Here is a 61,522-nt window from a genome sequence, read left to right as displayed (position 1 = left end):
ACGTCTTTTATCGATTATGTAGGTGTTTTCGCATCGGAATAATATTCTCTCCCATAAATAGGGTTCCTGGTTCCTTTGGGTTTCCTCTCCTCACCGGGGGAGGACCCATATTGCATAGGTTGGAGTTCCCGGACACCAATGTTTTTTTAAAAATTTAATAAAAATGGCATATCAAAATTTTTGAAAGTCCTCGTAAAAATTAGAACTTGAAACCCATACTATTAATGTTGAATTGGAAGTCCCCCAACTTTTCCTTTGACAAGGCACCGGTTTTTTTTGTTTTTTTTTTGGCCTTTTCTTTTTAACTCGTCATATTCAATATTAGTTTAGTTATTAGGGTTTTAAGCTCAAATGCAGCCATTATAACTCTCAACATCGCAACACACACACACTATGCTTTAGCCAACAACCCTCACGCCTCCTCTCTCTGAATCTCCGGCCAGCCACTCAACCATCCTTTGTTCCTCTCAGCCCACCTCCACAGCTTCACTCATTTGAATTTGTCTCAAAACAAAAGGTAATTTTAGGGCTAATACAATATTGATTGATTTTATATTGGTAATTGTATGTTGATTATCAAGCTGTTGTTAGGTTGTTACTTAGTTTTGTTAAAAACTTGAATTTTAGGCTAGTTGTGCAAGAATTATTGAAAAGGAAAAGAAGTCATACTCTCAAGATAATTGATTTGGAAGACCTTCCATGGGATCCCTCTTAACGAAAACCAATTTCAATTTATCCTGTTAACCTAAGAGATGAAATTATATGGATGATACTTGCATTCGTTTTCAAAAACTGAAAACTCGTAGGGAACAATTTTAATTGTAATGTACTTTTTTTTCTCATTTCGAATGACATTTTATTTTGTGTGTTTTATTATGATATTGTTTTTTATTATGTTTTATCGCCTCAACCCGTCCCGAACATCGATCGGCCCGAAAATTTAGTAGCCGAAAAACTGAGAACCTATTGTCCAAAAATTATGGGTCCTCCTCACCTTCTTCTAGGCTTATACTAATACTAGCTCGTCTTCTACATGCGAACACGTTATTTATTAAGGGTTAGGTTCCTTAATAAGTCAATATCAATGTGCTATCCTTCACGGGCCCATATCATATCCGTTAACTATCGGTGGGCCTAAGCATGTATTATAATTGTGTATATGTTAGATCAATATGTCCAATTAACAGTGTATGACGTTTGACGTCAATTTTGATCCTAATGCAACGAACAACGATTATCCAATTAGTGTATTTAAAGAGTTTATACTTTATACACATTAACATCAATCGATGATTTTTTGTTTGAATAGCAATATATCATACTCCTACAGTCCTATGCTTAAAAATACATCGTATAAGTATTTGTATTTGTCCAGGATAAAACCTAAGACCTCTAACGACTGGTGCTCACTTGACCACCAATTATAAATTGTACTTATTATATAAATTATTATATTTAACCAATTACCTAACGTGCGTGTAATAATACTTGTTAGCGCTAAGTTGAAGATGGCATTTCACAAAACTTTAAAGTAGCAAATAAGAAGTCAACTTTCAAATTAAAAAGGCATTTCGTACGGTTTTGTAAAATGCGTGGCTATTTCCTATGAATTTTATAATTAATATGATTATTTATTATTTTATTTAGAAATCTACATATAAGCATTTCTTTAAACAATATATCAATATTTTAGTAACAACCCAACTATATTCAATGTATTAATTATTTATAAAATTAGGGAAATGTCAACATCCAACATATTAATATATATGATTTATTAGAAAAAAACAAAGGAATTGTCAACATGTCAACTGGACCCCCTTGATTTAAACCTAGCAATCTATCCAACTACAACAAAATGGATAAACATACGGTCCAATGTACATGTAGACATTTTTTTATAAAGTGATAAACTTGTTATTGAAAAACTTGCAGTTATATGACTTATAAGTAAGAAAGCAACAACTATGAAGTGTTAGGATCAAACTTCATCCGGACCACTTGACTTTGGAGCTATATGATATCGGGACCACATTTGACGTCATTATTCCTCCTACCATGATTGACTAAACAATAAAGAAAAGAAAGCATTGTAGCTAGGACTTGAACTCTTTTACCAACTCTCTCCAATCAACCTTTTTCCACTTGTTATATAAACTATAACTAAGAAGTAAGATCATATAATTTTCTCCATCAAGAACCAAACACAAGCAATGGAGCAATACAAAGGTTCAGATGTGGACAAGTACAGATGCTTCATGAGTGGTGAAGGTGAGAAGAACACCGCATGGAGATGTAGTCAACAAACTCTTTGAAGAAGGCCGGACGAAGGTATTCAATTACTCTTTTACCCTTTTTTATATTACTTTACCGAATAACAAGTATCATTGCCAGTCTTGTATCCAAACCTTGGGCTTCAAAGTCATTTTACCAATTGATTCACATGTAAACTCATCATGACTTACACAAGTAGCAACTTTGCAATAATATGTAAAATAGTAGCTTAGAAATGTTGGTTTAAAAATTAAAATAGTTTATGAGCAACATTTTCCGTTAATAAATAAATAAACTATCAATGGTTACACATATAGTTCTATATATCTGCCTTTTCTTTGGACTAATGCTTTTGTACTTGGGATAAATGGTAAGATATGGCCCTCAGGTTCATTGGAAGAACAAGTTCAAAATATGTTAAAAACATGGGAAATGGAGTTGTTTCACAAAATGAAAGCCGAAGATTTTAAAACAGTTGACGTTACAAAGTTAACATTGTCGGTTAATGGTAAACTCAAAAGAAACTTAAACTTTTGTTCTTTATTTGATCAAATCAACTGTTGATATCCTAATATTCCGTGATTCACTACTACAAAAGTGATCAAAAGGTGCGATGCCAAAAAACCAAAAGGTGCGGTTCTATACATCAACCGCACCTTCTGAGAATAATTAAAGTTTAAATATAAATGGATACATAAGGTGCGGTTGAGAAGCCTGGTATAAATTTTTAATAAAAATGAAAGCAAAAGGTGCGGTTCTTTATTGAAAATAAAAATGAAAAATGAAATTAAACAACACAAAAAGAAATGGCGCGTAATCAGTTTTACATCCCAAAAATTCAAAATATTATACATTCCCTCCTTCTCAATCTAATTCACCGTCAAATTGCAAACCCTAACTCAATAACTCTCTGTACACCGCCTAAATCCATCTCCAGCCGGCAGCCACAATAGACCAGCCCCTAATTGCAAATCCTATCTCAGTAATTCAACACCGCCTAATTCCATCTCCAGCGATATCAATCCACAAAGAACCAGCCCCTAATTGCAAACCCTAACACTGAAATCAGCCCGTAATCGGACCACCCACGACCAACCGTTGACTGAAATCAATACTTTACATCGTGAAATCAACAAACACAGTAAAAGTCACAACTTCAATTCTTTTTGTTAATTGTTAAGGCAGTAGGGAAACGGAACCACAATAATCTTTTGTTTCAATTTCATTGTTTCAAAAGTGTGTTTGTTGGACTAGGTTATGCCAAGGTTTCCATGGATGGTATCGCTGATTCATATAAATATCTTAAAGTCTACAATGTAACAAATTAAACGAGTGAAGTTGAAAAGGTTGAGCATTAGTTCATCAAATAGTTCAATAAAGCAGTAAGGTTATATTTTTGTTTATGTTAAAATATATTCTAGTATATTACTGTAATATCTAGTACCTGCTATGTTGATGTAATATCTATTTCTATATAATGAAAGAAAAGTAAAAGTGAAAAAAAATATCTAGTATAATATTTTTTTTTGTTAATTTGTAGCTTGCGAACCAACGTGCACCGAACAAGTCACATACTTTGAGAGTGGACTTGTGTTGCCCGTTAGAGTTTTACAAGTGCCTTGCCACAAATACATGGCGATGACACCGTGAACACTTCAAATATTCGTACACAAAGCATTGATCCATTTACTCCAATACTTTTTATTATTAACTTAGATTGATTTGTTCATATTATAACAATTTGTTTGTTATTTTAGGCCGATGAAGTGAATCGTGCCTTACCATAGTTTCATGATGAGAACATCGCGAGTAGTTCACTTTATCAATTGGTAGCCGACCCATTGACTCATATACTTTTTGTTAATTTAGTCTGATTTTGTTAATGTTATAACAATTTGTTTGTTAATTTAGGTTGATAGTGCAACCAACAAAAAGATGGATGAAATGCGGTTATATGTTGATTAACCATATGTGGGAGTTTGAAAAAGTAATTGTTTTGCTTATATTTCAAATTCAAATTTCAACTTATTTATTTATTTATTTGTATACAATTAGATAAGATAGTTTGTTTATGTGTTTTTAGTTATGGAATACACCAGAGACTACTTTTTATGAGGAAATTGAGAAGATGATGGTAGACTTAATGCAATGTTGGACAAAGAAGGTGTTTGATGTATGAGGGCTGGACTGAAGAGGCGTCTCAAGGTTAGCCTGGATTCTACCATTTTAAATCTAACGTGCCTTACCTAAACGATAACTTGCAGTTTGAATAAAATTGTCAAAGCTAGTGACCAAAATACCCTTTGAAGCCAACCTGTTAATTTTCTACTAATGCTGACATGTACCAAATCTGCTTATATTATAACCCATTAACAAAAATTATTTTGAAATGATCTTTTGTGCTGCAACTTGCAGTTTGACTTGTGAGAAGTCAAACCGTCAAAAATATATTTTTTTTGTTCAATTTGCAGTATCATTTGAAGCTTGTGACCAAAAATTGTGTAATACCATAAATACCCTTGATAAGCAAACGACCAACCTGTTTGAAAATAAACTATAATCTGTAGCTAACACGCTTAAGTCATTTATGTTTGTTTGTTTACGGTCGTGAACCGTTTGTTTATTTTGTTAACATATGGAAATAAACGAACACGAACACATTCAATTTCTTATTGAACACACTTGCATATATTTTTTAAGCTTAGTTTATTAATGTAGCATTATGTTTTGTTAGATGATTTTACGATTCGGGTTGTGAGCATGAAGACGTCGGTTCGGGTGGCAAGAATGAAGACGTCGGTTCATGTTGTAAGAATGAAGATGTAGGTTTTAAAATTTTTTGTGTATTACTTTTGTTTTTAAACATATGTATATTTGTGGTACAATGAAACTTTGTATATTATTCTCTTTGGGCTTTATAGAAATTTATGATGGATTTATAGTTTTCTGGAAACTTTTATTAGGTTATATATAATATTATTTGTTTTCTGAAAATAAAAAAAATAAAATCAAAAGAAGCTAAAGATGCGGTCAACAAAACAGCATCTTTTGAATACAGGTTCAAATACAAAAGGTTCATATTAGCAGGTTCATATTTAATTGATTTGGTGCAAGCAGAAGATGCGGTTCACATTTAAGTGAGCAGAAGGTGCGGTTCAATTGAAGTAAAAGGTGCGATGGTATTTAGTACTGGCCTTGGCTCCCACCTTCTGGGCAAAAACACTGCATCTTCAGGGCTCTTTTGTACTAGTGATTTTTAGGCCGAAAACCTTTAACACGAGAAGATGTGGTTAAGATAGGTGGAGGATACAATATGTTTCTTCAAACTTCCTTGTCAAAAAATCTAAGAATGTATGATCCTAGTGAGGAAACCGTGGATACGGCTCACAAACTCTTTACTACCACGTTTCCTAGAGGCTTTGCAGTGGAGATTCTTCAGGTTTATTCCGGCCCTCCGGTTATCGCGTACAAGTTTAGACATTGGGGTTATATGGAAGGACCATTCAAAGGCCATCCACCTACTGGTGAATTGGTAGAAATGTTTGGTAATAGAGGTGAAGAATATATATTCCATAGTTTTTGGCTTTGCGACTGATATTCATTTGAAAGATTATTTTCACAATCATTTTTACCTTTTTTATATTTTGAAATAAAAACTTTTTATATTTCTAAATAAAAACTTGCGATTGTTTTTTTACATAAATTTAATTTAAATTATTTTTTTTAATATACATTGTGACCATAATTCAAACAAATTAGGTAGCGACCGTTTTTGTTGGTCGCAAAATTCGGTTGCTATGTTTGCGACTGTTTTTGTTAGTCACAAAATTCGGTCGCTTTTACTTCTTTTCATAGTAGTAAATGTTGTTAAACAATGTTCGATGTCTGATTTTAGAACCTATTGTTAGTTGGATGAAAAAACTTCAAAATCGTGAAGGCGGAATTCTTCTTCGATAGAGGAGAACTGCTTGCCGGTCTCTTGAAGGGTGTCAGTGCCGCCGCTGCTGGAGATTTCATTACAGGGGGAGAGGGAGAGTCTTCAGCATGTCCTTTTTCATTAAGGATGAAAATTGGGATAATTTTACTTCCTCGAATAAAGGCAATGGTGCGTGAGAACCATCAGCTAGTGCGTTAACAGATTTTGTTATTTGCAATTTGTTTCATAGTAATAAAAGATATAAACGTATGATTTGCTTCTACCAATAGTAACTCGATTACCATATAGTATAGTTATCGTTGACTGCACAATTACTGTTGATTGTTGATCACGTAGTTACGGATGATTGGGCAGTAACTAGCGAGTTAGTGATGGATAAGCCTTGAATGAGTGTGCTTTCATCTAAGCTATCAATTTATGACACGGACATGTTAACACGACACGACACGGGTTTTAATAGGTTTGGGTTTGAGCTTAACAGGTTTCATGTCTTAATAGGTTATAGACCTGTTAACATGCTAGTAACTTGTGTAGTTTTTTATTTAAAAAAAACAAATATATATACACTCTTAAAGTCTTAAACCTAAAGTCATACAAACAAACGATGTTTCACTAATGTCCGTCAGAACCAGATATTATATTTTTTATGGATGTTATGATTTGCGTCAATGGTTTTTTGTTTCAAGTATGTTATGTATTTGTCTTCTTTTATTTCTAGTATGTTATGGATTTGTGGATTTTTGTTTAAGTATGTTATGAATTAGCTATTAATTAAGACTTTTATGCTCGTTTTGAAAATTTTGGTTTCGTTATTCATTGTCTTTAAACAGATCCTTAAACAGGTCTTAACAGGTTAACCTGCTACTAAACAGGTTTGTGTTCGTGTTTGGAAAAATTGACATGATTAGTTATTGTGTCGTGTTCGTGTTTTGCACAACAGGCCATCGTGTCTTATCGTGTCGTGTCCGACATGTTATGACAACCCTACATTCATCACCACTTAATAGTTCGTAATGAAACTTATTCGAATTTTTTCTTTTCTCAATTAAATCTCAGTTAAGTTACTTTGATCACACTAAAATCACCAATAATGTTTTTTGACCAATAATGTTTTTTGAGTTAGAGGAAACACTGGGAACACAACTTTTTCATTGGAGGGCTTCATCACGTTGACTCAACCGTGCTAACAATTCAAATGATACTATCTTTGCAAATAATATTTGTATTCTCGTGGGTATCGAAACAAATAGATCCAAACACATATCTTGATCCATCTACTGGAAACTTGACGGGTTTCCCCATTTAATCGTTTGTATTGATTCTTAGAGTTATTACCTGATCGGGGCTGATGTCCTTATGCTAGCTGGTCCCTTAAAGTTTTCTAGCTTTTATAGTTCCTTTCATCTGCTTATACTTTATGTAACACAGATATTACAAGTTAAACTCAATATTTACAACTTAGTTGAGATGTTTAATAAATGTTAAACGGGAGAAGGATCAAGGAAGGATACGTCTCTATTAACTATCATCCATTCATCCCCACTTGCAAGATGGCCTTTAAAATAACACTTTGTTTGAACTTTGAATTCTAATATTATAAACCTTTGAAAGTCATAAGCTACGCTACAATACAAAGACCAGTGGAGTTGTATCGAGCAGCCCTCAGCACATCGCACATGCAACTTAATTTACATTTTAGCTAAGCATTATTATTCTTAAATACGTATTTAATTAAGAATATTCCTGCTACTATCATTTTTTAATTCATTCATCCTAGCTTTTTGGTTGAATTGTACTAAAGTTTTTAGCGGTTAACTAATTAAAAGTTACCTCTTTTTAAACCCTCCCAATAGACAATTGGGTTTATAAATTTAATGTGAGAATGCGATCATCCGTTACCTCTAGCATGGTGTTAACCAATGGGATAAAGTAAACCGCTCATATTAGTAACATGCAATTACATATGAAGGTATAACATCCCATCCAAGCAACATTGCGTCTAGATCACACCCAGAGCCGTCTAATATTGGGACCATATTTGCATTCATTCATTTTTCTTAGGGTTATTAAAAAATCTCGAGCGAGTCTAAAGCCAAATGGGAGTCGTCACAAATTTGGTAACCATAAGGCTATGTGTAGCGGAGGGGTTTCAAAATGGGAAAGATTTTTGACACGTGGCCAGGGGGCGATATGTGCCCGGGGGTGGTGTTGTAGCCCACAAAATCGCCCCACCCTCCAATACTTAATCGTCACGTCACCATGTCCATCACACACCCGGCGACAAATATATGCCCCCCCCCCCCTGATTAGTCGCCAACTTATCAACTGGGGGCAGGGTGTTCTTACCCAAATTCACCCCTTGTCACCCTTATTTGCCGCCCACTACACTTGGCCTAACAAACACATTCTAATATTATTCGACTAGGTGCATGAACACGTACCTACCCCGTACCCCACCACTAGGCCCTAGCTTCCACCAATCACCCTTTACCACTTGTTATATAAACTTAAGATCATATGGTTTATTCCATCAAGAACCAAAGACAAGCAATGGAACAATACAAAGGTTCAGATGTGGACAAATACAGATGCTTCATGAGTGGTGAAGGTGAGAAGAACACCACATGGAAGTTGGGTGTACCCCCTAACTTTGATGTAGTCAACAAACTCTTTGAAGAAGGACGGATCAAGGTATTCAATTACACTTGTACCCTTTCTTAGTTCTTGTCTAACTAGTAATAGGTATCATTGCTGGTATTGTATCCAAAAACATGAGCTAAAAAGTAATTTTACTAGTTGATTTACATGTAACCAACCTATTTTCGATCTCGGTTTCTAGGACACCAATTTCGTTATAAAAGGTATAATTTTGTCATGTGGCAACTGACAAGGCAATTTTGACTTGGTGTTTTATCAATGTAGCTATTGTTTTTTAAAATGTTATAGTTTTACCAAACTTAGTTTATTTCAAAAAATGCGTGGACTTCTTAGTTTTATCATCATAACTTTGACGTTTAGGCATTTTCCATGGTATGAAAAACCAATCAAGCAATCACAACTCGAACATATGATACTTGATGCAAAACTTGCTAAGATTTGTGCCATTGAGGGGAAAAGGTTTTGTGCCAATTATTATTCGCCTAAAAGGATCTTGACACATGTTTCTCTATAGTGTCGGTTGATGCAAAATTTCAAGACTTTTTAGACATGCAAAAATTTTATAATATAGACTATAGAGACATGCTGATTAGTCATTGTAACCATTAAATATTGTTTTTAAAAGATTAAATTTAAAAAAATAATAATAAAATTTGGTGAAATAGTAATTATCATAATTTTCCTTAGACTGATGGTTTGTGATTTGGATATATGCTAAGATATGGCCTTCAGGTTCATTAGAAGAACAAGTTCAAAACATGGTGAAAACATTTGAAATGGAGTTGTTCCACAAACTGAAACCTCAAGATTTCAAAACAGTTGATGTCACAAAGTTGACAGTTTCTGTTAATGGTAAACTTAATAGAATCTTCAACTTTTGTTGTTTATAAAATTAAATCAACTAATAATATCCTAAGTATCCACGATTTCCAGGCTTGAAACCTCTGACACCAGAAGATGTAGCTAAGATAGGTGGTGGGTACAATATGTTTCTTCAAACTTCATTGCCGAAAAATAAGCGACTATATGATCCTAGCGAGGAAACTGTGGATACTGCTCACAAACTCTTCACCACTACGTTTCCTAGAGGCTTTGCGGTGGAGATTCTTCAGGTTTATTCTGGTCCCCCACTGATAGCGTATAAGTTTAGGAACTTGAATTGGTAGAAATGTTTGGTGTATCTACAATGGAGGTGAGCATACAAATTTACTGCTTTTTTTGTTTTTTACCATATTTTATTAATTTTTTTTGTTCTAACCATTTTTACTTATTTTTCTTTTTATTAAAAGTTGCAGCCACTTTCATGGTTTAAATATAGTTTTTAGAAATTTGACATTTATTTTATTTTCTAAACATAGGACCCATTTCATAAATTAGAAGTTTAAATGTTTCGAGTAAAATATATAATTTTGCAAGTTTACGGGATATATATAATTCCCTATTAAATATAATAATATATAGCATGCGACCAGTATTTATATATGACAAAACTCTTTTTTCCTGTTTTTAATATAGTTTGCAATCTTTTCCGACCATTTTTTTTATATTTTTGTAATTAAATGTTGTGAACTGCGACCGAAGTACATTTTCATTGTAGCTATCATTTTGGTCGCTATGTCATTCAACGGCAAATATAGTTAAATAATAGAAGAATGCATATTCGGTATTAGTTTGATTTAAATATATTTTACGTATGTTTTGATGACTAACTTATTTGTTTATTCAACTAAAGTTGCGATCGTTTTAAATATATTTTCGCAGCCATTTCGTTTTGGTTGCTAAGGTCACTATGTTTGTGACTGCTTAGTCATAAATTTTGATAGTTTCACCTCTTTTCATAGTAGTAAATGTTGTTAGACACGATCCATGTTTGATTTTGGAACCTTTTGTTAGTTGGATGAAAACTTCAAAATCGTAAAGGTGGAATTCTTATACGACAGAGGAGAACTGCTCGCTAGGCTTATGAAGGGTGCCAGTGAGACCACTGTCAGAGATTCCATTATTGGTGGGGAGTCTTCAGCATGCCTTTTTTCTTAAGTGATTGAAAAATAAATTAATTTAACTTGTTTTAAAAGATTGGAATAAACAAAGTTGATGTATTTCTTTGTATTAACTTGTAAGCATGTTCGAATTCTTTTTAAGTATTTCATAGTTGTAAGTAGCGATAGACACTACAAAATAAAGAAGTAATATCATCGGTCAAACCCAGCCACTAATCTGTCGGTAATGGCTGATTGGCCTTTACCAACCAAAAATAGTTGTTGGAGTTTTACCAGTGGGTAATCATATTTGCAACACAATATCAAGAACCTTGGCCAAGTCCTTCCGAGTGTTTTTTTAAGGGAATACTGACGTCACAATTCTGACAGGTTATACCCTCGGTAATCCGTTATTCAATTTAATTAGTTTTATAAATGAGGATTAATTTCATATATACCCCTACAAACATATAAATATCATATATACCCAAGCAAAACTTAAAATATCATATATACCCCTACAAAATAATTAAAATATAATATATATACTTACAAAGTAGTTAAAGTATCATATATACCCCATTCGTTAATAACAATTTAACAAATGACATTTTTACCGTTATTTTTCTAAAATTTGAACTTTCATATATGCCTATTTTTAATGAATGGACAATTCTACCCCTTTCCATTGCATAATTTGTTTATATACTCTATGCTATTATTTTAATTTTGATCGATGTTTCTCATCTTTGACGACTTTGACGACAACCAAATCGTCTCTCCTCACTTCTTTAAAATTGCAAACCCCTTCGAAGGTTTATCGCACAGAGTGGTCTATATTGTAAACCTTTTATCATATCTAATCGAACCATCCACTAGGGTAATATGGCCATTTTTTTAAAATTGTTTTTAATAAATTGGGTATATATGACATATAAATAACTTTGTAAGGGCATATGATATTTTTAGTTTTGTGTGGGTATATATGATATTTTCAATATTTTGTAAGGGTATATATGAAACTGTCCCTACAAATAAAGTAGAATTTTTAAAATTTTAGAAAAATAAATTTTAATTATAAGCATGCTAATTAGTTGCAACAAACTCAAATACACCAAATAACCAAATGAAGTTTTCAATACAATAGGAAGTTGAATACATCATATCCAAATTGTAGGCTCTACTCAACTAGAGTCTCGTTAACCTAAAAACAATTTATAAATGAATTGTCTGTTTCCTTGTGTATGGACGGCAACGTTGTAGTGAAATCGATGTTTGGATAGATATCAGTGTGATTGCCACTCACACGTCAATAAGATAGTGGTTATAAACTTATAATTGAAAATGGTGTTACGGTGGCTATGAAGAAGAGAGTGTTATGATTTGTTAAAGGGGTTTGCCTCTTAGACCTAAAAAGAGTGACGAAAGAACATGTATAAAAAATAGTTTTAATATTCTTTCGGTCATATTATATCTATATTTTTTAGTTTTCTTTTTCGTTTGCTATATTGAGATATCAAGTATACTGGAAAAAGAAAAAATTGCGCCTGGCACAAGGTATATGAAAAAGTGGTCCTTAACGTGAACCCACCGCGAAGCACGTCTAATTATAACACATGACCTGGTAGTCTAATAATCTTATTATTATTATTATTATTATTATTATTATTTTACTGTTGCTTGTATATAAATTTTAAAGGAATCCGGTATTTAACGGTTGGAGAAGGAGCGAGCACCCAGCCAGAGGAATGAACAGTTTGTGAGACTGCAATCACAAAATCAAACCGAAACAACAAATCGCACACATTTCCATAAACCCTAACAAACAATCACCATTAGATCTCTCCCACTTAATGGCGATTTGAAATGCAATGCAGCCGAGAAATGACTCAGCACCGTCATTGTTTCCAATCGAACATTTGAGTCCCCAGGGTTTCGTCATTTTAGGTTGTTTTTGTTGCTTCATTTTATTCCACGATCAGGTAATACTATGGATTTGTCCAAGGTCGGTGAGAAGTTTCTCACTTCAGTACGTTCCGCTAGATCCATTGGCTTTCTTCCTTCAACGCCCGATCGCCCCGAGGTCGGTCATTTAAATACTTTTACGGCTTGTTTATGCATATTTTATTACGTCACATGTCCTTCAATAGGAATTGATCTGTTTTCGGTGACAGTAGCTCAATGTAATTGATTTTAATGATGACTTAATTAATGTTGTAACTTTGCATTCATCACGCCACCTCTAGTATAGTGAAATTGTAATGTGTAGTTAGTTGGTTGGTTAGTTAACATATTGAATTTGATTTCCTAGGTCTAATTCTATGTTGTGACCAACAATGGAATTGAAAACCATCAATGGATGTATGTGCCTTAAATAGATAGCGTGTAATTGTACAACTTAGATTGGCAATGCAAGTAACAGATCACTACTGAGTTATTAGATAAGTTTAAAGAGATCATATTGTGTTACACCTTATAATGCTGTAACATACCATGACTTAATAATAAAGAAAATTAAACATGCATTGAGTGTGTAGAGCTATAGAGACTCTTTTTGATGTTAGGTGAGTGTAGAAGGCTAGAAGCTTCGAAATATTAATTGCTGCACCCTTACATAAAGAACTTTGTGTATTCAGTGCTTTTTTTCTTTTTCAGATTCAGTCCAGAAAGAGGACGCGTCTAAATCTTTTGGTCATTAAAGTAGTTACTTGATAAAGGCCAATGCTGATGTTTAATCGGCCTTTAAAATTTGATTATTCTGAAATCATTTTTTACAGATTCCAGCACGGGCTGCAACTGCAGCAACTATAGCTCGTGCACTTGCTTCAATCCCTCCAAATCATAGGCAAAGTCTCTCTTCAAGTTCTGAAGAACTGAGTTCAATATATGGAAACACGTCTCAAGCTCAAATAGTGGATGAGCTTGAAGAAGAATTTTATGAAGAGGTTTAACATCTTTGAGATTGTAAAGTTACATTTCCTGAAATATGATACCTTATCATTAGTCTATACTGAAAAACTAGTTCTGTAGTTTTGCTTATGATGTATATACACAGTTGATCAATCATCCTGTAGTTTTTCAAGTTGCTTCAGCTATGTTTAGTTTTTATTTTACAGTTAGTGTAAAAGTGTCCCTAGCCCACCCAAGCTAGTTTGTATAAATTTTTAAAAGGTTGTTATTGATTGATTATTTCTATTGTGTATATGTGTTTGTTTCCTTACTGATCTGTTTATCTTTAGTTTGGGGGTCAGTAAAGGAGCACCAAGCTATAATTATTCTGAGTTTTGCTTTTTATAAGACCATGTGAATAATATCATAACTAGCAGCTGCTGAATTTATGTGTGTAGATGTTTGATCCTGTTCGGCACACTTTAGAGAATCTTTCATCTGAAGAAAACGAGCTCACATATTTTGAAGGGAAGGTAATATCATTATTCATTTCATCCATGCAAGGAAAGTTGTCAATGTTCTAGTTCCTGTTTAGAAAATTATATATTCTGTTCATTTTAGTCATCCATGAGCCTTATCGCATTCTTTTTAGAGATTTTGGCACCCATTTGCGTCATCGGTTGGTGACACGGTGCATGTGTATGATAAATTTTCATATTGCCAAAATTTGTTGCTTTATCAGTAGAATTAATAATTTTCTCAGTTATATGACACGGGCTTGTTCAACTGTCAATTGTGCAAGCTGATCTTTTTGCTTTTCCATGCATCTAGATTCTGTTAATGTTTATTAGTTGAAATTGGATTTTGTTGTTTACAGGCTGCTCTTAGGTTATTACAGCTGGATAAAATAACAGAAAATTTGTCTCACCAAGTAATGGATCACCATGAAGTAATGGGTAAGATTAAAATTCACCTTCTATTGGTATGCTATTATTTATTATCTGCCTACATGACTCGCATTATATCTAACTTTTAATGTTCTTGCAAGTTGCAACATTCTGGTAACAACATGCTAATAGTTTCTTTCTTATCCAGTGAAAGGAATGCATTTGGTAAAGGAGCTGGATAAAGACATGAAGATTGCAAACATCATTTGCATGGTAAGCAGGTGATGAAGTATTAGATTAAGTTAGGTTTGTTTTTAACTCATAAATCATCATTGATATACACTTGTACTTGCAGAATGGACGACGACACTTAACATCTTCAAGAAATGAGGTATCAAGGGATCTTATTGTAAACACAAATTGTAGAAGGAAACAAGCTCTTCTGGTATTGTACATCCTTTTAAGACCCTTAACATTTTTATTTTTGATTATATGAAACCTGTAGTGTTGATATAAAGATGACAAACTGTATGTTCACTTCTTAAAAAAATTGTAGGACATACTCCCAGTATTAGCAGAGCTTCGGCGTGCACAAGAGATGCAAGTAGCACTAGAAACTCATGTCACTGAAGGGAACTTTTTTAAGGTTTTAAACTTGTTTCTATATATGTCCATTTGTTTAATTTTTTTCCTTTGTGTCAAATATTTTTATATTCATATTTCTATCCAAGACTAGCTTTATGCATGACTGGTTCACTGTACAGGCATTCCAGATCTTACCTGAGTATCTTCAACTCCTGGACGGTTTCTCAGGGCTTTTGGTCATACAAGAGATGAGTCGTGGTGTGGAGGTAAAGGTTTTAAGCAATCGAAAATTAAATAGGATTTATCCTTTTCAGAAAAAAAAAAGGTTTGCTTCTAGAAGGATTGCATAATGAAGAACTGAAGACGGCTGTTTCACACTTCCATTATATAATTGGTTCAAATCGAGAATCATCCCCCGCTTTCCGAGTATAAACGAATCATGCTCAAAATAGCATCGGACGGCTTAGATTAATTGGACATGATCAAAATAGTATATGATGGCCTAGATTAGAACTCTTGGTTTTAAGAGGTCTGAAAGTGAATGCATGAATGCTTTATAATATTGTATTGATATTATAGCAATTGCACTTGTTGAAATTTCAGTATTAGTTTAAACCAAAGAAAATATGAATATAGTATTGTATTGTCTATGCAGATCTGGCTGGGAAAAGCTCTACAGAAATTGGATTCACTTTTACTGGGAGTGTGCAGAGACTTCAAAGAAACAAGCTTCTTAACTGTAAGACAATATACTGATTGGTGTTTCCTTTTACTTATATGGAGTCCGAATTATACAATTTGTATGCTTTGTGGTGCATGTTGTGATACTTACAGGTGGTTGATGCATATGCATTAATTGGTGATGTTCCTGGTCTTGCTGAAAAGATACAAAGCTTCTTTATGCAAGAAGCTATATCTGAAACCCATGCGGTGCTCAAGAATATTGTGCTACAGGTACTTGTATTATTACCACATGTGTACCAAGTATTATTTAAGCTGGTTATCTGATTGTAGTTATTCAATATTGCATTATAAGTTTCAGAGTGTACATCCAAACACCCTTAATAGGTATAGCCAATTAGCCATCTCCTTTTTAATTAGCTAACACTGCAATGGTGACTGTGGCAGGATCTAGAAGTATTTGTAGTACAAAACACCAGGTATCATTTCTATACATTTGTAACCAGTTGTTTGATATACTTAAAGCTTCTTTGTGTTTGATTGTTTGGCTTACATATAGCGATCTATGCGCACGAGTACCTGAATCCAAGTTTAGAGAGTGTTTACTGGCAACACTAGCTGTCCTCTTCAATTTGATGTGCTCATATCATGCAATCATGAATTTCAATTCAGATCATAAGGTATAATATGTAGATTTTATCACTTTCTTGGTCTACTTTTAAGCTGGTTACATGAGATTAGAGGTTGCAATTGAAGGCGTTTATATATGAATGAAAAGATTTGGGTTGCGTTTTATTTAAAATGGGTCAAATCAAACAGGTAAAAAGCCAAAAGTCTATTTAAAATGCATACAACCTTCTAAATTGTTTCATTTAAGATTTAGACTATTGTTGCATAAACATTGTTTTTTAGTCATTAGAAAAAATGGACAAAAGGGTGTTAGCAGATCAACATGACCTGACCAATTTTGACCCTCAAAAAATCTGTTTTGACTAGTTACAGTATCTCTTTAATTTCTGTCACAGGTTTCTTTGGGCCATTTAACAGCTACTATGCAGGAAGAACATAAAGTCGCTGTTTCCTCTAAGAATGCCCAATGCGCTGACTCATCATCACAGAACTCTTCTGATCCAAAGGCTGAAAACGGCTCTCTCTCTGAACCCGTGGACCAAGAGCCCGCTTTAGCTTCAGTAGAAGAACCTACAACATCTGCTACCACATTTCCTGATCCGTCTGGTTCAGAACTGAGAGACGGTGGAAGTGGGGCCTCAAGCAGTGGGTCCTCTTGGTTTCAGCTCAGAAGTGATGCAACAACATTTGTTTCACAAACATTACAAAGTGGTCGTAGGAATCTATGGCAACTTACAACAAGCCGTCTTTCAGTATTGCTTTCGTCTGATGCTGTTGTTTCCACTAGCATTCATCAGTTCTTAAGAATTTATGAAGATCTTAATATTTTCATTTTAGCTGGTGAAGCTTTTTGTGGTGCTGAAGCTGTTGAATTCAGGCTGAGACTGAAAGCTATATGTGAAAATTACTATGCTTCCTTTCACCGCCAGAATATATATGTAAGTTCTCATGATCACATATTCATTTAGATATATTATCTTAGCATGTTGTTTGCTTTTTTTAGTTTTTCAGTTATTTCATTTCAGGCTCTAAAAATAGTTTTGGAAAAAGAAAGCTGGTGCACAATTCCACCAGAAACAATCCAGGTAGTTAGTTTTGCAGGGCTTGTTGGTGATGGGGCTGCATTGGTTATTCAATCCGGTTCAAGAGAGTTCCAGTCTAAGAAATCAGCAGAGTTGATGAAAATTAGCCTCAAACAGACTGGATTTTCCCATTGGATTAATAATGGAAATCCATTTTGTCCAAAAACTGCTTCCAAGGAATTTGATGACCCTTCTACATATGAAGAAACAAATGAAGATTGCAATAGCAAAAACAACTCCTCACTTAATATTGATGAAAATCATCACAGCAATAATGGCCGTGTTGATCCTGAAGATGAAAATGAAGATCTTCTTGCAGATTTTATTGATGAGGATAGCCAATTACCAAGCCGGATTCCTAAGCCGAATCATTCAAGAAGACACTCTTCAGCATGGAGTATTGAAGAGATGGAAGCACACACAGGATCTTCAATCTGCGCCCTAAGGTTAGTTATACCTCCATACTCTTTGAGGCGTGCATTAAACCAAATTAACCAAACCTAACCCATAACCGATGGGTCAGTTTTGATTTGTTGAAAACCAAAACTAGTGGGTCAGTTTTGGTTATTTGTATCTCCATAACCGATAAAAACCGAACCGGTCCACGATTTATGAAAAGCGGGGTTAACCAACCCAACCCGCTACCTTTATATAATATTTTGTGAATGCTATGTAATATACACAAATGCCAAATAGTAAAACTTCAATTATTCAAGTCCAGTCAGTTTTGGTTATTTGTATCTCCATAACCGATGAAAACCCAACCGGTCCACGATTTATGAAAAACGGGGTTAACCAACCCAACCTCATAGTTATCAAAATCGACCGCCTAAGGCGCTTAAGCGCATTTATTGGCGAGGCGCATTAAAAGCGATTTTAATGCATCGATATTAAAAGCACCCACCTGTTCCTGTTCTCAAATGGCATGCTTATTATTTATTTAATGGCATTTAACCCACCTCTTCCTATTCTCAAGTAAAAACTAAAACTCCCAGCTCAACTAGATTATTATTTATTATTTATTATTTAATTTACATACGTTTTAATTCTTATTTCCTATATTTATTATTATTTTTTTTGTAAGTAACACAATATATGCTGTTTAGTATTTAATTATCATGTTTATCATAATTTGATATATAAAATAATAATAGTTATATAAGTATATATATATATACTTATATAACTATTATTATTTTATATATCAAATTATGATAAACATGACTAAATACTATGAACTGTTTCAAGAATGAATCTTTGTTTTCTTATTAAGATGCTCTACTTTAGTTAAAATTGTGTTTTTTTAATGTGCGCTTTTTTTTTAATTGGGCACTTTTTTTGCGCTTTTATTCTGGGCGCTAGGCAAAGCCTCAACGCTTTCGAGCGCTTATCGCATTTGATAACTATGCCCAACCCGCTACCTTTATATAATATTTTTTGAATGCTATGTAATATACACAAATGCCAAATAGTAAAACTTCAAATTATTCAAGTCCAAATGTCTAATAACAATTTATGAAGTGGTTAAACATTTCAAGCCCAAACTTTCAGCCAATTTCATTGCCAATATTGTTCTGAGCTATGTTAGTCAGGCTCAAATGTTTCATTACCAATTTTAGTTCACGCTTAACCGAACTGATGGCAAATTGATTAACCATAACCGATGGGTGATCATTCTTTGGCTATCCAATAGTTACGGTTCTGGGCCAAAACCGACCCATGTACACCACTATATGGGCAGATTTGGTAACGTATCAATGTGAGTTTGGGTTGAACGGGCTACTTTTATATGGGCTGAAGTGGGCTAGGTCGGGCTGGGTTGATTTGCAAACCATTTTTGTCCATTTTTGGAAACTTTTCTATGAATAATTTATGCATTAACCATGATCACTAAAGCATTGTTATTACATTAGTAATGTACCTCTATTTTAAACGATTTAGGAGGTTGTATGCATTGAAAATAGACTTTGGGTGACTCAACCCTTCTGATCCTTTTGCGGTTTAAGATAAACAACACGACCCAGATCAAGTCATCAACCAATTCATAATACCAAGGGTAATAAGTACACTTTACTGAATGTTGCTTTTATGCAATAGGCTGATGGATAAATATGTGAGGCTAATGCAAAGATTAGACATAATTAACATTGAGTTTTTAAAGGTATGTGAATTAATAATAATATGTTTTCTTGTCTGTCTTTCACACAATTTTATCTAAGCCAGTCAATTGTTACAGGGTATATACCAGTTTTTTGGAATATTTTTTCATTTTGTTTTTGAAAGCTTTGGTCAGCAGAACACCAATCCCGGTGGTAAGGGATTGAACGATGCTCTTGGTTGTGAGTATCATTTTTCTCTTTGTTTACTTATTATTTTATCTGTGTATATGAAATTACTTTGTGGTGCTCAGATCAGCTGAAAACAGCCCTATCCAGAATACGGCGGGACTGCGGTCAATGGGCCAAATCTCCATCCCCATTCTCTTCATCTTCATCTGCACCCTTGAATATGCCATTATCTCATACTGACAACAGGCCAAACGGTGTATCATATTCAAATCTTAGTCATGTGCCCAGCACCTCTTTTGGCCTCAAGGTGTATTGTTGTATGCCATTTCATTTGCTGACATCGTATATTTAAAGGTGCGTTAAATTTTATATGGTTATGATGCAGGAAAGATGTACAGGAGCCGACACTATCTCTCTTGTTGCACGATTATTGCAAAATTCTAAGACACATCTTAATTCTATTCTTCTGCAGAATAATGCAGCAATTGTTGATGACTTCTATGTGCATTTGGTACACTTCAGCTTATTAATTCTGATGACTTAAATGTTTTGCTTCTTTGTAAATATTCCAATTTTAGGCCACTTTGATGGAATAAGTATTTTTCAACTTTTATCAGGTTGGTTCAGTCCCAGATCTTGTAGAACAGATCCATAGAACAACCGCAAGATTACTTCTTCACATTAGTGGGTAAGACACAACATGTGAACTAGCAGGATGCTATTTATTGCACTTCTTGCTTTAAGTGTGATAAAGAGAGAGGTTACATAACCGCCTACCCCACTGTTTCATTAAATCAATAATGCATGACGTATAAGTGCTTTATGCGGTTCTCGTAGTTCTCAACATGAGTTGGTTCTGGAAACAATGTGTTCATAAAATATGATTACGAAAGTTATATTTTTCTCAAAAATAATCCAACTTTTTGAGAAAAATGATTTAGAAGGTTTAATGCATGAAAAATACACTTAAGGTGACTTTTTGACCCATTTTAACCGCTTGACCCAGTAGAGATAAAACATAGCCCTATTTGACCCGTTCAAAAAATAAATGGGTCAAAATTGCTACCTTTATATTTTAACCAGGATCCAAATCATTTGGCAGGTATGCTGATCGAATAGCCAATGCTAAATGGGAAGTTAAAGAGCTAGGGATGGAACACAACGGGTAACTAACTCTTTAAGAATATCAAATGCCATTCTCTACTTATACTAATTTGCTAAAGATGTTTGTAATTATTTTCACAACCCTTTTTTTTGTTACTTTTCCATGATTAATAGGTATGTTGATCTATTGTTGGGAGAATTTAAGCACTACAAGGCGAGGCTCACTAATGGAGGCATTCGAACTGAGGTAAAAGTCCATGATCTTAGCCCTGTTAACGAATCGAACATTCAGTGAACCGTCTAGCGGGAAGTTCGATTATGTTCGTTCATTTATTAAATGAACAAACATGAACACAAATTTTGATCATTTAGTTAAATGAACGAACAAAAGCACATGTCCTGTTCGTGATCGCTTGTTCATTTATGTCTGTTCTTTAATTTATTGTTGTTTATAATCATTCTTTATGTTCCTTTGTTTGAGCATCCTTTCAAATTTATCTATTACCAATTACTTCAGATAGTTTTTATACGTTAAAACCCTTGTTTACTTTTAAAATGTTGGATTGTATACTAGCTATTAATTTGGATAGTCACGTTTAGTTTTAATTGGTATTCATTTATTTTCATTCAATTTATGTGCATTTGTGTTCGTATATATTCGTGAACTGTTTGTTTGCATAATGAATGAACATGCACGAACGAGAGCATGTCCATTTTCTTAACGAACAAACATGAACAACACAATTTGTTTGTTTAAGTGTTTGTCTTCATTCTGTTCAGTTAAAGTTAAACTAATGGAAATGAACATCCCCGCTCGTTACAGGCCTACTGATGATCTTGTTTTCTCAATTTTTGTTTTTCATTTCTTATTTTTGCTAATTATGTATTCATTAGATTAACTTTTATTAAAACTATTTCTTTAAACATAGGTGCAAGATACGCTAATTGGGTATGGACTTGAAAATCTTTCTGAAACCATTGTCGAAGGCTTATCACGAGTGAAGCGGTGTACTGATGAGGGTCGGGCTCTAATGTCATTGGATTTTCAGGTTTCCCCTAATATAACTCGTTTGACCCTTTATTCTTGTTAGAGAAAATTGTGTAAACGGTCTCTGTGAGCATATTGCAAGTTTACTCCCCACCGTTAATTCCATTTAGTTTTTAACGGAAAAGTGATGTCATGTTAATTCAAGTGAGAGGGTAATTGTGTCTTTTCAAATTTGGAACCCTAATAAAATACTCAGACTCTAGAACTCCTAGTGTCGGTGTTGTCAACTTCGATTACGCATTGAATCTTTGATTTTAGCACCAATCGAAGGTGATGAAGTCAACGTTAGGAGTTCTGGAATTTGAAAGAGGATTTTACGAGGATTCTGACTTCTGAATTTGAAAAGACACAATTACCCTCACATGAAGGGCACATATGACATCAATTTTCCGTTAAAAACTAAATGGGATTAATGGTGGGGAATAAATGTGCAACGCTCCCACAAATGTTTGGACTAAGTTTGCAATTTCTAAAATCTAAGGAGTGAGGGCCAAACTTGCAAATGCTCAAAGCCTCAAACTACAGGGACCATTTGTGCAATCTTATTATTATTTTTTTTTTTGCAAATTTTTAAGTTAACCCTTTTGACCCATTAGAGATAAAACATTACTGATAGAACTCAGAAAACGAAAGCTTGATTTTATCAGAAACGTAAAGATAGGTGGCCCGATTCGAGATGGGCTAGTCTCCGGTTAGCTGATTCGAGATGGCAATTCTCCAAAGGCAAGGTTAATAAACCCTAATATTTTTAATACATAAATATGGATATCCATAAACTAAAACATGAACACTTATATAGACACAATTTTATTAATAAATGTTGCTATTACGTAGACCGTTCAGTGTCCTCACCCCTTTGTCTCCCGTGGACCCTTTAGCTTAAGACGGGTTTGTATCAATTACCCACATCGACCAATACACAATTAATAATCAAACCTGTGGCGTCTTAACTATACTCGCTGATATTGTTTCAGTGTTTCTGTACTGGTATGTTGAAAATTATTTATTTTTTATTTTTAATTTTGATTCAGGTTTTGATCACTGGACTTCAGCATTTTCTGATTATTAATGTTAAGCCAAAATTACTACGAGTAGAAACTTTCATCAAGGTAAACAACTATAGGCAAATTTAATGAACAGTTTACCGTTCTGTGCATTCGTCTATATAAAATTTTATAAATTACATTTAATAATTTGTCATTCCTTTAACAGGCGTTTTATCTTCCAGAAACTGAATATGTTCATTGGGCTCGTGCTCATCCCGTAAGATATATTTTTCTTGCTTTTACTTTTACTTATAGGTGAAGATGTGGTTGCATAAGTGCTTTATATATCATATTTAAACAATATGTACAATGTTTATGTTTTTCTTACAGTTTTCTACTTAAATTTGGGTATTTATTTCGTGTAGCCATAGTATTCGGATCATGTAACTACTTTTACATCACAGGAGTACACGAAAAGCCAAATTACGGGGCTAATCAACCTTGTGGCCACCATGAAAGGTTGGAAAAGGAAAACCAAACTGGAAGTGCTAGAAAAAATAGACTCGTCAACATCAACTTTATAGTTTTTTTTTTATAAAAAAACTGCAATTTACATGGTCTGCATTCGTCAATACCTTTTCGTCTCTCAAGCCTGTGAAATCATACGTCGCACTAGGCTTTATATCGAGTTTAGCTTCTGAAACGCTTCGTTTATTATTTTTGTTTGCAATATATATTTTTTTTCATTGTAGTTAGTGTGTGTTAATTGAACTCTTAAATCATGGTGTTATATAACAACTATATATAATAAAACTTCAAAGTTCAAACCAATAGAAAAATAAGCAATCTACAATCATAGGATTGCATATGGGATGCGATCTTCATACACCACCTCCATGGTGACTGTACAGGCCTATACGTCTCGTATAGGGCTATAGGTCACACATGATTGACAAGTGTACGGAGGGGACACAAAAAACAGCTTTTTGTGCCCTATACGGCTTGTACAGCCCTATACGAGCCGTATAGGTCTTCAACAGCTCAGGGCCTATGGCCTATATGACTCGTATAGGTGAAAAGTGGTGTGTGAAGATCCAAGGTGGTTTATGAAGATCCCATGCCTTGCATATACTATCATTGTTCATGGCTTGTTTGGATCTTAAATTCTTTAGTGCCACGGCAGAGGTCTTGGACTCTTGGTTTGAATCTGGCTTCCACTCGTTTTTTGCTTTTATCTATTGAAGACCACATGTCAGGGGCTGAGGGGCAAGAGCTATTTATCCTATATTATCAGGATATTGATGGGTCTGCAAGTTTGTCTGTCTGGTAACGAGATCTCACGGTAAACAAAATGATAAGTTATATAATAGGTGTTCGTAGTTTGACACATTTTTTTAGTTACACTTTATGCTCCTTCAAAACACTAATTCTAATATTTACTTAATTTGTAATAAATAGAAACAATTACTAATAGCGTGTTATTAGGAAAAGAATATTATTGCGTTAAAGCAATTAGACATGGTCTTAGTAGGAAAGTAGCTCCTACTAACAAAAGTCGATCATGAGTAGCAACCTAATTTTTACTCACACAAGCTCGATAGTTATCAAAATTTAAAATTTAACATGAATCATTGTGTCGTTCCAATAAAGTTTATGATACAGTAGTTCACTACAAATATAAGGCACTATTTGGTGTATTTAGGATCCATGAAGATACTTCAATCTCAAATTGGTTACACGAGAGACACCAATAAAACCTACATAAGGTTTACGCAATATTTTGAAAGTAAAAATGAAAATGTTGACGATGACAAGACTAGGAGCTTAAACAGTGGGGGGAAATATGTGTGGCATGTGATAACCTGCTGCATAGTGGTTGTATTGGAAGAAAATACGAGTGGCATGTGATAACCCGGAAATAAACTATTGGAGGCCATACCCACCAACCGGTGGGATGGAGTATTGTATTGGTGGGGCAATTCACTTTTTAATTGACTTCTACAGTTCTACACGTATTATAACATTTATTTTTATATATTTTTTAAACCCTAGTTCTATATTTAAAACTTTTGAATTAACAAGTACAACTTAGTTTGAATCGATTTTGTTATTATAAAAGTGGGGGCAAGTTAAAATACAAACTGAATTATTGCACGAAGCATGCAAACCGAAGGAAATATGAAAAGGTGGCAGTGGCAATTTTGTAATTTATATCAAATCTGAAAGAACACAAAAATGACTCTGTGATCATTCATCTGAGTGTTGCAATTAATCAAAGATAGCTTACTAATGAAATCGAAGCTTTGCGGATCATTGATTGCTTAATTGAACGTGCGAATCACACTAATCAATTAATTGAAGCTACTGAAGTAATTACGTAGAATAAGATGGGGATAATTATCCTTAGTAATTATCTAACTACTCTAGAGTAATTATTTAATCATAACTAGAGTAATCATTTATTTAACTAGAGTAATTATGGAATCACATATTTTGAATATGAGAAAATAATGTATTTGTACGTAATTACTCTACTTATAAAAGCAATTAGTCTAGTTATATATTTAGTCACAATATTTAATACATAATTACTTTACTTATAAAAATAATTACTCTAGTCGTATGTTTACACATAACATCCATTTACATAATTACTCTAGTTATATGCTTAGTCATAATAGCCAGTTACATAATTGCTCTAATTATGAATATAATTCCTCTACTTATATTTAATAACTGGTTAAATAATTACTCTACTTATTGTAACTTTTTATCTATTCAGGCAAATTAATGATATTTTACGATAGAATAAATCATGAATATGAATCAAACAAAAACAAATGGGTTATTTCAGTTGAAATCGAGCTTTGTTACCTAAATTGATCAACATACGTTATTTCAATTGATTGATTTAGTTTATTTCACATGAACCCCTTAAAAAATTCATGCTCTGTTTTTTAGCATCAAACTATATTTTAACTGAATCATACAATTTACTAGATTTCATCAAACAACGGGTTTCCAGTGGATGATACGAAAAAGGCATGTGGAAGCAATGGAGCAATTAGAGAAGGAAATGTCAATTAGTACATATTTTGCGGAAAAGACGTGGGAACGATAAGTTGCAGATGAAGGATGAAAGAATCCTATAATTAGAATATTGCCACTGTCAAATCCTTCAATTCGTACGATTAGTATGTTTATTTTATTTGTATTCGATACAAACCTTATAAAACCTTATAAAAGTATATTTCAGTTGTAACTATAGCATATATTTACAAACGCTTTATAAAAATAGGCAAACTATTTCAATTATGTACATTTGTAGTTTTAATGTCCTTTCTCAATATGTATGAGATATTCAAATATTTTGAAAAAGACATAACTATATAAAAAAATATAGATATAAATAAATGAGAAGCTGTGACACAAAATTTGTTAAAAAAAGTAACCTGGCTTTTTTAACTTTATAAAGTTAGAAGGATTGTAAGAGTTTGATATATAATATAGTTAAAAGTTATGATGAGAGCCTTATGTTGGCAAATGCTACAATGAATGAAATTTGATTGGAAGATTACAAAATTAAAATGCCTGTTACATTCTACACATGCCTATTTAGGATATGTTTTGACACATTATGAAAAAATTGGTAATTTGGTTAATTTAAAGACGAAACAAGAAGTAGATACTAAAGGTATCCATGATTAAACACGGAAAAATGCTCTAAAGTGTCTTTCAAATAGACGACTATGAATAGATATATATGGAAATAACACCAATATCGGTGTATTGTTTTGTATACTTTATTGTATTTAAATGTGTAACAATTTTGAAATTTAAATGAACATACAAATTATAATCATATTATTGAGTTAATAGCATCTCTTCATCTCTTAATGTTGTTACTTCTTTGTGACTTGCTAGTTTGTTATTTCCACTTTTGTTTCTTCATATCATCTTTTACTTTGTGGAGAGGGGAACGCGTGATGTGACCTATCATATCCAATGCTAAACACGGGTTATCTACGGGAACCTGCAAATCATATAATTAAATCATATAATTATGAAAAAAAATCACAAAAAAAAAATTATGAGTATTATATATAAGGGTTGTGAGTGAAAAACTTACAAAGTGACCGGCTTCAAGAATCCAATAGAAGTGTAAATTTTTGTAAGCCTTGGTGAACCCTTTTGTAGCTTTACCATCTCCACAATATAATGGTATTCTATCAATGCTCAAGAATGTCTTTAGACCTTCCCACCTTTGTAAGAAAAGAAAGCACAAGGGTAAAACAGTAATTTTACATTGGAATTTGGAAATCTACCATAGAGAGAAATATGAATTTACTTGAGCTTTTCAACCCATGATTGAGTTCCTTTTGTTGAACATATAAGATCAAGCTAAAAAAACAACACCAAGTTCAAAACAAATTTATCATTTTTACAAAGTTTAGTGAAATTTGCATAGCATTCAAAGAGGAAAAGATCATACTTGACCATTATATATAGTCACATTGACTCCCTTGTTCAAGAGTTCATCAACCTATTCAACAAATAGTAAATGAAGAAGCATAAGTAATCATCTTGTTCTTATTCTTTAATTTTATATTTTTAAATTTTTGCAAACGTGAGTTTTCCCGTGGGCCCACCAATACCTTGCTAACCAATGGGATCAAGTAAAACACTGATTGCATGTGGAAGTTGAAAAAAAAATAAATTGATGCATCATTTAATAGTTGGTAAAAACTAATATTTAGAATCTTGCCTCGTTAATTCTTGGTCGCATGAAATCGCCTTCTAAGTATTCAAAAACAAGGCCCGCCTGTCCTCCCCACCTGTCGTAAAAGCAAAACTCAAATCTATAAATTTGGTATGTGCTTTAAATTCAAGAAAAATCAAGAAAATAAATATAAACTCACTCCACATCATTTGGGATAATCCCAAGTTTCTTTCTAATGATGCCATTCATCAAGAGATCAATATCACCATTCTCACCCGGAGACGTCTTCAAAGAATCAAGATATCTTGAGTACCTCTTCCTTGGGGTCACACTCATTAGTTCCGATGCTGTCATTGACACTGGATCCATCCCGGAGTCCAATAAGAAATTGTAGAAATCCTACAGTTAATGCAAAAAATTTGTTTATTGGAAAAATGGTCGATTCAGGTTATGTTTAATCTCATAACAATAAAATCCAAAATTTTGCCCGCTTAAACTTCACCTCAATCATATTACTATTAAAATAATATGATTTTTGTAATCATATTTGGCACACCAATTATAGGTACAAAAAATCAAATTTTTAGACAAAATGAAAGTCACCTCAATCATATTATTATATAAATCATATGATTTTTTTTTTGAATCATATTATTTTAATAGTAATATGATACTTGGCACGCCAATGATGAATAAAAAATCAAATTTTTGGACAAAGTGAAAGTTACCTCAAACATATTATTATTTTTTAAATAACATGATTTTCATATATAATAATATATGGCACGCCAATTATTGTAAAAAAATCAGTTTTTTTGACAAAATGTGTTATGGGTTAACCCGGTCCATCTTTGACAATATGGAAAAGCCCGTTTGACCCGAACTCATTTTGACCTGTTAAATGAACCACACCCATATTTGGCATTTCCACCTCTAGACTTATGGAGTAAAACATACAACAGAGTTGGTATTGGTGTCAATCACTTCTTCAAGATCACTCCATGTTTCGGTAGCAGCTTTCAGTTTCCCATTTGCTATTTGCTGCTTTATTTTCTCAACAAGACTGTTTCCTGACATGTGCTCGTTAGATAAAAGAAAATATAATCCAATTTAAAGCATTTATCAAGCCTCCGTAGGAATAACATGCACGAAAACATCATAATTTACACGGTTGATGACGGAAAACCAACCTGTTTGATTCGATTAAACCATTGTCATCTATCCTTGAAACATCCTTCAAAAGTGGACCCCATGATGCCTAATAATTTTTTAAGGTTTTAGAAAGGAGTATCTTGTTTGATATGTTCTAAAGGTTAATAATTGCTCAGACATGACACCTTTTAAAGGGAGTAATTAACTTTGATCCAATTTCTATTTTGAGTTTTTTTAGGCAAAAGGATATTTGATTTCAATAAGCTTGGATTCAAGGCGACTAAATTTTATAAATTTTGATTAACTTGATCAAAGTTAAAGAAGATATCAAAATTCAAGTAACCTTGATTCAAGGTCACTAGATCCATAAATATTAATTAATTAGACCAAAGTTCAAGACATGTCGACTATATTTCTATACTTAAGTTTTCTTAGCCGAAAAAGCTATCAAAGTTCCAAGAAACTTTGATTCAAGGTGGCTAATTTTATAAATATTGATTAAGTAGAGACCAAGGCTCAGGAAACGTTGACCGAATTTTTATTCTAAGTTTTTTTAGGCAAAAATGATATAAACTTCAAGAAACATTGATTCGTGTTGAGTAAATTTCATATATCTTGCTCAATAAGACCCAAGTTTGTCACTTTTAATCATATTATAGCTAAAAGATCAAGTGAAATTACCACAAAGTCTTCGGGCGAGATCCAGCTATCTCCAAGAGCAATTCCTTAACATAAACCATAAAACTTTTGTGAAAAAATTATACCAAAGTAATTTGTTTTATTATTGGAGGGATTTTCAAATTAAAATGTATACCTCCAAGAATGAGCTTTAACCTTTTATCTTCAATGGCTTTGAGAGCTGAGAGTCCAAGAGTGACTGCATATTTGCCACCATAAGACTCTGCCACTATATAAAGAGGACTCTTTTGAAGTGTTTCATTTCTATTAAAGATTTCAATCAACAATGTGGTTAAATCAGTTGCAGCCTCTTCATCAGTTTTCACCAAAAGCCCTTCTTCCTCTACAAAACTGTATCCAGTCCCAACTGGATTATCCTAATTTCCCACCAAAATTAACAAATCATATATAAACAGAATTTAACAAAAGACTAACATTTTTTTTATAAAAAGCTAAAAGCTTTGACAAGATTTTCATACCACAAACAATAGATCTGCTTTCCTCAACCATGTGGAGTTCCTTGGCTTTAAGAAAGAGTCCAGTGGGCCCACCTCTTCAAAATTTCCAGTCCCAACTCCTGAAGCACCCTGCATTTGTGTGAAGAACACACACATAGTGACCACACACATATTCCAAAAATAAAAATATTTTTTTTTTAAATTCCATTTGCATAAACACCAAAAAAGTACTTACAGGTCCACCTTGCAACCAAAGAATTACAGGCCAAGGATTGTTGGGATCTTCAGTTCTATAAGGGCTTTTGTAATACCACCAAAACATATGAGCTTCTGTGTTCATAAACATTAAACACCATCAAAAACAAATACAAAAATGGCAACAAAAAAAGAATCTTGGAAAAGAAGTAATGAAACATATGGACTTTTGTGCTCATAAACACCATAAAATCCAAACAAGAATGGCAAAAGGATTAAATCTTGAGAAAGAAACAATAAAAGATATGGCCTGCCGTGCTCATAAACAAGAATGATTAATAAAAACTGAATCTTGAAAAAGTAACAAAAATACATACGTGTTTCTTGTGTTCATAAAGACCACTAAAACAAAAACACACACTCAGCAACAATGGTTAAAAGATTGAATCTTGAAAAAAAAAAACATATGGCCTTACTTTTTCATAAGCACCATCAAGAATGGTAAAAAAGATTGAATCTTGAAAAGAAGAAACAAAATGGGTCAAACTGAAAATTGGGATTGTTGAATCTTACTAGGCCTGACTTCAACATAACCCCATTTTTCTGATCCATCTTGGGTTCCAGCAGCAGAGGCTAATTGAGCAAACAAAAGTGGCAGAAGAAAGAAGAGCACGAGTGAAACATTGAATAAAGCAGCAGCAAAATGGGACTTCCACATTTCAAGAAAGGCTGCAAGAATCACAAATGAAAGGAATACAGTTCGATTATATAAAAAATATATACATGTGAGAAAATGACAATTATTTGGGTGAATTAATGAGAAGAGATAAGATTGGTGAATATGTGTGAAGAGGGTCAATTGCTGTCAAGAAAATGACTTTACTCAACTATTCCTCTGATCAAATCCTCCTTGTAAATTTTTAAGAATATACTTTCAACTTTCAATCTTAAATATTAACCAAAAAAAAAAAGAAAAGAAAGAGAAATAAAAATCACATCAGAAATCAAGGTTTAACTTTGTGTTTTAATAATTCTTATTGTATGAAAAAGAAAATTTATAGAGAGAACTATCATTTCAATATTAGGAATTTTAGAGACACCTCATTTTGCTAAAACACTCATCAGTACATTCCGTGTGTCTGGGTGTCCATAACAGGACCCTTCAATATATGTAGTTTGCTATTTTTGTTTAAAAAGTTTTTTTTAATCATTTCCGTCCTCATTGCTTCATTTCTTGTCATTTCAGTCCAAATCAATAACTCGGTTAGTTCTAGTCTATTAAGTTAGTAAGAAATGATAAAAATACCCTTTAACTAAATAGGATTCGTATGCATGTTTTAACAAAATTAATTAATGTAATGGAAATAAATAAGCATACGAGCCAATCCACATCTGCAACTTTGTTGGGATTCATATGCAAGCTTTAACAAAAATCTGTAACTTTGCTCTGACCCGTTATTATGGCAAAACTTAAAACCGATCCATATCTGCAACTTTATTTCGATTACGATAAAATGGGCTTTGGTTATTTAATTAAGAGTTAAGTAAATGGAAATAAATAATTGTTCTTTATAAAGGAATGGGCTTTAGGTTTTGCCATAATAATAAGTCAGAGCAAAAGTTACGAATTTTGTTAAAACTTGCATATGAATCCCAATAAACTTACAGATTTGAATCAGTTCATACATTCATTTATTTATTTTCGTTACATTAATTGATTTGCATTGGAAATAACAGTTGTTTTTATTATTTTAATGTGAATAAAAGGATAATTAAGTATCTCTAGGTGGGCTCCCAGTTAATCTTATTTTCACTTAGACATGGTGATATGGTTAGCTGCCTTTGGTGCCTCCTTCCATGCCACATGTATTATTGTTATTAGAGCATTATCATTCCGTTTTCTGAAAACATGTGAGAGGATTTGTAAATTATATGGTATGATTATGAGTGGTTGTGATTTGTGGGTAGAGAAGAGAGAAAATGTTATAGAGGAAACTTAAATTTGGAGTTTCACTATTCATACTGTATAATTTTTTAATATTTTCTTAAAATAGTTGTGAGTGAAGGAAATATAAATGATAATGATAAATGTATGAAAAGTATTATTTAGTTAAACAGAAGAGAGAGAAAATAGTGATTTTTAGTGTAATTATATGATATATATATATATATATATATAGGGTAGGGAATGGGCTGGGAATGCTCTTAGAGCATTCTCATCCCCTTCCTTATCCCTATATCCATATATATCAGATAATTATATTAAAAAACACTACATTTCTCTCTCCTGTTTAATTAAATAATATTTTTTATATATTTTTTATTACAGTTTTCTCTCTCCACCCTATAATTTACAAAAAAATCACTATCTTTTTCCCAAATTTACAAAAAATCACTACCTTTTCTCTCTCCACCCTATAATTTGCACTCATAAAACCACTCACAACCCCATCATATAATTTACAAACCTTTCTCACATAATTTTAGAGGATGAGCTGGGAATGCTCTTAGTACCCTAATTAATTCATCACAAACCCAAGGCAAATTCGCCATTCTCTCGCTTACAAGTTTGCGCCCAAAGGGGCTTTGCATTTGGTGCCCCCAACCACAACACATAGTCTTGTGTATAGGTGCGTTAAAAAAAATAAGTATCTGTGATGACAAATAATATTGTTTAGGTGTGAGAGGTTGAATGCTATAACTTATACGGTCGTTTTATAAAAAAATTATATTCTCTTATCATAACAAATATCTTCATATAAAACAACTCTACAAGAACATGCTAACATGTGAATGCAAGCAAATGTGCACGAGCACTCGCAATAGATGTGTTGATCTATTTTTAAGAGCGAAATTGGTTGAAAAATGAAAATCTATCTTGCTACACACAGTAAACACAAATATGTTGTGCGTCAACTTACAAGCATTATCGATTTCCAACTCACTGTATAGTCAAACAATGAAGTTATAATAAAATAGTACTTTTTACCTAACTCATTTAATGTTTTATTTTAATTTTATTATTACTAGTAAAAGTTGTTTAACTTTTTACTGGAAAATTCATTACTAGAATATTCACGACATCTCTTTAAATAAGTTTATAAGTTTATTTGATTAGATTGAATATTGTTGTTGTGTTAATTTGGTTATTAAGTTTATAACATTGTCCCTACTAGTCATTCAGTCACATTTATAAATTAGGGGCCTTGGGCTTTTCGAAAAGGACGAGTGTTTGTTTTTTAAATATTCAAACAATAATTTGTTGTCATTTAAATATGAGTACGTTTTTCAATTATTGATCACATATATTATTTTTGGCATGGATTCCAATTTCTGTACATCTGGAAAACAATGTAAATATGTGGAGGTGTTGGATTGGGTTAGTGTTTGGGTAATGGCCAAATGCGGGTAGCGGGCTACATAGAAATTAATATCGCTATTGGTCCGAATATAAAACAAAATAAACAAGCAATATAGTGATTACATTGAAACAAATAGCTTGTTGCCCGCTACCCTTTTTGTATTGCAAAACCCAATATTTTAAAAGTACATTTGCTGATCTTGGAGTCTTAACATTATTACTATGCATGATCCACTGAACTTGGCTAAGTAACTCCGTAGCTTCAGACGCGAGGAAACCAAAAGTGTCAAAAGCAAAAGGAAATATTGATGTGTGTATATATGTGTCTGAATATTAGTATGGGCTAGCTTCCGTTTATTTGTTATAAATCGAAATCCGGTTCGGTTTTTAATTTAATCAGTTTGAATTCGAATACTGAACACCCACGGTTTATAGATTTAATAGATTATGATGATTAGATGTTTAACATAGAGTTGGTAATTTATGATACGATTCGGTAACACTAGATGACTACATAAAGTAAAAAATGATTGGCAGAGATAATCATGTTTGTGTCACAAGCGGTTGACATGTTAGGGGCACGATTAAGATTAAAAATGTTTTTATACAAATACATTCCACTTAATCCATATATGACATGTATAATCCGTTTAAGTAATCATGTTAATTGTGTCATGTTGTGTATTTCATGTTATGGAGTTTATTAAATTCAACATTGTTAACTTGTTGTGTCATATAACCGTTTATCAGAGATGTATATATAAATAACGTCTCGTACAGATGTCTAGGTTTGAACAATGCATATATTCTACAGCTGGATCTTAGCATTCAAAGCAAGAATACTAAATGTAAACAAGTAAAAAATGACGATAATAACAAATTGCAATGACGATAAATATAAACATTTGATTATTTTAAGTAGATATATCACATATACAAATTACAATACTTCAAATTCAACCAAATCCACAAAGAAATTGCAAAACAGACCTTCATGTTCAAGAAAACACAAACAAACCAACACTAAAATAAAAAATCAACATCACACTTGGCCCTTTGAAAGACCTTTGAGGAAGAATAAAAATGAAGTATAATAGGTGCACATGACACTTTCATGTGGTAGTGTCTTGATTTCCACACTCCCACCTTGAACTTTACTCTAGCCTTCAATTTCACACCCAACTCAACCCGACCTAAGGACCTCTCCACTTTCAGATCACGTGCAGTATGATCTGGCAACGCCACGTCATGTGATGCAAGATCCAACTTAAAACTTGACGTGCTTCTTTTGTGCTGGTAAAACGGGTCAATATTCCCTCTGGCAATAGTTTCATCATCGTACAAAACAGCAACTTCAACTTTATCATTGTAAATAGAAACTCTCTTGTTAGGGTTGCGTGCAATGAGGATGAAATTATAGGTTGCATTTAGGTGATTGGCATTTGATAAATTGTAGTTGTGGATAGAGCCATTATCAATGTAGTAGACTAGCTTTTTGGGCTTGATGGTTAGCCAAATTATGAGGATGGTTAGACCGACAAGGACTACGATTGCAAACAAGACTATTAGGATGAGCTTCAAGAGCCTGAAGCGTGTTGGCCCGGGCGGGTTTGTAGCATTAGCCATTTTTACATAGATCTTGACAACTAGCTATGGGCTTTATATAGTATGCAAAAAGGTGGGAATTTTATGTCAAGTGTCTTGCAACCAAGTGTTTACTTTTTCCTTCCAACACACACATGATACTTAACTTGAAAATATGGAGAGAGAAAAAAGGGTATAAATGATGCTTAACTTGAGATGGAGGGAGAATGAATAAGTAGAACTCTCAAGTGATTCTTTTATTCATTTTTGGAACTCACCTTTGTGAATCTTTTCCACTGGTCTCTGGATCCTCATTTTCATGGGCCTGCTTCAAGTATTAAGACCAAACAAGTTTAGAAATGGGCTTCGGTCTTATAAAAGAAAACATAAAGGAGAGTGGCCTAGGGCCTAATTTGCTGACGCTTCAGGTGAGAGATGATTTCTATTTGACAAGCTCTGCGGGTCGAGTCAAGTACGGGTTGGACTCGGCCTGAGCTGGACTTAAATTCATATAACCTACATGAAAATTGAGCTTTAACTTAGCTTAGTTCGAACTCAAGCAAGGTTGGCCAGCGTTTTGTCAAGATTTATCGTTCAACAATGGTGTAAGTGATCAAGAGCTGCATATGTTAGATGGAATCTAACATTTGAGAGGTGAGGACTGGATCTTGATTGACAGGTATCACCAGTTTTTTTTTTGGAGGAGGGGGGGGGGGATATGTTGTTGAGGATATGCTGTCAATGCACAAAGAAGAATAAGAAGATGGCTGGTGGTCGAAGCTGTTGATCGTGAAGTTTGAACTAAGGTGCCAAGTTACCCTCTGGAAACTCAAAATACTTGACGAGGTTTGTTTCACCATCTCAAACAATACAAGTGCGTGTTTGGTATGTGTATGATTTATATTAACAATATATATGGGTATCCCATTTGAGATAAAAATGCTATGTTTTTATAAAAGTTGTGTTGCCCGACCTTAACTATTTTACATCACGATATGTGTGAGTCTTACTTATTTCTTAAATAGATACACATCGGCTAATTTAGTTGATTAAGTTAATTTCATTATGCGTTGTTTATAATTATATAACTATTAATTATGAAAGTGTAGTTATCTTACATTGGCTATATATTCGACTCAACTAGAGATTGATAAAACCATTGAGGTTGGGTAACTGGGGGGTATTGTGATGGATGAGAATGATTTAAATATTACGAACTTTTTTGAAGTGGAAGGGAGTTTTAACTGTTTTAGATGATGTTTATGCCTTTTAATTAACGGCGGCGCTTGGTGGGTTAAAGCGGAGTGGTTGAGGAGATTGAATAGGGAACGTACGCTTGATAAAATTCTATGCTGACCAATAGTTTTTTTTGGGTTGGGTGCTTTCGAATGTGGAGGTCCCATTTAAGGGTAATTTGTTTTATGTGGAGGCGATTAGAATTTATTTTCCCTTAGCATATAGAGGGGTTAGTGGGTGATTAGTTTTTTATTGTTTTGTTTGAGGGAGCTTCGACTATTCTTTGTGGCTTCTTTTAAAGCTTTGTTTTGATTTTCTTGTTATGTTTGTTTCAATTTACAGCTGATGGTTTAATGAAATTTGTCATTCAAAAAAAAAAAATAAAAAAATTCTCACATTGTGCCACTATAAAACATTTTTAATATAATTGTATTAGCTAGCTACCAGATTAACGTATACATGTTTTGTTCTCTTTTTTTACAGCATAAAAAACATTAATTATTCATAAACATGTCACACAAACCAATCGAAAACATTTATTTTTTCATTTGTCATGTATCTTCACAGTTGACGTCACAACTCTTCGATTAAACATCATCGTCACGTGGAGAGTAGCCCGACAATCGGGCACCAAGTCATCTCCTCGCGGCTATATTCCATACGTCATACGTGTGGCTAAACAAAAACCTCATAAGCATTTTGTGGTCAAGTTATATTATATTTATATCACCAACTAGTGAAGGTTTTTATCCACGTGGGTGTACACTTGTATATCTCTATTCTTGGAGTTCGTATTTCGTTGTATTTGATTGTCCCACGTGGCGGATCCTTAATGTAGGTGACAACATATTGGTAGTAGACCCGAGATAGTGCCTTCGCGCCTCTCAAAACATTTTCGTGGAAATAAAACAAAATTTTAAATTTTAAAGGAAAGTAAAATGACAAATTAAAATAGCAAATGAAGAGTCGAAGCAATAAATGTAGACATGGACTTTAATGCCCCTGCACATTTTTAGATTTTACTATTTTCACTTTTCAGCATGGCTTCATAACATACTTTTATTATTTGAGGACTAAAACTGTAAGTGAAAACTAAAATTACTATTCGTACATTTAAATGTGGAAACTTTTATTAATTTTGTATAATTTTAAACACAATTTTGTTTACTTTAATTGATGATGTTCTAGTATTTTATTTTAATCATATTAAATTCGACTAAGTTCATTTTGTAAAATTTACATCGTAATATAGATAAAAATAAACATGTTGTATTTAAATTTATATAAATAACTACATAATAAAAGTTATAAAAAATAATTTTTAATTCAAATCCCGTAGTAAAATAATTCTAGAAGTGATAACTTTAAAGGTCCCAAATATAGGATAAAAAAATGTTTCTAGGTATTAAATAGGCGTATTTTAAAGTTGTAAAAAATAAGAATATCATATATAACTTTAGTAGTCTAAAAATAGGACTAGAACCGACAATTATAAAAATACATGTGAAACAAAATTGTAAATAGATTGTTCGAGAAGCTTGCTTAATTCGGCCAAAACACCGTTAACCATATATACACAATTACCGTTTGCTTTACGTGTAGTTATGACAACTATCTCGAATATTAGAATCATATTTAATTTTTATTTTACGAACAAAAGTTTTCAATAATTTAAATAATTGGTTTTAATTTGCAAATTATTAAAATTTATGTAGATGCAAAATCTCCTTATCAACAACCTCCAAAAAAATTATCATATAAACGAAAGTTATATCTAGCTCGAAGCTCACTAATAAAACACTCTGAATCATAGTAAAACTAACTTAATTCATCGTAAAATTTAACTTTCGTATAAATTGCTCTACCGAGAATAATTTAAAACTAATAAAACTTGAGAGGTAAAAAAGCCCAATTAGGGGGTGTTTGGGATTCCTTATTTTATCTCATTGTAACTTTTCATTAAGTTAATAAGTTACAAAAGTGTAAGTTATTAACTTTTCCCTCTCACATTAAAAGCAATCCCAAATACTTTATTTTTATTTCTTTTTAAAAAGTTAATAAGTTATAAGTTGATGAAAATAAGCAATCCCAAACACCTTAGTTTGTAATAAAGGAATCTCAAAAGGACTAAAAGTAAACTAAAGGGGTAAAATCGTCCAAAGAAAGAAGTTTCTGGGGGGGTTTATTGTTTGTTCACAAAAGGTGTAGTAGGAAATAGGAAGGAAGAACACCCAATAATCCCCTCTTTTCTTTTCTTTTCTTTCCTTTCTATCTGCTCTCACTCACAAACCCTTTGAAAACCAAATCAAATCCAAATCTCAATTCCATTCCATTCCAAATATAGCCTTCACCGATTCCATTCCCCCCGTACAATTCCGTTCCAATTCTAGGGTTTACACCGTCAATACAGCTGTAAAACAAATCTCTCCGAAACACTCGCAATCCCAATTCCTATAATTATAACAATTAATCCAAATTCCAATGGCTAACGGAACCGACGCTGCTGACGAATACGTCGTGTTATCGTCTATTCACCCTGGCTTGAAACGCGAATTCGCCTTTGCGATGAAATCTCATTCGGAGAATTACGCCGTCTGTGGCCGCACACGTGCTCGGAGGCCTACCGTGTCGCCGGAGCCTTCGCCGGTTAATAAAAAGCTGAAAAACGCCGATCTAGGGCACGGAAATGACGCGGACGATGAGGAATCGAAGAGTGACGTGGTGGATGAACAGATGGAGATTGAACAGATTAGTTCTGATTTGAAACCGGATGATAATAAAATTGTTAATAAGGATGAGAATGTGATTAGTTCTGATGGTGAGAATGAGAAGAGGTTGGAGACTAAGGTGTTGAAGAAGTTTCCGAGTAAGTTGAAGGAGTTGCTCGAGACCGGCTTGCTCGAGGGATCGCCTGTTAGGTATGTCCGTGGATCAAAGGTATACATTCACATCTTTGAAGATTGTTACATTATTATTAGCGTATTGTAGGGCTGTAAACGGACCGAACAGGACGGGACCTTGTCTGTGTTCGTTTGTTAGGCTAAGCTTTTGTCGGATAAACGGATGGTTCATGAACACTCAACCAACGAAAATCCGTGTATGTGTCCGTATATTAAGGAATTGAGTTTGTCTGTTTCCGTTTGTTAATATTGTAAGCGGACGCTTACGAACAAAAGAACACTAACGGACACCAGTAGACACTAATGAACAAACGAACACTAATGAACATTAATGGACAAACATACATAAACAACTCTAATGAACAAATGAACATAAATGATTACACATTCATTTCAAAAGGTATAGGTATAATCATTACCAGACGTTACCTGACGTTCACGAACACTCTCGAATGAACGCGGCCTCTCTCCGTGTTCATCCGTTAAGCTTACCAAACGAAAATTTATTGTTCATGTCCGGTTTGTTAATTAAACGCATGACCATAAACAACTTCTTTCCGTACGGACGTGCGGTTCATTTACAGCCCTAGCATATTGTTTTGTTGATGTTATGTTATGTTATGTTATGCGGTAGCTTATTTAATGAACTGTTGATTAGGTGAAACATGTGGAAAATAGGACTTGCAGGTGTGATAAAAGGATGTGGAATTTTGTGTTTCTGTGATACATGTGGTGGGAAGGAGGTGAGTGTGTTACTGTTACATGCATATTGTTATTTGATTACTCTTGAGGCTACGAGAGGATTGTTTGGATTCTGATTAGTGATATTGGTAAATGTAGGTTGTCACTCCCAATCAGTTTGAGTTGCATGCTGGAAGTGCGAATAAGCGGCCACCTGAGTACATTTACTTGGATAATGGTAGCACGTTAAGGGAGGTGCTTAACACCTGTAAAGCTGCTCCATTAGAGGGAATGGAAGAAGCCATTGTAAAAGCAACAGGTAGTTCTTACAAAGAGAAACCTGCATGTTGCTTGAAATAAAAAGGTGAGTTGTCTATGCTATACAGAGTGTTGAACCTGCATGATATGTTGTTTTGTTTTTAAATAACTAAGTTTTGATGATCTTTAGGTGCATTACCTGAATCGGGTAACCAGAAGGCAATGCTTTTGTGTGATTCATGCACAGATTTAAAAGAGTCTAAGCCTCAACCCCAGGTTCCTGTGCCCTCTAGTGATATTGTTGACAGGTATTTGCCTTCTATTACAGTGTATTGTTAGTGTTCAATAAGAACAATGTTAAGAGGATACTTAGCAAATAGTCATTACTTTTGGTAATGGGTTAGCTTAGAGTTTGAAGAGATCCATAATAAAAATGTTTGTTTTCATTTATTTATGCTGATTAAATCTATGAAATATGCACAGCTCTGCTGTGTTATTTTTGCTGGCCTTCTTAGTGATAGGTCAAGTTTATAGAAAATGTTGCAAACATCAATTTCATTGATGTTGATGTCAAACTTATACGCTCTTATGTACATTTTATTTGTTTGAGAATCATATGCATTGTTTTTTTCTTTATTGATTTGCTTTTTTTCTTTTTTAATAGTATCTATACTTGTTATGTTCAGGTCAATATACCCTGTGCCTGCTCCTAAATCTACCACCCGAGTAGCCAACAATAGTTCTGCTCGAAGCAAGAGCCATGGAAAACTAACCAGAAAGTTAGTAATCTTATCATGTCACTTGCTATGTTCTTTCTTTGTTGATCAATGTTGATGTGCCAGTTTCTAGAAATTTTGATTCTTTTGTAAAAGAATGATGTCTGAATTATAATTATTTTATCAACCAGAGACTTGCGGATGCACAAGTTTGTTTTGGAGGAGGATGTGCTAGCTGATGGAACAGCATTGGCTTATTTTGCTCGTGGCGAGGTAGTTTTTTACATTAATCAAGTAGATACAAGTATATTGCTGTAACATTGTTTTCATATGCTGCTTCTTTATTTGTATGGTTTATAATAATTTTTGTTACCTTTGGCAGAAAGTATTGGAGGGTTATAAGAAAGGTTCTGCAATCTTTTGTTATTGCTGTAAGAGTGAGGTACTTGTTGGTTCGAATTTAGTCTGAAATTGTATCTTTGTAGATTAACTTATTGACTGACTTTTGCATTATTAGGTCAGCCCTTCACAGGTTGAAGCTCATGCTGGTTGGGCTTCACGTCGCAAACCGTGAGTTTTCTATTTTACACTTTTACCTTTTTACCTTATCATAATCTTGCAATGTTTTTTTATTCTTCATGTAAAGAAAGTATGAAACTTTTAATCTTTTGACAGCTATTTACACATTTACACATCAAATGGCGTATCTCTCCATGAGCTGTCAATAAAACTTTCAAAACAAAGGAAGCTTTCTGCAGATGAAAATGATGATCTGTGCTCCATCTGTGCAGATGGTGGTGAGCTTTTGTGTTGTGATAATTGCCCAAGAGCTTTTCACCCTGGTGAGATATTTTTCTTTTTATTGCTATTTAGTTAATATAATGCATTTTTTTATTTAAATTAATGTTTGGTAATTGGCTAAACTGCAGAGTGCATCTCTGAGGCTGTCCCGCAGGGTACTTGGTATTGCAAATACTGCCAAAATATGTTCCAAAAAGAAAAGTTTGTTGAAAGAAATGAAAATGCACGAGCTGCTGGTCGGGTTGAAGGTATCGATCCGATTGAAGAAATAACTAAACATTGCATTCGCATTGTTGAAAATCCAGTTGGTGATTCTGGTGTTCCAGCTAAAAGAGGAGCTCCTGCTTGCGTTTTATGCAGGTACACATCTTCTTGGGCTTTTAAGTGAACTTTACGCTCAGTGTACACTTCGTGAACCTTTCATAAATGCCAATTTACGTTCGTTCATTTAAATTTTTTTCATGTTCGTTCGCTTACGTTCATTCATGTTTGTCAGTTTACGTTTGTCTAGATTCGTTTGTTTACGTTATTAATATATTCGTTTAAAACTTTTTGGCCTGTTACAGCATAGTCTAGTTTTAAATAACTTTTTAGGCTCAACACATGTTCTGTTTTCAGTTATGTTTGCTTGTTTACGGTTGTGATTGGTTGTTCGGTTTGTTTAGCTCGTGTTTTTTACGAGCAAACACAAACAAGAAAGCGCAGTTTGTTTGGCTCGTGTTTGATTGGTTGTTCGGTTAAAGTTAAATGAGCGGACAGGAACATGCTTTTTTGCTTTGTTTGTGTTCATTCGATTCTTTGTAAGCCTGCATTTGCTTCTTTTTCTTTTATGTTTGTTCAGTTTGTTTATGCATGGTGTTTCTGTTTTTTTTTTTCTGTTGCTACTAAATGATTAGATGTTTATATGTTATATTTGTGCAGGGCTCATGATTTTAGCAAGTCTGGTTTGGCCCGAGAACTGTCATCATATGTGATCAGGTACGCTTTTTGTAACATTGCATGCCTATGTGGCAGTTTAAATGATACATATTAACTTTTTTCCTTTAATTTCAGTGTGAGAAAGAGTACCATGTTGGCTGTTTGAAGGAGCATAAAATGGACAACCTTAAGGCATGATAAACATTTTTTAGTTATACACATGGTTTATTTTTTTCATATTTATCAGTGTTTATATATTATGCTCCTAATTACAGGCATTGCCTAAAGGAGAATGGTTTTGTTGTACCAACTGCAACAAGATCCACACATGTTTATAGAACCTAGTGGCTAGTGGTTTAAAAACACTTCCAGAAGCTTCTTTGGGTCCTATAAAGAAAAAACAGGTGGAACAAGAATTAGAACCCAGTGCTGAGCTGGACATTAGATGGCGGCTTTTGTGTGGTAAAATGGCCTCTGATGATAACCGAAAATTGCTGTCCAGAGCTGTTTTAATTTTTCATGTAAGTAATCATTAACTACTTGTCGTTTGTGTGTGTGATTTAGACTTTTGAGTATTTGAGTTTTTTTATTATATTTGCCATTTTTATATATCAGGATAGGTTTGATCCAATTGCTGACTCAACCACGAGCCGTCTTGATCTTATTCCTCACATGGTTTATGGGTAATTAATATTATTTTTGATGTTTAATGGCTAAGTCAGTGAATTGTGTACTAATTGGAAAATTGAAATTATTTCAGGAGAAGCTTAAAACAACAAGACTATGGTGGGATGTACTGTGCTACGTTGACAGTCAAGTGAGACCTCATTTCTTTGTTTAAACTTTAAACACATTTCATTGTTATTAATTTTCAACAAATTATATTAATTGTGCAGCTCTAATGTTGTATGTGCTGCCATTTTTCGTATCTTTGGGCAAGAAGTAGCTGAAATTCCTTTAGTGGCAACAAGTAAAGAATGTGAAGGACAGGTGAGTCAAATTTGGGCGGGTTGTGTTTACCTTGAACAACTTTTGTTGAATGTTTATTTGTTAATGCATTTTGTTCTGATTTATGTGAAATGCTGTCATGTAGGGCTTTTTTCAGGCTCTGTTTACTTGCATTGAAGAACTGTTAGCCTCTTTGAATGTAAAGATTCTAGCACTCCCTGCTGCTGATGAAGCTGGATCCATGTGGGCCAACAAGTTTGGGTTTCAGAAAATGCCTGATGTTGAGGTATGCCCTTTTTATTTATTCTTTTTATACTTAATTACTGCCTTGTCAGCATTAGGCTGTGCACTGGGTTGACACTGGACCAGACTGAACTTGGACTCAAATTTTCTTAAAAATCAAAATCTAAAACCGGATCTATATAAGGTTAACTGGTTCGATTCGGTTAACCAAGAGCATTTTTTCTATTGGATCTTTTTATTAAGTTTTTAAAAGAAAAATAGTGCCAACTATGTCAAACGGGTAAAATATAAGGTTTTTAAAAAATCAGTTAATTAAAATAAGGTGAATTTTTTTTAAAATCATATGCTTTTGTTATCGTAACTGGCACTATTTTCTTTTCAAAAACCTAATAAAGAGATTCACAAAATAGTTCTTTGTAAACTAAATCCGACCCGCTACTGAACTTGTATGGCCCGCTTATTTGCAACCTCTAATTGAAATATTGTAATTTAGTATGACCTTCATGCTTTAAAGGTCATATTTCTGTTACAAATATTGTTATATGGTATAAAGATAAACAACAACATGATTGATGACCGTGCTGATATTATGTTGCAGTTGAGGCAGTATAGAAAGAAGTATCAGCTGATGGTTTTTCAAGGAACTTCAATGCTGTACAAGACTGTTCAGAAGCCTTAAAAGGTTGGGTGGTAGATAGTTAAGTTTTATCGGGCCTGCTGTGACTGGTCAAAAATGCGATTCTTTTGGTTATATATATTACATTACATATGGAGAAAGGTCAAACATCACCTGTTTTGGTACAAAATCTGGTATTGGATTTTTTTTTTGTTTTGCTAGTCCAAATTGAAATGGGCTGACCCGTTGGGCGTTTTTGGTTAGAAGATATAAACTTTAGTTTTGGAGTTTATGCTGATGTCAAAATGGATATAATTTTGGTTTTTCTTTCATATCTATTTGTTGTTTTCATAATTTCATTTTTCAAAACAAAGTTTGTATTAAATTTTAAAACGATATAATATTTTGTATTTTATATTCCTCACATGTATAACGATACATTTTCGAGATAAAAAAAGCTATATAAATAATATATTAAGTTAAATGGTGAGTTTGGTTTACATGGTTGACTGTTAAAACCAGTTAGCGCATAATCATGCTTCGGTTTCATTACTCTTGATTGCTAGGTCATTTGTTGGTGTCAATTTTTTAAGAATTTTTAAGAAACCTCAATTTTTGGCTGGATCTCTCTTTTGATATTGTACAATTGTTTTAAAATATCAAAATTTGAGAGAAGTATGTAGGTAGACATGAATTATTCTAATTAGCATATTGATGTGAAACCATTTGTGACATAAAAACTAGAAGAAATAAAAAAGGTACTTTTGAGAGATTTAGCAGATTAATCCACACTTTATTCATACCTCAACATAAAAAATATTGGCTATATCTACAGTCAACAAAAAACCTAACGATTCGCTGCTCAAGATGAATTCACAGATTTCTTCAAGAGGTTTTATAAACTTCTTTGGTCCTCCAGTTGTAACGGTATTAGTGGTTGCGGCGATGGCTCTTGTCAAGGCTCGAGAAGGTACCACGACTTGTTTAGAGCATGTTTAAGGCTTTTTAAAAGTCAGGATTTGAGGCTTTTGAAAAACTATTTTTTAACCCTATCATAAAACTAAAATAAGAAAGATTTTTATGATTGCCAAACACATTTTAACTTATAGGCTTTTTAAAAACACTAATACGCCAATAAGCATTTTTCAAACTCAATCCCAAACATGCTCTTAATGGGTTGGAAGCATGAGCTCATGTTGGAACAACAAGAAGGAAGTTGTTTTATGGCTATGGTAGGCCACTTGGGATAGTGGAGCCCACCGTGGAGGGATGATGTTTCGGCTATGGAAGGTCCACAATGAGAAAGAGAAGTTATGTTTTGTTCATAGGAGGCCGAAAGAGTTTGAACCTTGGTTAACATTGTCCGAATAGTGACGTGCATTTAATCAAGACATGACTCGTGCATTGCCAAAGTCGCTTACACTTCCTAGCGAAAAATCGTTTTGGTTTGATTGCGAACATCCATAATAGATACAACTTGGATACATATGGTGTCAATGAATAATGACAGTAAAAAGTAAAAAGATACAGACTTAATTATTTCATTTATGTCCCATATTACTATAATAGTCATTCATATATTTTACTACTTATTAAACAAATCTAAAAAGTTATACTTTATTAATTTTTTTATGTGAAGGTCATCATCATCATGATCATCGTACTCAGTAAATCTCACCAATAGCAAAACTATGGTAAGATCTGACTTCTGAGGAGGGTAAGGCCTTTATATATATATAAAAATATTTATGTATGTGTGTATGTGTGTGTATGAGAGTAAGAGAGAGAGAAACCACTTCCATCCATGCCGGTCGTTCCATCCGCGCCCCCACCTACGGCTCCCTCGACGGTGTGCACGCCCAAAGCCGCCCTCAGAGCGCCTTATCACAAAGGGTCTGAGAACTCCGTCTCTATTTATGTAAAGGTGTATGTATAAAATGTAATCAAACCATTTCTGGAGGGGTGTTGGTGTACTTTATTATAAAATAATATAACAATAATAAAAGCTTAAAAAGATACCGTAACAAAACCCATTTCTTTTCACTTCATTCAATTCAGGATAAGATAAATCATCATCAATGGCTTCATCTCCGGCAGTAAGTAGTCTGTCATGGAGCTCATCTTCTTGGCTCAGCAACCGCACTCTAACAAAGAACACCAACGAAGGCATCAACAAATCATCATCATCAGCCTTTGTAGTTTTAGCTCAAAAGAAAGCCAGGAAAACACGAAAGGTACACCCCACATTTCGCATCATAATTTAGGCGAATTAAGTGTTGATTGGCTTCTTTTTCTTTGTTGTTTGTATATAGATAATATTGATTGAGGATGTTACTGATGTGGGGAAGAAAGGCCAACTTTTGGATGTTAAAGCTGGGTTTTACAGAAACTTTCTCCATCCCACCGGCAAAGCCCGGATTGTTACTCCGGTTCTTCTCAAGTAATGTTTGTTATTCGGGTTCGGTTTTAGCGGATTTTATGGGTCATCTTGGATGATGCCCACCAACTGTTTGTGAAAATGCCACTTAGAATAAGTGTTCGGATTTGTTTGATATTTCAACTTATGATTTGTTAATTGGGTTGAAAAGATCCACTGTTTGTGAAAATGTCAGGTAGAAAAAAATGTTGGGATTTGTTTGATATTTGAAATTAATGATTGTTGTAACAAGGCCATGTGTAGTGGGCTACAAACTGCGGCGACAAGGGCGATTTCTTGGAGGAAACCCCCCCCCCCCCGGTCTATAAGAGGGGCGACCGGTGGGGGGGGGCGACGTGTTTTTGTCGCCGTGGGTGGGTGGAGAATATTATTATTTTAATATCTTGTGTGTGTATATATATACATATATATGTATATATGTATATATATTGGGCTACAACACCACTACATCCCTAGAACAAAAATTCCCCCTTTCCTGACTGAGCGCCACATGGCACTTATCCCCCAATTTGTAGCCCCCCACTACACATAGCCTAATGGTCTGTGGTCTACGAAACCTTTTAAATCTCTGACAAAAATGCTTACAGTTTGTCAATAGGTTAAACATTGAGGGCTGTTTAAGCTCATGTGATGCTAATTGGTGTATGCTTGCATTAAATTACTAATAATAACTAGGATTCATATATGTTCTATTTCAAAACACCTAATGAAAGTTGAGTGACTTTAACGGGACACTTTGATGTTCAGATACTGAGATACGCATCGTTGTAGCTTTCCTTATAGCATTCTTTTGTTCTTTGTTTAGGGAAATGAAAATTGAGGAAGAGAGAATTGAGGCTGAAAAGAAACGGGTATTCACAGGCCGCTTTGATTAACAGATGGAATATTAATGATATGTTATGAACATTTAAAATTTTTATTTTTTGATTAGGTTAAAGAAGAGGCTCTTCAACTTGCTCGGATTTTTGAAACGGTTGGAGCATTTAAGGTGAAGCGTAAGGGGGGGAAAGGAAAACAAATTTTTGGAAGGTTTGAGACTATTGAATTCACTGACTAGTTTGATAATTAATCTTTCTTTTTGAGCTTGCTAGTAATGCTTCTTCTTGTTGCTTGCAGTGTTACCGCTCAAGATCTTGTTGATATCATTAAGGCACAACTTCAACGGTAGTCTTTCTGGTCTATGGTTACTTTAAACCATTTTAAGTCTAGTATAAGTTACATACTTTTACAGTTGCAAATACAAGTTATTCTTTTCTTATGCAACTTCCCTTTTCCATTTTGTTTTAAAAAGCTCACAGTTCGCATAATCAGCTTGCCTGTAAACGAACCGACCCGAGTCCGAGTCAAGGTAGGCTTGGCTTGTTGGCTTGCTTGGTAGGCTCGTTGGCTTACTTGTCTTCCTATTTAACTTGAGCTCAAATTTTAATATATATAAATTGTAGCCATAAAGTATAACCAAAATGTAATTTATAGAAGTTATAAAACTTTGTGGTTTATTAATTATGCATTATATGTATATTAAATGTATTATTTTTTTTTCTTTTTATATACATCATTAGGCGTAAATTAAAAAAAATAATTTTAAATATAAAAATCTTAAGTTTAATTGTTATAATAATTATTTGTTTAATTTTAGGGATATCGACAAAAGAATTGTTTCTCTACCTGAGATCCGGGAAACAGGGGAGTATATTGCAGAACTAAAGCTTCATCCCGATGTTAGTGCTCAAGTGAGGCTGAATGTATTTGCTAACTAAAAAATGTACTTCTTTGAAGAGAATTTGTGTCAAGGTATGTGAACTAGTTTAGTTATAATTTGAATGGTATTTATGTCATCCCTTTTAGTTTACTTTGGGCATTATTAATTCATTTTTATTTCATCTTTGTAGGATGAAAATCGTGAAAGTAGTAATAGGATCGCGCAGGTTCAAGATCGAATATTTGTTTCTTTTTTGTGTTATGCGATCACAGGATAACAATGGCATGTACACATCCTTGTTTATTTTGTTAAATAGTTCATTTTAACTTTCAAGAAACACTTTATAAGTATCAATGCATCTACAAGGATGCATGTAACAAAAACTATGATACGTTTTGTGTATGTTTTTAATGGTTAATCCTTGATCACGCACATGCATGTGGGCCATTATCATTTAACTAACAAAATATGATGTTTTGTTATATTAATTTCATTATATTAAAAAGATAAAATTACGGTAATCATTTTTTACTTTTATACATAGTTGTGGTGTTAATCCTTTATGTTCATAAAGCTCCTTATTTCTTCATTATTTTTCAAAACTTGTTATTGTTACCCGAGATCTATTATCTTGACTAAATAACCAGTACTTACAAAATATGCAATGTTGCATCGTTGCAACGTGAGGTTTTGTTAATAAGTTGCAAATTTAAAGTATAAGTATACTTGTAAATTTAATGTAGACCCAAAGATGTTATTTTATCAAATTACATACACGATATTTTTTTTTTTGACTCGACAACCTTAATTAATAAAGATAATTAAATAAAGAGTATGCAATAACTAATATCTTATTTAATGATATTGTACACAATATAAATGAGGAAATTCCTAAAATAGCTCATTAATAAAGAGAGATTCCAAGTTTACCCCCCACCCCCACCCAATTTGCATTTCCAGCTTTGTCCCTCTTCTATCGCATCACCGGCGATGTGTTAGGTTGTCTCGTGATGAGTTAACAAAACCAGTCACAACAAGACGCGTGGCCGGAAACACATCGTCTCCAACGTGTTAAACACCTATCTCCTCATCCCCTATGTGTTACGGCCGTTCAATATCTCATCATCAACACCTGGCTGCCAAAATTGACAACCATGTTCTCGTCGACGACGATGTGTTACCGGAAAATAACACATAGGTGTTTAACACGTCGGAGACGATGTGTTTCCAGCCACGCGTCTTGTTGTGACTGGTTTGTTAACTCATCACGGGACAACCTAACACATCGCCGGTGATGCGATGGAAGAGGGACAAAACTGGAAATACAAATTGAGGGGGGGGGGGTAAAACATGGAATCTCTCTCTATTAATGAGCTATTTTGAGAATTTTCCCATATAAATGATAAAAGTTGATTTAATGTTGGCTTGGTTTGATTAATTTGATTACTTATACACATCTAATCATAAAAACCAGTTACCAAAACAATCATAAGCAATGTGGCAAATAAGCAATACCGTCACCCCTTACCTAAACATGACTTATGGTTTAAGCAATAAGCGTTGTCGCCTCAAACCCTTATGACCTGCTGTCAACCATAAGCAAGCAAGCCCTGCATGTTTCGATCATTGATGATGGGATAATCAATTCAATTTTTAAGTTAGCTTGTTCGTGGGCTAATTAATACCTAGGGGTGTGCAAACAATCAGATTCCGCAACATAACCCAAATTATATGGAACTTTGATTCCCGAAATATCAGGAATTTGGATAGTGTTTTTTAAGTTTTTGGGTATCCAAAGTATTTCTAGAATTATTAGTATTATTATATAACATATAATTAGTTTTTTTTTTTAAGTTATAAACCCGAAATCCGAGTTTTTCATCTTGAGGTGAGCACTTTAACGTACCGGTACCTAGGGATGAGCAAAAATCGGTACGGTACCATCGGTACCGAATCGGTACCAAGGTTTTGAGTTTTCGGGACCGTACGGTACCGGTATTTCCCGAATTTTACCTTAAATACCGGTACCGGTACCGAACCGAACATTTCAATACCGATACCAAGATCTGACGATTTTCGAGATCGGGATTTTCAGTACCAGTAACGGTATTTACCGGTCCCTGTACCCATCACAAAAATTTGGTAGCCGTAAATACCAAAACGTAAGAGTTTGTACCCGAAACTCAAAAAAAGTTGGTTTTCTCTTCAAAGTATATAAACCCTAAATCGCAGTCAGGTCTTTCTTCTTCTATTGAAACTTCAAAGTGTATAAAGTATAAACCCTAAAACCTAAAAATCGCAATCTGGTTGTGCCTTACTGACGATTTTAAGTGTTGTGATTTCAACAGCAATCAAGTCTTCTACTTTACTATTCTATTCTATTCTATTCAGGTAACAATCAATCCATTTCATCAACCATTTTAGTTTTCCCCAAATATACCATATAATTGCTTCGATTTAGGTTTCAAATTCTAAATCTCCCAAATTTATTATTATTATTAGCATATTAAATTGTGTATGACGATGATGACGATGATGCAGATTAATCCGGATATCCGAATTTGAACACCACTATTAATACCTACGTGTTGTTTCAGAAACCCTAGCTGCATTTGAATAGGATGTCATCCGATGAATCCGACTCCGACACCGACACGGAATTCCAACAAGACATGGAGGCTTTTAAAAGAGCTATGTGTTGTGTCGATGGTGACAGTGAGCTCCCCAAATCACCTGTCGATAGCACGTCTGACGACGACGATGATGATGATGAAGACTTAGAGCTGCTGCATAGTCTTGAACAGCGCTTTTCTGTTCCCACCAACAACAGTAGCTCTGTACCATTAGAAGCCACACTACTTTCTGATGAGTCTGATGATTTTGAAACTCTCCATGCCATTCAAAGGCGCTTCGCGCAGTACGACGGTAAAAATCGCTTTCAGTTTTCTCACATTCGTTTTGTTTTAAACTAATCTCTTAATATATTGATAATAGCAGGTGTGTTTTTTTTAAATCTTGTATAAATGTTAGTTTTTTGAAGTTAAATGAAACATATGTGAATCTTGATTGTTATTTAGTGATGAAGTATAGTGAAGAAAAAAGTTCACTAAATAGTAACCAAGTTTCTTAATTAAAGTCAAATTGGAAAAAAATATCACTAAACAGTAAGGAAGATTCATATATGTTTTGTTTACTTTTAGAACGTGATTTCAAATGCTGTATCTTGTTTAGCTTTATAACTTGTGAATTGATGTTTGAAGCAGATAGCATGAAAACCAGCACGGAGAGTTCTGCCCAGAGATTAGAGCAGGTTGGTGAACCTAATAACATAGACTTGGGAAAGGAATCTTCCCCTAATTTTTTTGTAGCAAGAAATAATAACGGAAGAGGCTTTCCAGATTGTGTAGATGGAAGATCCACCAATCAGAATTTGGATATTGCAAATAATAATGCAAATGCCAGTGAACTTGATGGTGGTTTTCAACGTTCTGCACGGGCATTTGTTGAAGCTATTAAGAAGAACAGAATATGCCAAAAGTTATTGCGTGATAAGTTAGCTAAAATTCAAGCCAAAATGGAAGAGAATAGAAAATTAAGAGAACGTGTTAAGATAATGAAAGACTTTCAGACGGCTTGTAGAAAAAGAACAGGCAGAGCATTGTCTCAGAAAAAAGATGCTCGTATTCAGCTTATTTCTGTTCCTAAGAATAACAAGAGAAGCAATGCTTCAAAGGTTAGTTTTCTTACCATTGAAAAACTTGATGATAATTTCTTTATGTTTATATCTATTAGATTTCTAGAGTGCCCATTAGCAGCATATGTTATTGATACGTTGTACTTGAAACTTAAACTTCGAAATTGTTTATGGGTTCATTTTAAATGTATGCTAAATACTGAAGATCTTTGGAATATATGATTGGGTTTAAGTGGTTCTCACAAGACCTACCCACGCACGATTTCTTATACTTGATTGTTTATTGCATGAAATCATTATAGATTACTTTTAGTGTGCAGAATAAACTGGACAGTGAGTACCAAAAATAAGCATGTAAATACTAACATGCTAAGTTTTCCATGATATTTGTAGTGCTAGTGATTAGTGAAAACTGGCATTTTAAATTTGATATCAGAATGCAAAGTTTTCCATCTTATTCCCAATGCCTAGCTTATTGTGCTCTATTTAATTCTTAATTGAAAATCTAACCATTTCTTGAATCTTGAAGTAGAAATCTGATTTGGGAATGTTTCTTTTGGTTGCTTGATATTACTTGTGAGGAAACTCTCTGATGGGAATGAGCTATGATGGAAAAGTAATAGTGTAATACATATGTATTCTTAAGGGGGTAAATGGGAAATTAATACAAAGGGCTAAAGTGTAAGATAAGGGTAGTATAAGTAATAGAGGATAAGGCTTGTCAGGGTTAGGCGTGAGTTTGTGAGATATGTTAGGCTCCTACGTGATGTACGGAAAGGGCATAGCCCTGGTTTATCTTTTGTAATCGTTCCTACCATTTATCAATATTAAGTTTTCTGATTGTTCTTCATTTATCCTTCTTTGTATTTGATCAACAACACATTAGACCTTATCAAATTCCTATCACTCTCTAATCCTTTTGAAGCAGTTTTTGCTAGGTATTTTTTAATATCTGGTTATATTTGTTAGTTATCGAGTTAATTTAGTCTTCTTTATGGTCTTTTTCTCAAAGTCAAGATTAGGTTTTCATTTCTTTCTGCGTGATATAAAATAGTTTTGTTATCAATGAAGTCTTGAATGATATTCACTAAATTATTCTTGGCTGTAACTGTTCTTGTTATTTTTGTTTTTTTTAAGTTTTACACTTGTGGAATTGCAGATTAAGGAGAAAAATAGCCAAGCAATTAATCAAGGTCCTGCTGAAAATTCCCATGTTGTGCACTATAGAGATGCAGTGTCTAAGTATCCATTCTCTTTGACTAGAGAACCCTGGTCTAAAGAAGAGAAGAAAAAACTATTGAAGGGAATCAAACAACAGTTTCAGAAAATGTTAATGGATAACATCAGTTTTCTTAGGTATGCTTTACTCATACTATCATGTTATTACTTATGAGTAGTATTCTTCATTATTATTTACGTGTTATACATAGGAGTTTTTTATTTGGAAGATATAACCTATGAGTAATGACTGAGTAATCTTCTCATGAGTGCGTCTTGCGACTTTGACTACCCAGATATTAATCGTGTTTCATGTTAATTTATCAGGAAGTATTTATTTGATAGTTTTTATGTGAAGTGATGCATTTGATTATTAAAACACATTTTTTAATCCTTTCGTCTATTTTTTATGGAGTTAAATACTAAACTAACAGACTGCCCTTGCGGAAGATTTCACCGGAACCATAGGCTGGTAATACATAACTTATTCTTTCTGTTTTCTTTCTAAATAACAAAGTCTCGTAATTCTTCATTATCACAAAATAAGGGATATAATAAATGCCTATGCTATTTGTACCTAGGTGGTATTTAGATTCAGGTCTATTTTGGTTATAAAGCTTCATAAGTTGTATCTAGAGTATTATTGCATTTATTTACTTTATTATCATATTTTTTTAGAATTGTTTAAATTTAACAAATCAAATGTATCATCTATAATTAATCTATTAGATTACCAACAAAAGGTGCCCTAGTGTATTGATCATATGCATCTTTTCTTTAAAAACACAAATGCACATTAACCGCCAAAGATATCATCATATAGCTGGTTAACAATTAAAATTAAAAGATAGTTTTGTGGTATTGTCGCTTTTCTGTTTCAATATCATCACATTCTTGGTTAATTTACACTTTTATGAAATTGTGAAGAAAGTTTCTTATGTATGCATGACAGGGGTGAAGATGCAGATTCTTCTAGTTATGTAAGCATGGTTGCGCAAATTAAAGATCATAAAATAACACGCGAAGATATCAAGTCATTTGTTAAAGATGTTAGATGGAATGAACTGGCTTCTATGTATTTCACTGGCCGAGCCGGTCCTGAATGTGAATCAAGGTAACTGTTTTTCTTGCTTTTAGTTAATGCAAAACCAGTATTTGTTATCCTTTGATTTATTATTATTTTTTTTATATTAATTGTTAATTGATTCAGATGGAGGAACTGTGAGGACCCTTCAATTAATCACGGGCCGTGGACCGTCAATGAAGATAAGAAGCTGTTGCATATTGTTTCAAACCGAGGGATTAGTAACTGGATTGAGATTGCTATGGAACTTAATACAAACAGGACACCTTTTCAGTGTTTGTCACGTTTTCAAAGGAGTCTAAACGCATCTATAATAAAAGCCGAGTGGACCTCATCTGAGGATAATGAACTCCGTAGGGCTGTAGCAGAGTATGGTGAGGCTAACTGGCAGCTTGTTGCTTCTACACTCGATGGGCGCACTGGGACCCAGTGTTCTAATAGGTCAGTCGGCATTTCTAAATTCTGGTATAATATTTCTACTTATGAATTGTGATTAGAGGTGACAATGCCATAGTTTAACTTGTTTGTTACTGTGTTCAGATGGAAGAAGTCATTGAACCCTTTAAGGAAAAAAGTTGGGAAGTGGGTCCCAGACGAGGACAAACGTCTGAAAATTGCTGTGAGGCTATTTGGGGGCAAAAATTATCATAAAATAGCCAAGTGTGTGCCTGGTCGGACACAAATACAATGCCGAGAAAGGTATTTTTTAGATCAAACTATAGTTTATAACATGTTTGTCTAACGTAACACTACACAAAGTTTTGGTTGTGTGACAGATGGGTCAATTGCTTAGATCCTTGTCTTAATATGAAGGAGTGGACTGAAGAAGAGGATTTGAAATTGAAAAAAGCACTTGAGGAACATGAATATTGCTGGTCAAAGATAGCTGCATGTATTCCTCCTCGCACTGATAATCAATGTCGCAGGTACTACAACAACATCATTGAACGGGTTCATTTCTAAAATGTTTTTACGTTTATGTATGTTAATTTCTTTCTGTATGAGCAGGAGATGGATGGTGCTGTTTCCAGAAGAAGTTCGTATGCTGAAAGTAGCCAGAACCATGAAAAAGGCTGCTTTGATATCTAATTTTGTAGACCGAGAAGGCGAGCGCCCTGATTTGACTGTCAAAGATTTTGTCCCACTTTTGCAAATTGAGTCAGATCATAAAGACAACGAAGATCAAACAATCTCAAACAAGAAAAAGCAAAGGTATGTCTTTCAACTGCCTGTACTCGTATACAGGTCGGGCATTATGTGTTATGTTTTTTTTTGGGCAAACTGTCAAGCTAAGTTACTTATTTGCAGAACTGTTAAGAGATCTAGGACGGCTAGAAAGGGCAGCTGTACTGATGAAGATGATGTGGCAGAGAATTATGGTGATGCTGATGATGTGGGACCCACATCATTTGACGGGGACAATTTGGAGACTACAAAGAGGTATCGTGCCATTTATATTCAGTTTTCTTGGATAAACTTTCGAGCTAATTTACTTGTTTGTCTTTATATATCTATATATATTGGTTCAAAAGTTTCTCCTAGTGGAAAATATTGTTGATTATGTATGTTTTCTTCATATTGCAGAACTGTTCTTAAAAGGAGATCTAGGAGGGCTAAAAAGGTTACTTGTACCGGAAAAGAACTCAAGTTGATTGATGAAGATGACGTGGCAGAGAATAATGGTCATGCTGAGAACACAAACAATGATGTAGGACCCACATCATTTGACGGGGACAATTTGGAGACTACAAAGAGGTATCATGCCATTTATATTTTCAGTTTCTTGGACTAACTTTCGAGCTAATTTACTTATTTGTCTTTGTATCATTATCACAAGTCTTTATATCTATATCGGTTCAAAAGTTTCTCCTGGTGGAAAATATTGTTGCTTATGAACTTTTTCTTCGTATTGCAGAACTGTTCTCAAAAGGAGATCTAGGAGGGCTAAAAAGGTTACTTGTACCGGAAAGGAACTCAAGTTGATTGATGAAGATGACGTGGCAGAGAATAATGGTTATGTTGAGAACACAGACAATGATGTAGGACTCACATCATTTGACGGGGATAATTCTAAGACTAGAAAGAGGTACAATATAACTAAAACAAACCCATGTAATTCTAAGACGGGGTGTATATCTATTGTATGTGTATATTGGTTCAAAAGATTCTACTTGAAGTTATTATTGATGATGAACTATTTACTCGTAATGCAGAACTGTTCTTAAAAAGAGATCTAGTAGGGCTAAAAAGGTTACTCGTACTGTAAATGTTCACAAGTCTAGCAATGAAGATGACGTGGCAGAAAGTAATGGTCATGTTGACATCGCAAACAATGACGCAGGACCCAGATCCTTGGATGTGGTGGAGACTCAAAAGAAAGCCACTGGGAAGCCAAAGGGAAATGAAAGGTATGATTCCAATAATTTGGTTAAAGCTGTAAAATTGACTCCTTGTTTGTGTTCTTGTATAATTTTAACTTTTTTCGTTTACATGCAGGGATGCTCCTAAAATTAGATCTAGGAGGGCTAGACAGGTTACTCATACCGAGAAAGTGCTGAGATTAATGGATGCAGAGGACAATGACGGTGACAATAATAATGCTGAAGAAAACAGAGCGGTTGTCGGGGATGGTGATTGCGAGTTTGAGAGCAGGAAGCGGAAAAGGTACGGTTTCAGTTTTTTTTTGGTGTGATTTATATGAATGAACGAATAAATGGTATAATAATTTTGTTATGGATTTTGCAGAGATGACGGTGGAGATAGTGAAATTGAAAGAAGGGGAGGAGCAGTAGAACTTAAAGTGTATTTTAGAAGGAAGATTAGAAAGCCCAGGGATGATGAAACTTGTAATAGGAAAATAGTTGTAGTAGAAATGGAAGGTGAAGAAACGCTTGGTCGCGTTTTGACCAGGTTAAAGAACCTTAAGAGAAAGAGGAAGGAATGAATGAATTTGGACTAGAGCTTTTTGAGAAAGTACTCAAGGTGATTCTAACACGTTTGGGTTGAAATGCTATTTGGTCAAAAAAGAAAGAAAGATAAACAAGCTTTGTATCACCTTCATTTTATTATTGATTTTGATAAATTTATTTAGTCGTGGTTAAACTAATTAATGTTAACTAATATATGGAACTGTTAGGGGTAATACTTACTGTTTTATTAAGGAGCTAGAAACATGATACATCTTTTTTTGTGAATACGGAACAAGGTAATAACATCTGGACCATTTTTCTCTGTCTTGAGTTAAAATAGAGGATATTTTCAAGACCGTGTGTTGTGGATGGAGAAATGACGTCCTCATCTTTAGATGAGTGCATTGGATTGCAACTGATGTTTAAGAATGCCCCCCCTGCACGTGTTTAGTATGGTGGCGGTCTCAAGTTTAAAGAGAAGATAGTTTTAAGACCGTGTGTTGGATATGGAGAAATGACGTCCTCACCTCTTTACATGAATGCACTGGATTGCAACTGATGTTTAAGAATCCCCCCCCCCCCCTTCCCCCAACCGGTTAGTATGGTGGCGGAAAAAGGGGCTCTGCCCTATTTTGGCTGTTAAATGGTGATGCTGTGAACATGAATGGCACCCCGTTGGGCAACCACAACACCCAATCTAACTAAGAATTGAAATGCTGGTAATTAGAAACCATGGGCTACAAAAAAAAAATTCAAGTTAATGAACAATTCAAGAGTGCTGTAGATCTTTCACTAAATTACTAGTATTTTTAAGTTCTAAAAAATTCAAGAGTGCTGTAGATCTTTCTTAAATTTTGATTCATTGAACAATTCAAGTTAATGATTTGATGACTATATGAATCAAATCACGTGTGCAGTTTATGAATCATGGTTTGATAGCATTATCAACTTTTGAATCAGATTGGAATTATTAATTTATGAATGAGCAAATGAACAAATCAACTGCTTGATATTGAGAGTAAAAATTGATGTATATGAGAAACAACAGTCAGCATGGGTGAAAACCCACCGACCAATAAACCAGTGAATCAGGTGAGCTAATTAAGTTCAATGATTCATCTGGTTTTAGAAAACTATGAATACCATAAAAAAGAAAAGGCTTTGAAACTTTATGATTAAACACATTCATCATTTTAGAAAGTTTTTGCTTTGAGAAAACATCTGCCTAATTTTATTGAAACAAAAATGGATGTAATTTATATAAATTTATTTGTATTTTCATTATCTTGTATTTACCCTACTTTTAATATCACAAATGAAAGTAGTGGGGGTCTACTTTGTTAACACTTAACAGAAAAGCTTGAATGTTGTTTCATTATTGGCTACTAGTTTAATTTATTCTTTTAAAAGTGTTTTTTTTTGGACACTTAGATGTTGAAGAGGCCAAGTAAATATGTACTTATTAGTTCAATGATAAGAGACCAAAGTTAAATCAAAATTTCTTGTTGGTTATTTTAGTGTTATTGGATTAACTTGTTGATCAAGTAAATAACGTTGGAGATTAAACGAGTTAGGTGACGCGGGAGTGCGGGCTCGTTTAACAATAATGTTATTTAGCTTTGTTACTTGGTTCAAGTAATTATCTACTTGGGCTTCATTATAATGATAAGTGGGTCTCTAATTGAATATTTGGGCTTATGTGGGATAAGGGAAAATAGGAATCGATATATATATGTCGATGGTTTCATTCTCTGGAATTCACTCACTTGATCGATCGAATAGATTGAACAGAGAGAACGATGGTTACAGGGTTCTCTAGTTCTTCATCCATATACAAGAAACAATAAATTCAATTCCATGAACAGTTCTCTGTCTTATCTGATAAATCATTGTGTGTAACCCACAAATAGGTTTATCTGATAGTGATTACACGATTCAGAGATTAATCCATGCAATTGTTCAAGAAACCAAGATTGAAATCAAGATTACAGGTTTGCAATGATCGAATTAATCATCCAGGTACGCAATTTTATACAACATTTCTTCTTCAATTATATATCTATAGATTGTTTACAATTGGACATTCATTCGGTATCTAATTATCTAAAGTTTGCCAATATCTATTCATGTTGACAAAGATTGTTTTAAACCTTATTTTGTGTAGACATATTTGATGTAAGATCGTTTGGATCAAGGGATTCCAAGCAATGCACGAACAAACGGTCCACTTAAAGGATGATAGTATGTTAATGTTCACGGCCAACACTTGGATCCTTGCACGTTGTTAGAGTACAAGGCATCCGATAAACAAATGCATATCAGTAATGTCTCAAAACTCTGAATGGCACGCAAGAAATGTCACACCTAGGGTTTGACGGCTAGTGTCACGTGCCACCAATATATATTTGCCTATATATCGAGTAACATTGTATATTTCAAATGATAAGACTTGTAAACAACCATTTGAAATAAGAAAACATCTTTCATACCCGTAGCCGTAGGTCTACTGATTATTGAAGCTTTCAATCTACCATTGCTTTTTATTTGTTGCAATGACAACTATTAATAGATTTTCCTTCAATGAAGCTTATGAATGTGATGATTTATAAATGATTGTTGCATTTGATAACATTATCACTTTTATAGACATGAAGTAACTAAACATGAGAGAAGTAGGATTGTATTTCTAAACGGTGTGGTTCATTATTGACTTTTTATTATTTACATACATTCCCGAAGCATTATATTACTTGGTATAGATTTAATAACAATATTTTTGTTATCGGTTAAATACTTAATTAATTAAATAAATATAACAAAAACAAAATAAATATCGTAACGAACCTTATTTAACTAAAATTTTTAATATCTAAAAATAGATTTTAACAACTTGTCAAGGTATTATATTTAAATTAAATTTTATGTTTTCAATAAATATTTATATATTTCGGTATTTTTATTAATTTCTGTTGTTACTTACTACACATAAAGTGTTGAGATGCCAACAGCAGCTGTCAAGCTACCGCCAACCTTATCATCAAGACTATTCTCACTTTAGTTTAATTATATAACCAACATTAACGCCTCATTTTTGTTTAATTATATTATATTAGTTATTATATATTATATATTTATTAGGTGTAGCTATCTATAAAGCAATATTTTCATTAGTCGATTAAGCCGTCTTATTGGTATGTAAATTGTACTGGTTTTAATAACCAGATAACGTAATAATTAATAAATAAAAGCAAATATATAATGATGGGTCGTACTGATTTTAGTAATTGGATATATAATGTAATAAAATTATATATAATTAATTTTAAACAGAATATTGGTTTATGTATGAAATTACTATATATATAGTTTGATCTAAATTTCTGATGTTAATAAAATATGAAATTACAATGCATTAATAATTAAAATTATATAAATGTCAACTAAACACCCTTTATTAAAAAAAGATAAAATATTGTATTTTAATACATGGATGGAGTTGGATGGAAATGGGAAAGGCATGCAGTTAGCCAACTCATCTTGATTTTACAACAATTTATTGATACCGACTGCTTCACCACTCACTCACTCCATGTGTGTGTTAAGAATGACACAAACCATGTGTTTATTTCCTTTTTATTATTAGTTCTACACTCAAATAACAATCAATACCTACCTCTAATGGTACATTTTACACTTGCAAACACGTTAGTTAATACAACATCTATAACAAAAACACAACAAAAGTAATTAACCACAACTTTCGGTTACAATGCCGGTAATGCCAAACCCTAGTCATACGGTTCTCATGTCATGTCGTCTCTCCCTTTCTTTGTTTTAAACACACACAATAGTCGTTTAATTTTCAATTAAATGTTTGTTTTATAAAAGACTGAATAATGACAACCTCAACCAGCTCACGTCAAACTATCTTAAGCTTGTCACGTGAGAGGTAAATTGAATTTACCCTGCTTTCGATCAAACACATCCT

The 61,522-nt window shown here is 33.7% G+C and overlaps 4 protein-coding genes, 1 long non-coding RNA gene and 4 pseudogenes across 8 annotated transcripts; 7 read left to right on the top strand and 2 right to left on the bottom strand.

The window, feature by feature from the left end:
• The first annotated feature begins 2,213 nt into the window (after window positions 1-2,213).
• On the top strand, window positions 2,214-6,409 carry LOC143537093 (pathogen-related protein-like; annotated as a pseudogene). Its single transcript, XR_013135987.1, has 4 exons — window positions 2,214-2,331; window positions 2,650-2,782; window positions 5,535-5,828; window positions 6,183-6,409. The product of XR_013135987.1 is annotated as a pathogen-related protein-like (transcript).
• Window positions 3,814-5,281, top strand: LOC143537117 (uncharacterized). Its single transcript, XR_013135988.1, has 2 exons — window positions 3,814-4,479; window positions 5,009-5,281. It is a non-coding gene; the product is annotated as an uncharacterized LOC143537117 (long non-coding RNA).
• A 2,221-nt stretch (window positions 6,410-8,630) lies between the features above and the next one.
• On the top strand, window positions 8,631-10,906 carry LOC143537118 (pathogen-related protein-like; annotated as a pseudogene). The gene is made up of 4 exons (XR_013135989.1): window positions 8,631-8,902; window positions 9,589-9,721; window positions 9,803-10,061; window positions 10,763-10,906. The product of XR_013135989.1 is annotated as a pathogen-related protein-like (transcript).
• A 1,932-nt stretch (window positions 10,907-12,838) lies between these two features.
• Window positions 12,839-23,804, top strand: LOC143537115 (uncharacterized). Its single transcript, XM_077030953.1, has 24 exons — window positions 12,839-12,931; window positions 13,626-13,793; window positions 14,196-14,270; window positions 14,615-14,693; window positions 14,833-14,897; window positions 14,980-15,069; window positions 15,181-15,270; window positions 15,389-15,475; window positions 15,865-15,948; window positions 16,044-16,154; window positions 16,397-16,570; window positions 16,949-17,458; window positions 17,546-18,048; window positions 19,700-19,763; window positions 19,839-19,941; window positions 20,013-20,197; window positions 20,276-20,401; window positions 20,508-20,578; window positions 20,993-21,055; window positions 21,169-21,241; window positions 21,924-22,043; window positions 23,074-23,151; window positions 23,255-23,305; window positions 23,493-23,804. The coding sequence occupies exons 1-24, from the start codon at window positions 12,839-12,841 to the stop codon at window positions 23,610-23,612; spliced, it is 3,183 nt and encodes a 1,060-aa protein (XP_076887068.1). The 3' UTR covers window positions 23,613-23,804.
• A 3,130-nt stretch (window positions 23,805-26,934) lies between these two features.
• On the bottom strand, window positions 26,935-30,984 carry LOC143537114 (serine carboxypeptidase-like 51). Its single transcript, XM_077030952.1, has 13 exons — window positions 30,805-30,984; window positions 30,272-30,366; window positions 30,058-30,165; window positions 29,715-29,955; window positions 29,582-29,625; window positions 28,939-29,006; window positions 28,706-28,811; window positions 27,948-28,147; window positions 27,794-27,863; window positions 27,521-27,571; window positions 27,377-27,429; window positions 27,158-27,290; window positions 26,935-27,061 (listed from the first exon to the last, which is right to left on the bottom strand). Exons 1-13 carry the CDS (start codon window positions 30,947-30,949, stop codon window positions 26,957-26,959), a joined length of 1,419 nt encoding a protein of 472 aa, XP_076887067.1. The 5' UTR covers window positions 30,950-30,984; the 3' UTR covers window positions 26,935-26,956.
• A 3,631-nt stretch (window positions 30,985-34,615) lies between these two features.
• LOC143537092 (uncharacterized protein At1g08160 pseudogene) lies at window positions 34,616-35,331 on the bottom strand (annotated as a pseudogene).
• Window positions 35,332-38,893: 3,562 nt separating this feature from the next.
• LOC143537091 (uncharacterized) lies at window positions 38,894-44,797 on the top strand (annotated as a pseudogene). Its single transcript, XR_013135986.1, has 19 exons — window positions 38,894-39,396; window positions 39,719-39,831; window positions 39,991-40,055; window positions 40,153-40,351; window positions 40,442-40,559; window positions 40,938-41,030; window positions 41,159-41,240; window positions 41,350-41,409; window positions 41,485-41,537; window positions 41,643-41,809; window positions 41,897-42,128; window positions 42,690-42,746; window positions 42,822-42,878; window positions 42,962-43,207; window positions 43,302-43,369; window positions 43,447-43,503; window positions 43,583-43,676; window positions 43,780-43,920; window positions 44,476-44,797. The product of XR_013135986.1 is annotated as an uncharacterized LOC143537091 (transcript).
• Window positions 44,798-46,556: 1,759 nt separating this feature from the next.
• LOC143537113 (large ribosomal subunit protein bL9c-like) lies at window positions 46,557-48,735 on the top strand. The gene is made up of 6 exons (XM_077030951.1): window positions 46,557-46,727; window positions 46,806-46,933; window positions 47,736-47,781; window positions 47,862-47,959; window positions 48,047-48,094; window positions 48,567-48,735. Exons 1-6 carry the CDS (start codon window positions 46,572-46,574, stop codon window positions 48,685-48,687), a joined length of 597 nt encoding a protein of 198 aa, XP_076887066.1. The 5' UTR covers window positions 46,557-46,571; the 3' UTR covers window positions 48,688-48,735.
• A 2,515-nt stretch (window positions 48,736-51,250) lies between these two features.
• LOC143537090 (uncharacterized) lies at window positions 51,251-57,569 on the top strand. Its single transcript, XM_077030938.1, has 13 exons — window positions 51,251-51,554; window positions 51,893-52,362; window positions 53,483-53,679; window positions 54,494-54,655; window positions 54,752-55,066; window positions 55,166-55,324; window positions 55,402-55,551; window positions 55,634-55,837; window positions 55,934-56,065; window positions 56,210-56,380; window positions 56,839-57,033; window positions 57,122-57,294; window positions 57,412-57,569. The coding sequence occupies exons 1-13, from the start codon at window positions 51,251-51,253 to the stop codon at window positions 57,567-57,569; spliced, it is 2,790 nt and encodes a 929-aa protein (XP_076887053.1).
• Window positions 57,570-61,522: the final 3,953 nt, after the last annotated feature.

Source organism: Bidens hawaiensis, unplaced genomic scaffold (assembly GCF_021521415.1).
Source record: "Bidens hawaiensis isolate Kalapana, Puna unplaced genomic scaffold, B.hawaiensis_p1.1 tig00011081_1, whole genome shotgun sequence".
Lineage (NCBI taxonomy): Eukaryota > Viridiplantae > Streptophyta > Magnoliopsida > Asterales > Asteraceae > Bidens > Bidens hawaiensis.
The sequence above is the reverse complement of the archived record's forward strand: the minus strand, read 5'-3'. Positions and strand labels throughout refer to the sequence as shown.

Coding starts and splice junctions, on each gene's coding strand:
- LOC143537115 (XM_077030953.1), top strand. CDS start 12,839: ATGGATTTGTCCAAGGTCGGTGAGAAGTTTCTCACTTCAGTACGTTCC. Junction 13,794..14,195: donor AAGAAGAATTTTATGAAGAG/GTTTAACATCTT, acceptor TTATGTGTGTAG/ATGTTTGATCCTGTTCGGCA. Junction 16,571..16,948: donor ATTTCAATTCAGATCATAAG/GTATAATATGTA, acceptor GCTACTATGCAG/GAAGAACATAAAGTCGCTGT.
- LOC143537090 (XM_077030938.1), top strand. CDS start 51,251: ATGTCATCCGATGAATCCGACTCCGACACCGACACGGAATTCCAACAA. Junction 51,555..51,892: donor GCGCTTCGCGCAGTACGACG/GTAAAAATCGCT, acceptor TGTTTGAAGCAG/ATAGCATGAAAACCAGCACG. Junction 54,656..54,751: donor GGTCCTGAATGTGAATCAAG/GTAACTGTTTTT, acceptor TAATTGATTCAG/ATGGAGGAACTGTGAGGACC.
- LOC143537113 (XM_077030951.1), top strand. CDS start 46,572: ATGGCTTCATCTCCGGCAGTAAGTAGTCTGTCATGGAGCTCATCTTCT. Junction 46,934..47,735: donor GTTACTCCGGTTCTTCTCAA/GTAATGTTTGTT, acceptor TTCTTTGTTTAG/GGAAATGAAAATTGAGGAAG. Junction 48,095..48,566: donor ATTAAGGCACAACTTCAACG/GTAGTCTTTCTG, acceptor GTTTAATTTTAG/GGATATCGACAAAAGAATTG.
- LOC143537114 (XM_077030952.1), bottom strand. CDS start 30,949: ATGTGGAAGTCCCATTTTGCTGCTGCTTTATTCAATGTTTCACTCGTG. Junction 28,812..28,938: donor GGTTTAATCGAATCAAACAG/GTTGGTTTTCCG, acceptor GTCAGGAAACAG/TCTTGTTGAGAAAATAAAGC. Junction 27,430..27,520: donor TGACTATATATAATGGTCAA/GTATGATCTTTT, acceptor TTGTTTTTTTAG/CTTGATCTTATATGTTCAAC.